The sequence below is a fragment of the Microtus oregoni genome, unplaced genomic scaffold (assembly GCF_018167655.1).
Source record: "Microtus oregoni isolate MIOR12 unplaced genomic scaffold, Mior012 000016F_ref0000370, whole genome shotgun sequence".
NCBI classification, from domain to species: domain Eukaryota; kingdom Metazoa; phylum Chordata; class Mammalia; order Rodentia; family Cricetidae; genus Microtus; species Microtus oregoni.
Genome location: NW_024543075.1, coordinates 18240656 through 18311389, shown reverse-complemented (window position 1 = coordinate 18311389; position 70734 = coordinate 18240656). Strand labels below are relative to the sequence as shown.

General features: G+C 45.4%; 2 protein-coding genes across 7 annotated transcripts; one reads left to right on the top strand and one right to left on the bottom strand.

Annotated features, from left to right (window-relative positions):
* Positions 1–25378: 25378 nt before the first annotated feature.
* Sgf29 (SAGA complex associated factor 29) lies at positions 25379–69572 on the top strand. 5 transcript variants are annotated; one of them, XM_041666838.1, is made up of 12 exons: positions 25379–25551; positions 51167–51263; positions 53577–53652; positions 54531–54603; positions 59134–59198; positions 60027–60156; positions 60224–60370; positions 60501–60536; positions 60618–60780; positions 61019–61098; positions 61242–61319; positions 69410–69558. In XM_041666838.1, the coding sequence occupies exons 2-11, from the start codon at positions 51189–51191 to the stop codon at positions 61276–61278; spliced, it is 882 nt and encodes a 293-aa protein (XP_041522772.1). In that variant the 5' UTR covers positions 25379–25551; positions 51167–51188; the 3' UTR covers positions 61279–61319; positions 69410–69558. The 5 variants fall into 5 exon arrangements, with proteins under 5 accessions (XP_041522772.1, XP_041522773.1, XP_041522775.1 ...); XM_041666839.1 differs by having other exon boundaries at positions 69391–69557; XM_041666841.1 differs by lacking the exon at positions 61242–61319 and having other exon boundaries at positions 25380–25551; positions 69410–69572.
* Sult1a2 (sulfotransferase family 1A member 2) lies at positions 61290–65116 on the bottom strand. Of its 2 annotated transcripts, XM_041666835.1 has the most exons (9): positions 64986–65116; positions 63836–63993; positions 63629–63754; positions 63449–63546; positions 62630–62756; positions 62446–62540; positions 61801–61981; positions 61565–61673; positions 61290–61463 (listed from the first exon to the last, which is right to left on the bottom strand). In XM_041666835.1, the coding sequence occupies exons 2-9, from the start codon at positions 63981–63983 to the stop codon at positions 61442–61444; spliced, it is 906 nt and encodes a 301-aa protein (XP_041522769.1). In that variant the 5' UTR covers positions 63984–63993; positions 64986–65116; the 3' UTR covers positions 61290–61441. The 2 variants fall into 2 exon arrangements, with proteins under 2 accessions (XP_041522769.1, XP_041522770.1); XM_041666836.1 differs by lacking the exon at positions 61290–61463 and having other exon boundaries at positions 61561–61673.
* Positions 69573–70734: the final 1162 nt, after the last annotated feature.

The following is a 70734-nucleotide window of genomic DNA, read 5'->3' as shown; positions in this document are numbered from 1 at the left end:
CACAGAATAACCCTGTCTCGGAAAACCAAAAACAAAATTTGTTCCACCCCTTATTGAGCTGTGTGCCGTCAGATAAGCTATTTAACCGCTCTCTGTCTTTGTTTCCTCATTTGTAGACCATACTGGAGTCTTTGTGAGCATTAAAAGGACAATTCTTGGGGTTCATAATATGGCTCACCAGGTAAAAGTATTTGCTGTCAGGCATGAGAACCTGAATTCAATTCCCAAGACTCACATGGTGGAAGGAGAGAACCAACTCCCACAGATCATCCTCTGAGCCAATACAAGTTCTGGGGAGTACTTGTGTGCCTCTCTCTGTTTCTCTGTCTCTCTGTCTCACACACACATAGCACACACGCATACACACACACACACACACACACACACACACTTCAAAGGGAGCAGAATTCTTAGCCTGGTGCTGTGGTGCATGCCTGTAATCCCAGCTGTTTGGGAAACTGAGGAAGGTAGATCACAAGTTTGAAGCCAGCCAAGAAGACATAGCAAGATCCCGTCTCCTCCTTTCCGAATTCTTCTTTCTCTCTCTCTTGTTTTGAAACAGGGTCAGGGTCTCACTTTGCAGCCCTGGCTGTCCTGGAATTCACTGTGTAGACCAAGTTTGTGCCAGACCTGAGAAAAACCATTTCCACGACTGTCTGATTAGAGCAAGCTTTATTCAGAGGGCCACGTGGGACTGGTCAGATGGCTGTCTCACCCTGTTGGGGTTTCAGAGAGCAGCCCCTCACTGACTTTTGGGGTCCCTGTTATGGGAACCAGTTAGGGTTGATAGGAAAAAGATGTAGAGATAGTTGGCCATTAGCACCCAAATAAAGAGTGGGAGATTCAGGGCTCAAGGCTGCCTGTAGGGTAGAGAAGCGTTATAGTGAACAGCTGTTGGGATAATTGGCTGTTAGAAAGGAAGCAATAAAAATAAGTTGCAAAAATCCTTGTTGAGGAAGGGCAGTCAGCGAGGTGTCTAGGAAGACACATTTTTGTAAGGCAAAGGGGCGATCATATATCACAGGTTCAGAGGTTAGCTGGGCAAACAGGGTGGGCATACATTATGGGGTCACGAGTTCAGCTTATGTCGCAAAAATGAGGTTTGCAGGACACATTAGACTAAAGAAACAGAAACCTGCACTCAGGAGGCAGAGACAGATGAGTCTCTGTGAGTTTGAGGCCAACCTGATCTAAAAAATAGTTCCAGGACAGCCAGGGCTACACAAACTCTGTCTCGGCCGGGTGGTGGTGGCGGCGCACGCCTTTAATCCCAGCACTCGGGAGGCAGAGGCAGGCGGATCTCTGTGAGTTCGAGACCAGCCTGGGCTACAAGAGCTAGTTCCAGGACAGGCTCCAAAGCTACAGAGAAACCCTGTCTCGAAAAACCAAAAAAACAAAACAAAACAAAAAACTCTGTCTCAGAAAGACGAAAAACAAAACACACACACACACACACACACATACACACATATATATACATACATATATATATATATATATATATATATATATTACTTGTGAGGTATGGAGATTTAGTGACATATATGTAACCATGCGGCTCCTGTTGTAGTTTCACACTGGTCTTAGTCACAGGGATCCTCTGCCTCCTGGGTTAATGACCCAAAACAAAGAGCCTCAGGTGAGCTGAGAAACACTGCACTGAGCACACTGACAAATACAGCCACTTGACCAGAAAGTCAAGGCTCCTAAGAACCTCAGCCGGTATTTACAACCTTGAGATTGCAGGAAACCAAGCCACAGAGGGAGTTTTCCAACCCCACAAGTTCCCTTTTCTACCCCATAATCCCTCGAGCCTCCTGCACCTCGGAGTCTCTTTTTGGTGGAGAGACTGTCTGCCTCTGTGAGGTTCGTCTCCCCCTTCCTTTTAATTTTTGCACCACCTCATCAATCCTGATCTAACAATGAGTATTGGCATTAAAGGGGTTCACCACAGACTTTGCTTCAATGGGGGTGGGGGTTTGGGTAAGACAGGTTTTCTCTGCACAGCCCTGGAACTCACTACGAAGATCAGGCTGGCCTTGTGCTTACAGGGATCCAGCTCTGCCTCCATATTGTTGGGTCTTACTGCGTATCACAGGTTAACCCAGAACTCACGGTCCTGCTGCCTCCTCAGTACTAGGATTACAGGTGTCACTGCATCCAGCTAAGACTTCATCTTAAGAAAAAATAGGAAGGCCCTTATTAGCACAGTGCCTTGAAGATAATAGTTAATCTCTAGGGTGGGCATCTTGCCCATCCTCCTTACCTTGAACACCCAGTTCAGCAAATGACAACCCAAATAAATACACAAACTTTGACACACTCGGCCAATATTGTGTATCCTGTTTCTGGATGCTCTGCCCTGAGGTATCAGAACCATCCAGTCTGACCTCACAGAGGACCACAAAGGACCTCTTAAACACTGGGGAAAGCTGAGTGAAGGAATAGGAACCTGAGAAAAGAACTTACGGAAAAATCTAGAATTCCACTCCCATCAGTAAGACCTTAAAAGTGACTCTTTGGAAAAATCTAGAGATAAGTTTACACCTCCTGTGGCCTCCCGGAATGTATATAGTCAGCCATGAGGAATTCTGGGTTTTGTTCTGTTAGGGGAGAATTGCTCTTAGCCTTCATTATGCCTTTGAAACTTTCCAGGAGGTTGCCAGGGACACCTAGTACAGCCCAGTAATTACAGCTTGTGCCTGGTCCATAGGACCCTCAAACCTAGGGCTGCGTTGGAATTTCTCTTGGTTCTGTGATCTCATTTTGAGCATAAATGAATGCTGGCTTTCACTTAGGGAATACCGGTAAGATCCTGGAACGCGCACACCTTGCTCATACTCTGGCACTACCTGCAGAGTTTCTCCTACAGCAAGTAAAGAAGTTAGGAAAGAGGTGGGGGCAGGGCTGGAGATGCAGTTTACTTGGCAGAGGGCTTGACCAGCATTCCTGAAACTCTGGGTTCTATGTCCCTCCGCCACATACCCCACAGTTCATAAGTTGGGTGTGGCGATACACACCTGTAACCCCAGTTCAGAAGTTCAAGCGTACCCCAGCTACTTTTGTTAAAATCCTTCCTAAGAGACAGAAACAGAAAGTCTCCTCCTCCTAAATTCCCAACAGCTAATTAAGGCATGAATCTGGCCAAGTGGTGGTGGTGCATGCCTTTAATCCCAGCACTTGGGAGGCAGAGGCAGGCGGGGCTCTGTGACTTCGAGGCCAGCCTGGTCTCCAAGAGCTACTTCCAGGACAGGCTCCAAAACTACAGAGAAACCCTGTCTCGGTAAAACCAAAAGTACAAAACAAAACAAAAAAGGAGGCATGAATCTGCCAAAGTTTATCCCAGGGAATCAATGAGTTTTGTGGCTAGGTGCTCCTTCCCCTACAAAGCCCAGCAGAGACGAGTTCTCTTTCCTCAATGCTCCCCCAGCCTCTTCACTCTAGACTCTTCTCAGGCCTTGTGCATTTAAGTTGCATACAACAGCTGACAGGGTCACCTGGATGCACAGGTGAGGGTCTCATGACCCTCCTCACCCCTCCACGAGGAGGCATAAACAGTCAAGAAGACCCTCTAGGACAATTCTTTTACAAGTGGGTGCAGTTGAACTCCCCAAAATGGTGCAGTTGCTTGGCTGGAAGGATAGTCACTCACAACAGTTACATAACAAGTTCAGGGCCAGCCTGGGTTACATGACAAACAAACCTGTTCTGAACAAACAAAACGGGTAAGACCATTTGCATGAAATTTGTTGTAATAAAGGCTTTGAGTTATACATGTTTTTAGCCTAATGTGGGTGTCATACATTTTTCCTGGCAACTAAAAAAGCTAATGGACAAATAAAACAACATAATAGAAGAATGTAGATTAAAAATTTCGACTCTTGGATATAACCCCAGATACTAGCAATCACAACCCCCTTTTAAGCTTTTTAAGAAGATTTACTTATTGTATTTTATGTGTTTGAATGTTTTGTTTAAATGTAGTCTGTATCATGTGCATCCTGATTGTGAGCCACCACGTGGGTGCTGGAATCAAACCTGGATGCTCTGTAAGAATAAGAGTTCTTAGGGACTGAGCCATCTCTCCAGCCCTCAAGGCCTCATTTGACAGATAAACAAATCAAATTCCATTTACCAGAAGAAAGTAAGGACCAGGGCTGCGGGGAGTTCAGGGCTAGAGTGTGTCCTTAGCCTGTGAGAAGACCAGGAGGTCAATGCCTAGACCTGCAAGACAAGACGATAGAAAAAGAAAGAAAAAAGAGAGGCAGGCATTCTGTATCGCAGGAATGTTTAGGCACGGGTTGTATGCAAGACCTTTGCTTGCTGCTGTGGATACGAAACAACAACAACCAAAAATGTGTAACACTCAGTACTTTGTACCTGAGGAACCCTAGACTGAATGAAACCGTGCCTGGTGGGGAGGATCACACAGCATAGTAAGTAATGAGAGAAAAACAGACAGATTGAAGGCCATAAGAAAAGGATAGTTGGAAATCAGCTGCACTAGGACATCCCAGATGTGTGTCCCAGGAAGTAAAGGAGGTGAATTTAGCTGATCAACAGAGTCCTGGTATAGGGAACTCTAGTCCTGGATTCCAAGGCAATAACCCGGTCCCAGTTCAGGAATGCTCTAATATAGTAACTGGGCCTGCCAAGTTCACCATAGTGGCACTCACCTGTAATCCCTGCACTCAGGAAGCTGAGGCAAGAAGATCCTGAATTCAAGGTCAGTCTGGGCAACCTAGCAAGATCTTATCTCAAAATAAATAGACAGTTAATAGATAGGTAGATAACAGGTGACAGGTGCCATTAATCCTTTAACTCGGGAGGTAGAGTCAGGCAAATCTCTGTGAGTTTGAGGCCAGCCAGGGCTACTTAAAAAAAAAAAAAGTAAAAACAAATTAAAACCAGGCCAGCACATTGGCTCAGCACGTCCAACAACCTGAGTTCTAACCTCAGGACACATAGTAAGGGGAGGGCAAGGACCAGGTTGTCTTCTGTCCTCCACATGTGTGTGCTGTGACATGAGGGTTCCCCCATTTCACATACTCTCACCAAATAAATAAACCAGTCACCACTACCATACAAAAGCACCACCTCTCTCTGTCTGCAGACAGGGGTGTGCTGATCCGGACATCCATTAGTGCGTGTGGTTTGTACTAACACAGGGGTAGGTATGAAGATTTTAAACCCCCTAATTTTAAATGTCATATTTTTTTAGAGAGGTAGTTATTTAATAGTATAGACTTACTTGAGCTAAAAACTTTTGTATTCATCAGGTCTGTTAGCTCTAGAAGGGAACGCTGTGGCTAGCTGGTAGGAACACTGTGGTTAGGGGGTGGAAACAGCCACCCTGTGACAGTCAATAAGAGGTTGCTGTTTACAGAGGACTTAACTTTGTTTGATTTTGAAACAGGATATTTCTAGGTTGCCCAGGTTGGCCTTGAATCTCTAGACTCAGGTGATTCTCTTGGCTCAGCCTCCAAGGTAACTGGCTTTGCAGGCACGTGTCACCACACACCCGGCAAGAGTTTAATAAGTCTGATCTACCTCAGTCTGCATCCTCTGCCAATTCTCAACAGTGTCACTATGGAATATGCTCTCCACCAGGGCAAACAGCACCCTTAGACCTTAATGTATTATTGTATTTTTTATATATCTGCGTAGCCATAAAAAAAATAGGACTACAGGACTAGAGAATTATGAGTGCTGATCTTCTAAGGAAGAGTTCAATTCCCAGCACTCACTTTAGACCGCTAACAGGTACCTCTAACTCTAGTTCCAGGGGATCTTTTGCACTCTTCTGGCCTCCCAGGGTACCTGCACACACAGTAACTCTGGTTCTGGTTCAAGCACGCACTCATAAGCCATGCCCTACCCCATGAACACACACATATGCATAAAGAAAAACACCTGGGCATGATGGTGCACATCTTTAATCTGAACACCCTGGAGGCAGAGGCAAGAAGATCTCTGATTTTGACGTTACCCTGGCTTTCATAGCAAGTTCCAGACCAACCAGAACAATATAGTGAGAGCCTGCTAGAAAAAAAAAACAACAACAAACAAGCTTTAGAAATAACTTGGTATTGTGATGTGGGAGTGTCATATCAATCTGTTGATTTCATTGGTTAAGTAATAAAGAAACTGCTTGGCTGGCTCTCATAGGTTAAAACATAGGTGGGAGGAGTAAACAGAACAGAATGCTGGGAGGAAGAGGAAGTGAGCTCAGACTCGACAACTCTCCTCTTGGGAGCAGACGCCTCAGGAGAGACACCATGCCCCGCTCCTGGGCAGATACATGCGATGAAGCTCCGACCCAGGATGGACGTAGGCTAGAATCTTCAGACCGGTGCTCACAGATTATTAGAGATGGGTTGATCGGTATATCAGAATTAGCCAGTAAGGGCTAGAGCTAAAGGGCCAAGCAGTGTTCAAATGAATACAATTTGTGTGTTGTTATTTCGGGGCATAAGCTAGCCATGTGGGCGGCCAGGGTGCTGTGGACGCAGCCCCGCCGCTCTTATTATTACAGTATTGCTATTAACCGTTTAATTCACAAATATTGCCATATAGTCTAGATCTGATTTTGCTTTGTAAATGTAAACAGCTTGACTATCAAAGTCATCCTAGGGGATGAAAAAAACCCCTACCTGGCGCAGGTAGCACAGGCCTTTAATCCCAGCACTTGGGAAGCAGAGCAGGTAGATCTGAGTTCAAGGCCAGCCTGGTCTACAAGAGTGAGTTCCAGGACAACAAGGGGTACACAGAGAAACCCTTTCTTGGAAAACAGACAGACAGACAGACAGATAGATAAATAAAATTTTGAACATTTATTACTTAAAAAAAAAAACCCTAACAGCCAGGTGTGTCCTGTGTAATTGCAATCTTCGTTAGAGGTGAAGGCTAGAGGAGGGCATGTTTGAAGCCAGTACCTCATAGTGAGATCTTGTCTCAAAAAACGGTTGAAGAGATGGCCCAGATGTTCAGAGTGCATACTGCTCTTGCAGAGAACTCAAGTTTGGTTCTCAGAAATGATATTGGTCAGTTCACAACAGCCTGCAACTCCAGCTCTAGGAGATATGACACATCTTAGTTCCTCTAGCATCTGCACTCATTTGGTTGCACACAGGGCACACGCTCACACACACGCACACACACACACACATATACATGCATGCACACACATGCATGCACACATGAACAAAAATCTTTTAAAAAGATTTTTCTGGCCAACCTGAGTAGCCTGCACTATGACCGGGGGCAATGGTGATATCCAGACCCGGCTGCTGCTGAGGACCAAGTCTGGGTCTGTGGTCTTGCCAAGACTGGGCCCATGTTGAAGTCCAAGGCCCATGCTGCCACCAAAGGTTACACAGAAGCCTGGGGTTGGGGCTGTGGCCTTGTTGGTGTCCAGGAGACATGTCTCTGCCAGAGCCATCCTGATCTGAATGGCCAGTGCTTCCACCCAGAGCCAGGATGCCATCCTGGACTGAACAGCTACCAAGGGCCCTGTCTGGGTCCACGGTCCAGCTGAAGCTGGGTGTGTGTTGATGTCTGTGGCCTGTGTTATCTCAGGGACCATTGGAACCATGCATGATGAAATCCAAGGGCCATGCTGAACCAGCCCCACCCTCCACTGGCCCTGGGAAAGCTGGCCCTGCCCCTCTCTAGACGCTTCAGCAAGACAGCTGGTCCTGACCTTGACCCTCACAAGAGAGCTTGACCCCCCAACTTGGGAGTGATGGTCTCATCCTTTACCACAGGCTAGGGAGAACTGACCCTGTCGGCATGAGCATAGGGAAGGGACCTCTGCCCTGTTGCCTGAGGGAGGTAGCCCCAGTGGCTTGAACTTATCAGTTACCACCCACGCCATAGTTGGGTCTTGGGTTGGCCAGCTCTAACATCTACCCCATCTAGGTCCTGCTGGAGCTCATGAAGGGACTGGTCCTGTGGAATGACACCCACAAGGCTTCCGTGACTTGGGGTGACAGCAGGAAGTCCCAGAGGAGTTTTGGTGAGGATCCAGTGATGATGGTGTACCAGAAACCAGAGGCCTTGAGCCAGACCAGTGACTCATTGCAATAAACATTTGCTAGTAAAGATGATTGGACAGAAAAGTACACCGTGTGATACATTACTCCCAATGTCCCCAGGACCAATGAAGAGGTGTTGGAGAGGCAGGAAATGAAAGATAGAGGAGGGAAGACTGGTTTTATTTTGTTATTTTTGTTTGTTTGCTCACTTTGTTTTGTTTCGATCTTTTTTAAATTTTTCTTTTTGGAAAGCACTGCAGGGGTAAGGGGAGGATATGGGGGACTGGGAGGTAAGAGGAATTAAAGTGCATGATGCACAATTACCAAAGAATCAATAAAGAAATTAAATTAAACCGGCAGTGGTGGCACACAACTTTAATCCCAGCACTAGGGAGGCAGAAGCATCTGGATCTCTGTGAGTCTGAGGTCAACCTGGTCTACAAGAGCTAGTTCCCAGACAGGCTCCAAAGCTAGAGAGAAACCCTGTCTCAAAAACCAAAAAAAGAAAAAGAAAAACAAAAGAAATTAAGTTAAAAAAGATTTTCATATGTGTGTGTGCGCACCATGTTTGTGTCTGGTGCCTGAGAAGGTCAGAAAAAGGCTTTGGATGCCTGGAACTGGAGTTACAGATGGTTGTGAGTTACCATGTGGTTGCTGGGGACTAAACCTGGGTCCTCTACAAGAACAGTAAGTGGTCTAACTGCTGAACCATCTCTCTAGCTCCTTCCAGCCTCCCACTTTTGTGTGAGGCAGGTTTCACTATGTAGCATGGGGTGTCCTGGAACTCATTATGTAGACCCTGACTGCTCTTTGGACTGGAGAGGGAGGGGGAGAGGAGTGAGAGGAGGGGGAGAGGAGTGAGAGGAGAGGGAGAAGGATGGGAGGAGGGGGAGAGAAATGAGAGGCTGGGAGGAGGTGGAAACTTGTTTTTTTTTTCTTCCTTTTCTCAATAAAAAAATAAATAAATAAATAAATAAATAAATAAGCTGATTGGCCTATAGCAAGGCAGGATAAAGTTACGTGGGACAATCAACTGAGGATACTGGGATAAAGAAGGGCAGAGTCGGGGAGATGCCAGGTAGCTGCCAAGGAAGCAGGACATGTAGAAAATGAGGTAACAAGCCACGTGAGCCACGTGGCAAAGCATAGAGAAGAAATACAGGTTAGTTTCAGTGTACGAGTTAGCTGGCAGCAAGCCCTAGTTATCGGCAAAACATTTATAAGTAATATTAAGCCTCTAAGTGATTATTTGGGAAACTGGTGGGCGGCAGAGAAACATCTGATTACACTATCCTTCTTCCTCCCAGCGTTCCCCAAGTATGGCTCTCCTGCCTAACCTCTTTCTGCCTAGCTATTGGCCAATTAGCTCTTTATTAAACCAATGAGAGCAACACATCTTCACAGTGTACAAAAAGATTATTCTCCGTCCCCTTCTCTGAGAAAGAATATCTCCATTATGTAGACTTGGCTATCCTGAAACTCATTATGTAGACCAGGCTGGCCTCAGATTCACAGAACTCTGCCCTCCTTTGTTCACAGAGTGCTATATTTAAATGCATGTGCCACCTTGCCAGCCTGAAGCTGCCTTCTAAACAGCTATCCTCCCTCCTTGGCCTCCTGCATGCTGAAATTACAGTCCGGTGCCACCATGCCCCACCTTGGAGAGAATTTAAATGCTCAGTTCCGGGACAAGAGGCATGTGGGTAGCATGACACTGTAATTTTTGGTGAAGGTTTCTTGGAGAGGATAACAATCCAAGTTTAATTACCAACTCTCCCATTAACAAGGCGAGGCAGCAACATTGCCAGGCTGCAATTCTGGAGGCTAGGGCTGTCCAGGGCAGCACTGAGGAACCTGCCCCCTCACCCGGGAGTCCAGCCACACTGCCCTCAGAGGGTGATCCTGAGCCCAGCATCACCCAACAATTCCAGCATGCTTCCACAGACTGCCTGTCTGTCTGTTTTTGACACAGTCTTGATTTGTAGCACAGGCTGTCTCTGTAGCTTTGGTGCCTATTCTGGAACTAGCTCTTGTAGATCAGGTTGGCCTCGAACTCACAGAGATCCGCCTGCCTTAGCCTCCAGTGTGCTGGGAGTGATTACAGGCCTGTGCCACCACACCTGGCTTTGTAATGTTTTGTGTTGTTTTGGCAAGAAAATTTATTTTATTTACTGGGCACGAAAATAAGAGACAGTGAACCATATACCAAACTCTGCATCGTAGATGACCAAACTCTGCATCGTAGATGTCGCTTAGACTGGGGTGATGGAGAAGTTTATTTTTTCATTGTATATTTGGATTTCAGACTTTGTCACAGTGTATAAATTGTAAGTAGACACAAAGCAATTGCCGTGAGTTCCTGTGTTTTACTCCTTCCTTTTGTCCTTGGATTCCATGCCTACTATGCCACCTTCTGGTTATAATGTGGCTTTTGTGTGCATGCCAGGACCAAAACTCATTAAGTTAAAATCAGTCTCCTCTACCTGCCTGCCAAGGGAGGCCATATTTGGAGAGAAAGCCTTTTGTTTCCACCAAATGAGTGTTGAGTGGACATGATCAGGGAGAGACTGAGAGAGACGCCTTCAGCCGCCAAGAAGAAAGGGGTGGGGGACGACGCTGTGAGCTATGCTTTGGGGTGGGACTCAGCAACAGAAAGGGCCTTGTAAAGGGTGACTTGGGAAGCTGGGCCCTGGAACTGCTCAGTGTCCTTCAGTAAAGACCTCCAATTTCCCCTCCCCAGAGTGCTAAGGACTGACACAGTCGTTACATTCTGCTACTGAGCCTCAACCCTTTGAGTCAGAGTGCTGCTGTGTAGCTTGTGCTAACCTGGAATTTTCTATGTAACCCAAATTGGTCACAAACTCACAGTTCTTGTGACTTTGCTTCCCAGGTGCTGAGATCACAGTCTGGGCCGCCATGCCTGCCTTCTCTCTGATGTTTCAATATTCCTTGGAGAAGAATTTGAATCTAGCATTCTGTGACCATGAGGTTAAAGGTGAGAGCACAGGGACCCCGATTTCCTCCCATGCTGAGACTTTCTGGGGAAGAGAATATTCTGGTCAGCAGCACTCTTCTCCCCAAATGACTCGTGGACTTTCGGGGGCCGCATTGCTGGGAATCGGGGGCCGCATCGCTGGGAATCGAGGGGCTGCATCGCTGGGAATCAGGGACTGCATCACTGGGAATCGGGGACTGCATCGCTGGGAATCCAGCCTGAGAAATCGGTGATAGAATGCGGTTCCTGGTCCTGCAAAGGTGAGGACCAAAGTCTGTAGCAGTCACCCCACCAAAAATTTGCCTGCCACAGCCTTCCCAAGCAAGAAATGGCACCTTCATTTGCTCTTTTACTTAAGAAAAAAAAATTTCAAGGCAAAGCGATGGTGGCACATACTTTTAATTCCAGCACCTGGGAGGTAGGGGCAGGCAGATTTTTTGAGTTTGAGGCCAGCCTGGTCTACAAGCTATTACACAGAGAAACTCTGTCTCAAAAAACCAAAACCAAACAAACAAAGACTAAATAAAAAAAAAAACCCAACCCAACAACACCAACACCAACAAAAAACCCCAAATTTTTTTGACACAGTGTTTCACTATGTAGACCAAGCTGGCTTCCAACTCAGAGACTGGCCTGCTTCTGCCTCCCTAGTGCTTGGCTTACTTATATTAAATGCCAACCTGAGAACACAGAAAGGAGTCTAGCCTTCGTGGAGTTTAATATCCAAGGAATAAAAGACAGGGCACACATGAATCACATGCCATACCTGTTAGGTTGAGGATGTAGTTTAGTGGTAGAGAATTTGCCTAGTGAGCCCAAGGCCCTGGTTTGATTCCCAGAAGTACAAGCCACCACCACCACTTCCTCCATCACCTAAACTTGTGACTTTTGGGTTACTGTCACAGTAGCAGAGATCTATACAATGTCATGAGAGACTGGAAGAGAGGATGACCCAGTCAGGAAAATCCAGTGACAGGTCGTGGAGGTAAAGAAGGGAGATGAGGGGCTGGAAAGATGCCTCAGCAATTAAAAGTATCGGCTGCTTTTCCAAAGGACCTGGGCTGGGTTCCCAGCACCCATGTGGTGTTTCAAGACCATCTGTAATTCCAGTTCCAGAGGCTCCAAAGCCGCCTTCTGGCCTCTGTGGATGCTACACACATCTGTACAAATGTGCTTACAAACACTTGTGTATTTAAAATAAAAATAAATAAATCTTAGAAAAAGTAGGAGGGAAAGAGAGGGAAGAGGAGGAGGATGGAAGAGGAAAAAGAAGAGGAGGGAGGGGGCTGGAGAGATGGCTCAGTGGTTAAGAGCATTGCCTGCTCTTCCAAAGGTCCTGAGTTCAATTCCCAGCAACCACATGGTGGCTCACAACTATCTGGAATGAGGTCTGGTGCCCTCTTCTGGCCTGTAGACATACACACAGACAGAATATTGTATACATAATAAATAAATAAATATTAAAAAAAAAAGAAGAAGAAGAGGAGGGAGGGAGAGGAACATTCTCTGAGCATTTACAAAGGCCCCAAGGGAAGGGAGCAATGGAGAATTCCCAAGCAGGAAATAGTATACCAGGGCATGCACACATTTGCACTGTAGAAAGACCAAGAGACTATTTAAGAGGGTATTGTTCTCTCTTACTAGTGAATTTACTAGTGAATATACATTCTTTTTTCTCTTTCTTTCTTTCTTTTTTTTTGTTGTTTGTTTTTTTGAGACAGGGTTTCTCTGTAGCTTTGGAGCCTGACCTGGAACTCGCTCTTGTAGACCAGGCTGGCCTCCAACTCACAGAGGTCCGCCTGCCTCTGCCTCCTGAGTGCTGGGATTAAAGGCATGCGCCACCACTGCCCGGCTTGAATATACATTCTAGAGAAACCTTCACACAGGCCACAAGGGAACAGGCATGAGGTGGTACACCACGACAGTGTATGTGATTGCCAATGTTGGATGCAATTAGAGAGCCATCATCAGGGGTCCAAACGACTTCAAAATGTTGGGTGTTTAAACTAAGCTCGGTGGCACAGGCCCGTAGCAGCCGCTTTCAGGAGGTTGAGGTGTAGTAATAAGAGTGGCGGGGGGCTGCGTCCCTGGCACCCCAGCCACCTGGCTAGCTTATGCCCTGAAATAACAACACACAAACTGTATTCATTTAATCACTGCTTGGCCCATTTCTATCTAGCCTCTTCTAGGCTAATTCTCACATATTAATTTAGCCCATTTCTAATCATCTGTGTTGCGCCCCTAGGTGCGCTTACTGGGAAGATTCTAGCCTGTGTCCATCCTGGGTCGGAGCTTCATAGCGTGCGTCTGCCCAGGAGCCAGGAGCATGGCGTCTCTCTCAGGCGTCTGCTCCCGAGAGGAGAGCTGTGGAGTCTGAGCTCACTTCCTCTTCCTCCCAGCGTTCTGTTCTGTTTACTCCTCCCACCTATCTTCTAACCAATAAAATGGGCCAAGGCAGTTCCTTTATTAGCCAATGACCTTCCTCCATCATTGAGGCAGGAAGAGTGCGAATTCAAAGCCAGCCTGGACAACACAGCTCATCTGCCTCAAACATAAGGAAGAGACTGATGGCACACTTGTTCTAAGTCACAAAGTAGACCCGGGGACCGGAGAGATGCCTCAGTGCTTAAGAGTGCTGGCTGTTCTTCAGACAGCCCAGGTTTGGTTCCAGAACCCAGATGGTGGTTCACAGCCATATGTAACTCCAGTTCCATAGGATCTGACAGCTTCTTCTGGCCTCTGTAGGCACCAGACATGACATACAAAAAGGCAAAATACCTATACATATAAAATAAAAATTTTAAGTTAAAATTTAAAAATGTAGACACAAGGACAAGTCTTAGAAACAAAACAAATGGAAAAACAAATAAGGAGGACAGGTGTGGCGGGGCGCTAAACCCAGCACTCGGAGGCAAAGGCGGATCTCTGTGAGTCTGCAGCCAGCCTGGTCTACATATCTGACTCCAGGATAGTCTGGACTACACAGAGAGACCATTTATCAAACAAACACACAAACAGGCTAATGCAGGGGTGTGGCTGCTCTATACCCTACCCCATGGTCCCAGCTATTCAGGAGCCTGAAGCAGGAGGATGGTTCTAGCCCTGGAGTTCAATGGTGGCCTTACGGAATCAGAAACAGATTCTCACTTGGATCAGTGAGATGGAGCAGAGGTAGAAGCGCTTGTTGCCAAGCCTGCTGACCTAGATTCAATCCCGGCACCCTCCAGCAGTCTATCCTGTGATCTCAGCACAGCTGCCTGGCTGTGGCTGACAGATGCCCACACAGGGCCCTAATGAAATACAGTGTAGCTTAAACATGCACAAGGAGAAAACAGTAACTGGGATTAGAACAATAGGAAGCTCTTTTTGTTTATTTTTAGACTGAGTCTCTTGTAGCCCAGACTGTTCTGGAATTCCCTATGTTGCTGAAGGCGTCCTTAAATTTCTGATCTTCATGCATCCCCTACCTAAGCACCAGACTACAGACCTGGTCCATCACACCCTATTAACGCAGCTGGGAATCAAACCTGAAGCCTCGCACCTGCTATGCCGGTACAGTAGCCCTGGGTGTTAGGAGGCCTTTTTGAAACAAGGTTTCACTATGTAGTCCCGGCTGGTACAGAACTTTGGGATTCCCTATGTACTAGGGCTAGCCTTAAACTACCAGTTTGTAGTTGTTGGTTAGGGGGGGTTGTTTGTTTTATTTTTTTTCTTTTTTTGGTTTTTTTGAGACAGGGTTTCTCTGTGTAACCCTGGCTGTTCTGGAACTCATTCTGTACACCAGGCTGGCCTCGAATCTGGAGATCCACCTGCCTTTGCCTCCCAAGTGCAGAGATTAAAAGCATGCATTACCACCTCTCAGCTCAAACTAGGGATCTTAAATGATTTTTGTGTTATATTTTTATTTGGTGTATATTGTGCATGTAGGCATTCGAGTGCCACAGTCTGTGTGGTGGATGCATCTTCTTTTTTCCCAAGACAAAGGTTTCTCTGTAGTTCTGGTGCCTGTCCTGGAAGTAGCTTTTGTAGACCAGGCTGGCCTCAAACTCACAGAGATCCACCTGCCTCTGCCTCCTGAGTGCTGGGATTAAAGGCGTGCGCCACCACTGCCTGACAATGCCATCTTATTTTAATTAAAAAAAACTTTCTATTTTTTTTAAGGACAGGGTCTTAACTATGTGGCCTTGACTGGCTTCGACCTGCTTGCCTCTGCCTTCCAAGTTGAGGGATTAATGGCGTGTGCCACCATTCCTGGCCATAATTAAAATTTTATTACATTTATTTATTTATTGTGCATGCACAAATGCACTTCTGCCATGATGTGAGTATGGAACTCAGAGGATAGCTTGGGGGACTTGGCCCTCTCATTTCACCAGAGGGTTCTAGAGGTTGAACTGTTGTCAGGCTTAATGACAAGCGCCTTTCCCGCTGAGCTACCTTGGCATTGCTAAGAAGCTTGGCTCAGACTCCCTAGTGTTGTAATTAGAGTCACGTGCCACCACACCAGGCTAAAACAATAGGGAAACTCTCCAGCCTATTTCTACTGTTTAAGGAGGAGGTGGGCCAGCCTTTGGAAAGTTCCTTGCTCCTCTAAGCCTTGGGAACCTGAACCTTGTTTCACACTACAGGTAAAATGGAGTCTGAAGTCAAAATGGCAGTACTTAGGACAAGGTGCTTTTGCCTTCTCCCTTCAGCACCATAAGGCGTAAAACAATAAAACACACACACACACACATACACACAAAACCTAACATATATAGAAAATCAGGAGTTAAAGACAAATTTTAAAATCCAACTGTAATAGTTAATGCTAACTCTCAACCTGGTAGGCACTTGAGAGATGGGCCTCTGGACATGTCTATGGGAAGACCCGTCTTGATCTTGGGCAGTACTGTAGGAAGGATCCTGAACTCCACAGTAAGTTCTGGGTAGGGATCCCAGACTGAGCACTAGCAAGCAAGCTCCATTGTTTGTTTTTGTTTTTCTAGACAGGGTTTTCCTATGTAGTCCTGGCTATCTTGGAACTCGCTATGTAGTGTGAACCAGACTAACCTTGAAATCAGAGATCCACCTGCCTCTGCCTCCTGAGGAGCTGACATTAAAGGCGTTATCCACCATACCTGGATGCATCTTTGCTTTTTTTAAAAAAAAAATGTACTTCAGTGTTTTGCCCGAGGTGCCATGTGGGTGCTGGGATTTGAACCTGGGTTCTCTGGAAGAGCAGTCAATGCTCTTAACTGAAGAACCAAAGTTCCTCCATTTTGTTCTCCTCCTCCATCTTGTGTCTTGCATAAGCTATTTCCTGTAAAACATTCTAGTCCACAGAAATGGCTAGTGACAAAAGTAACAGGGTAGCCATGTGGAAAGTACGAAAACCACAGAATGTCCCCACCCGAAGGCCAACCGATAAGAAAACTTGACAAGAAACAGGCAAAGTTCGAAAGTAAAATTTTTGAAAAGTCCCTAGACACAAGCCAATCAGGATTGAACCCCGACACCCATACCTGGCTAATAAAACTTTTCTGTGTTTTGCCTTTAAATAATGCCTGCCCTCTAGAAGGGCAAGGTCCTCTTGCTGCTGCTGCTGCACTGTGCTCCCTACTGGCTTGTAATGTGCACCCAACGAACCTTGCTTTTGCATTTTGGTGAGTCAGTCTCCCTGGTGGTCTTTTGGGGTCCCCACGGACTGGGCACAACATTAACCTCTGAGCTGTCTCTTCAGCTCCAGTCGTGATAATGCTCGCCAGTAGGATTTGCTGAAGGAGGCAGAGGCAGGAGGATCGCTAGGTTGAGGCCAGCCTGAGCATCTCTGCTTCTTCACTGTAGATGTCTGTGACTCTACTCCTGTGGTTGTGACTTCCCAACTTGATGGACTGCATCCTGAATTGTAAGCAAGGGTTAATGACTCAGATGCCTCAGGGGAGCTGAGAAATTCTTGGCAGGACAGTTGAGAGGCCAATAACGTCTGCAAGCAGGTGGGAGCCAGTAGACTCCTGAAAAGGTCAAGATCTGAATATGAAATCTTCTCCTACACAAGTTCCAAATGCCCCCAACCCACTGTACTTCTGTACGGTTCTCACTTCCAAGACAGGCGGCTGCCCTTCATTGTTCTCATTAAAGACAATCTTCTGTTGAGGTAGGTCTCTTGCTTTTATAGTCCATGTTACCTTGATCAATCCTGATCAAATACTAAACCCAAATAAACCTTTTTGTTGTGTAATAATCTTTTTGTACAATGTGAAGATGTGTCTTTGCCAAGGTGCCTTCTGATTGGATTAATAAAGAGCTGAATGGCCAATAGCTAGGCAGGAAGAGATTAGGTGGGACTTCCGGGCAGAAAGAAAAGAAGAAGAAATGAATCTAGGTGGGGGAGTCGCCAGAGGAGATAGAGAGGAAGCAGACACACAGGAGGAGAGATGAACGCCACGAGTCATTTAACAGCACATAGATTAATAACAATGGGTTAATTTAAGTTATAAGAGGTTAATAAATAAGCCCAAGTTAAGGCCAAGCTTTCAAAATTAATAACGTCTCTGTGTCATTTGTGAGCTGGCAGCCCAAAGAAAAATCTATCTACTTCTTTCTTCCTTACGTTTCCTTTTTACGGGTATTTTTACTCACAGTGACAGGGAAAGTAATGAAGAGCACAACTGTGAGCCCTAAAATGTCTTACAGTGAGCCACCATGTCCCTATTTGACTTTCAGAAGGGATAGTTGCTGTGACCTTAATAAACAAAATTTGTAGCAGGGCCTGGTGCAGTAAATCTGTAATCCCAGGAGCTGAGAGGCAGAGGCAGAGGAATCAGGAGTGCAAACCCCACCTGCCTCTAAAAACAAAACAGGGAGGGGACAGAGACAGGTGGATCTCTGTGACTTTGAGGTCAGCCTGCTCTATAAATCAAGTTCTAGGCCAATCAAGGCTACATGGTGAAATACTGTCTATAACAACAAAGACAAAAACTAAACAATAAAAATTATAGAGTTCTTTTGTTTGAGACAATGTATTTTGTTTTTCTATGTAATCCCACATGTCCTGGAGTTCCTGCGGAGGAAGAGATTAGCCTCAAACTCACAGAGATTCTCCTGCCTCTGCCTCCCAAATGATGGGGGGGGGGTTCACTACCACACCTGACTGGGAAATTCTTTTTTTTTAAACATTTTTTAAATAGTCATTTATTTATTATGTATACAATATTCTGTCTGTGTGTATGTCTGCAGGCCAGAAGAGGGCACCAGACCTCATTCCAGATGGTTGTGAGCCACCATGTGGTTGCTGGGAATTGAACTCAGGACCTTTGGAAGAGCAGGCAAGGCTCTTAACCGCTGAGCCATCTCTCTAGCCCCCGGAAATTCTTCATGTTATAATTTTTCCAAAATTAAGGATGCATAACTGAGACAGGATGGGTGGCAGTGCTCAGGGTTGGTGCTGGAGAGATGGCTCAGCAGTTAAGAGCACTTGTTGCTCTTGCAAAGAACCCCAGTTCAGTCTCCAGAACCCATGAGGTGACTGACAACTGTCTGTACCTCTAGTTTTAGAGGATCTAGTACCCTCTTCTGGCCTCCTTGAAAACTAGCCATGCACATGGTATGCATACATATATGTGGACAAAGCAATCATATATAGAAAATAAAAACAAATCTTTTTTATTATGTGGGAGTTTTATTGAGATAAAGGGAGTCGGGGGGGAGGGCAGAGAGAGAGAGATACAGAGAAAAAGAAGAAGAGGAAAAGAGGCAAGGACCAGTCTGCCTCTTCAGAAGAGTAGTGGGAAAAGAGAAAAAACAAGTCTTTTAGAAACAAAATAGAAGGTAGCTTTCTTATTTGTGTTTTTAATGTTTTTTTAAAGATTCATTTTGCGTATGGATATTTTGCCTGCATGTATGTACCTGCACTGCATGTGTGCACAGTTCCCACAGAGGTCAGCAGAGAGCGGCTGATTCCCAGAACTGGAACTATGAATGATTGTGAGCCAACATGTGGTTGCTAGGAGTGGAAGTGAGCACCACAAGAAGTGGCTCTTATGGCTAAGCCTTCTCTGAGCCCTGGTTTGGAGACAGGGTCTTGTTATGTAACCATAGCTAGCCTAAACTCACCGTGTCAACCAGGCAAGCCTTGAAGTTGTAGGTGACCCTTCTGAATCTGTTTCTGCCTGTGGCATACAAGGATTATAGTAGTGCACTGCCGTGCCTAGTGCCTAGTGCTCTTGTTTGCTTTTGTTGCTGTGATAAAACATTTTAAACAAAAGCAACTTAGAGGAAGAAAGGGTTTATTTGGCTCTTTAACGTGACAGTTCATTTTTCCCCCTGAGACTGGGTTTCTCTGTTTAACCCTGGCTGTCCTAGAACTGGCTCTATAGACCAGGCTGGGGCCTCTGCCTCCTGAATGCTAGGATTAAAGGTGTCAGTCACCACTGCCTGGCTTGTTTGCTTTCTTTCTTTCTTTTTTAACTTCTTTTTCTTTTTTGAGACGAGGTCTCACCGTCTAGTCTGGCTAGCCTCTAATTCACAGACATCCACCTGTCTCTACCTTCCATTTGCTGTCAATTAGTTTTATTATATAGGCCGAGAGCAGCTTCCCGGGGAATGGTGATGCCTATAGTGGGCTGGGCCCTCCTACATAGATTAGCAATCAAGACAATTTCCCAAAGACATGGCCACAAGCAATTTTTGTCTGAGGAATCCCTCAGCTGAGACTACCTTCTCAAGTGACTCCAGGCAGTGTCAAGCTGATTGTTAAAACTAACCAGGACACCTGACTAGACACAGGTTCAGTGAAACAAAATATTCTTTTTTAAAACTTTAAAAATTATGTGTCTTCCTGGGCGGTGGTGGCGCACGCCTTTAATGCCAGCACTCAGGAGGTAGAGGCAGGCGGATCTCTGGGAGTTCGAGGCCAGCCTGGTCTACAAGAGCTAGTTCCAGGACAGGCACCAAAGCTACAGAGAAACCCTGTCTCAAAAAAACAAAAACAAAAAAAAAAAATGTGTCTCTGTGGGGGTATGTGTACATGATTGCAGGTGCAGAGGAAGACAGAGCAGCAGATACCATTGGGGCTGGAACTGCAGGCCGTTATAAGCCATCAGTGTGGACACTGGGGGCTGAACTTGGGTTCTTTGCAAAAGCAGCATGTGTTTTTAATTGCTGGGCATTTCCCCAGCCTCATAATTTTTCTTGATTTTCTTTGTTAGTCTGGGGACTGGAATAGTTTCAGCGTTTAATGATCCCTAATAGAAAAATACCTGAGAGCTTACTGTATGCTGGGTACAGTGCTGTGTACTGGGGATGCCTAAATGAACAACACAGATGATCTTGACCTTACAGAGTCTGAAAGTCTATCAGAGAATAATAGTACGTAATTATAGACTTTAAAGGACTTATTTCATCTGAGCGGTGGTGGGACACGCCTTTAATCTGAGCACTCGACTTGGGAGGTAGAGCCAGGACGATCTCAGTGAGTTTGAGGCCAGCCTGGTCTCTAGAGCAAGTTCCAGGACAGCCAGGACTTTTACACAGAGAAATCCTGTCTCAAACAACAAAACGAAACTTCCAGAGTCCAGCTCCAGCAGGGTTCAGGTCCCAAAGAGGAGACATGGAGCTGGCGAGGGAAGGAGACTGACAGGATCTGAGAGGGAATCGTGATGGCTGCCTGTTTATTGAAAACGGGCTACACTTTATATACTCTACAGTTACGTTATAGTGTGAGCACAATCAACACTGAAAGCCAGCGATGGTTCTGGGGTGAAAGAGGTCATCAAGACCATTACAGCAAACAAGACTCTAAATGCCCTTTGGCCCCTAAATATTCAGTCATCCCATCAGGGTTTTTCCTGAAGCAAAAGGCAGTAAGTTCAGCAAGAATCTAAATGACTTTTGTCCTCTAAGTTTCAGTAACCCCACCAGGCACCCTCTCACACTTCCTCCTGCAAAGTCTCAGCCTTTGTGATCGGGAGATGTCAGACATTAAAGCTTGAGAAACAACCTGTAAGAGCAACTTTTATTCCTCAAGCGACACGATGCAGCATTTGTACCGTGTAGCACAGCAAACATAGAGTTGTGTCCTAATTGCATTCCTTTGTGCCTTAGTCTTATAATATGGCCTGTTTCCCTCATAAGCTCCCAAAAGGGAAGGTCCTGACACATTACTCTTTCTCCATTATACTATGCCATTCTGATTCCTTCAATGTGCACTCCTATATATGGCAGAAGGGAATCAAGCCAGTCTAACTTTTTAACCAAATCTTTTCTCTGTGGGGCGAACTAAATCTTGCCATACATCCAGTAAGCCACTAATAGTGAGCACTATTCTACACTTATTAACTGAACCCTTGCCCTAAACGGCCTCAGGCTCTGGATCTGTAACCACTGTTCCTCTCGATTGTGTGTTTTTCATCTCTGGGACCAGGTATGCCCAGTTAATAAATCTTTAACTTCTCTATTCTTGTTGTAATCAGGGGGCATAATGGGGAGTCTTGTATGGGAAGTAGGCAGAGTTATCATGCTATATAGTTCCACAGTGGCAGTGATTTGTCTGTTTAAAGAGACTGCCATTGTATATATACATTTATATATGTATATATACATTCTATTTATTTATTTATTATGTATTCAGTATTCTGTCTGTCTGTATGCTTGCTGGCCAGAAGAGGGCATCAGATCTCGTTACAGATGGCTGTGAGCCACCATGTGGTTGCTGGGAATTGAACTCAGGACCTCTGGAAGAACGATCAGTGCTCTTAACCTCTGAGCCATCTCTCCAGCCCCATTGTATATATTCTTATCCTTCACCAAAGCTCATGCAAAGTTTCCCAAAGGAACAGGCATAAGGAAACTCCCATAACACATAATGAGAATCATTACAAATGAAAGTAAATGAGCTGGATAGGTGGCTTAGTGGTAAAGAGCTCTGGTCACTCTTCCAGAGGACCCAGGTTCAATTCCCAGTACCCACAGGGCAGCTCACAGTTCTCTGTAACTCCAGCTCCAGGGGATCTGACAGCCTCACACAGACATATATGCAGGCAAAACACCAATGAACATTTTTTAAAAATCCTAGAAGGTAAAAGGGTGCTGGAAAGTTGTGATTTGCAATGTCAAAATGCTGGAACTTCGTCAAGGAACAGTGGTTGCCACGAAGTCCACAAAACAAAACAGAACAAACAGCTTTAGCCTGGCAGTGGAGGAGCACATCTTTAATCCCAGCACTCAGGAGGCAGAGGCAGGAGGATCTCTGAGTTTGAGGGCAGCCTGCACTACGCAGTGAGTTCTAGGATAGCCAGGGACATACAGAGAAACTCTGCCTCAAACCAAAGCAAATTTATTCTCTCTCTCTCTCTCTCTCTCTCTCTCTCTCTCTCTCTCTCTCTCCTTGTGCAAAGCCCTTAGAGGCCAGAAGAGGGCATCAGATCCCTCGGAACTGATTGGAACTGGAATTACAGGTAGTTGTGAGCTACCTGAAGTGGGTGCTGGAATTCTTTTCTTTTTTTATTTCTTTTTTTTTATTTTAAAAATAATCTTATTTTACATACTATTCCCAGTGCTCTCTCCTTCCCTTCCCTTCCTCCTGCTACCCCCACCTTCTCCCCACTCCACCCCCTTCCACCCCTCAGAGAGGGTGGGTCCTCCCATGGGGAGTCAACAATGTCACAACATTTGAGGCAGGACCAAGGTCCTCCCCCTGTATCTAGACTGAGCAATGTATCCCTCCATAGGGAATGGGCTCCAAAGAGCCAGTTCATGCACTAGGTATAAATATTGGCTCCACTGCTAGTGGCCCCACAACCTGCCCAAGCCACACAACTGTCACTCACATTCAGAAGGCCTAGTTCAGTCCTATGCCAGTTCCCCAGTTGTCAGCTCAGAGTCGGTAAGCTCCCACTTGCTCAGGTCAATTGTTTCTGTGGGTGTCCCCATCATGGCCTTGGCCCCTTTGCACACATTATCACTCCTCCCTCTCTATGGCTGGACTCCAGGAGTTGGCCACAGCTCTTAACTGTAAATCTCTGCATCTGCTTCCATCAAATACTGGATGAAGGTTCTATGATAACAATTAAGGTAGTCATCAATGTGATTACAGGGGAAGGGCAGTTAAGGTACCCTCTCCATAGGGTCTTAGCTGGGGTCATCCTTGTGGATTCCTGGGAATTTCCCTAGTGCCTGGTTTCTCGCTAACCCCATAATGGCTCCCTCTTTCAAGGTATCGCTCTCCTTGCTCTCCCTCTCTGTCCTTCTCCTAACTCGATCTTCCTGATCCTTCAAAGAAGACCTCAACATAAATCCAGCCATACTGAACCTCATAGAAGAGAAAGTGGGAAGTAGCCTTGAACGCCTTGGCACTTTCTGAATATAACCCCAGTAGCAGAGACACTGAGATAGACAAAAAATGGGACTTCCTGGAACTGAGAAGCTTCTGTAAGGCAAAGGACAGTCAGCAAGACAAAAAGTCAACATACAGAATGGGAAAAGATCTTCACCAATCTCACATCCAACAGAGGGCTGATCTCCAAAATATATAAAGAACTCAAGAAACTAGATATCAAAATATCAAATAATCCAATTAAAAATGGAGTACAGATCTAAATAGAGAATTCTCAACAGAGGAATCTTAAGTGTCAAAAGACACTCAAGGAACTGCTCAACATCCTTAGCCATCAGGGAAATGCAAATCTAAACAACTCTGAGATACCATCTTACACCTGTCAGAATGGCTAAGATCAAAAACACTGATGACAGCTTATGCTGGAGAGGTTGTGGGGTAAGAGGAATGCTCCTCCATTGCTGGTGGGAATGCGAACTTGTACAGCCACTTTGGAAATCAATATGGCAGTTTCTCAGAAAATTGGAAATAAATCTACCTCAAGACCTAGCAGTTGCCGGGCGATGGTGGCGCACGCCTTTAATCCCAGCACTCGGGAGGTAGAGGTAGGCGGATCTCTGTGAGTTCGAGACCAGCCTGGTCTAGAGAGCTAGTTCCAGGACAGGCTCCAAAGCCACAGAGAAACCCTGTCTCGAAAAACCAAAAAAAAAAAAAAAAAAAGACCTAGCAGTAGCACTCTTGGGCATATACCCCAGGACATTTGATCAACCATGTTCATAGCAGCAGTATTTGTAAATAGCCAGAACCTGTAAATAACCTAGATGCGTTCAACTGAAGAATGGATAAAGAAAATGCCGCAGATTTACACAATGGAGTACTACTCAGTGGCAAAAAAATAACGACATCTTGAAATTTGCAGGCAAATGGATGGAACTAGAAAAAAATTCACCCTGAGTGAGGTAACCCAGACACAGAAAGACAAACACTATGGTATGTACTTATATGTTAATTTTAGACATAAAGCAAAGGATAACCAGCCTATAGGCTACAACTTCAGAGAGGACAAGAAACAAGAAGAACCCAAAGAGAAACACACATGGATCCCCCTGGGAAGAAGTAGACAAGGTCTCCTTAGTAAATTGGCAGCATGGGGGGAGGGGAAAGGGTAGTAGGAGAACAGTGAGGGGAAAAGGGGAGCAGGGTGCTAAAATTCTAATTCTGGTCCTCATGACTGAGCAGCAAGTGCTCTTAACCACCAAACCATCTTGACTTTTTAGGGGTTATGTATGAAATACAAAATACTAGGAAAGATATTTGGGGTGGGTGCAGTCCTGAGGATTGAAACCAGAACCATGCTAAGGCCACGAGCTAGGTAGGCTTCCAAAGAATACTTTTATTTTTTATTTATTTATTTATGTATTTTATTTATTTATTTATTTTGTTTTTTTTGGGATAGGGTTTATCATTAGCTTTGGAGCCTGTCCGGAAACTAGCTCTTTTAGACCAGGCTGGCCTTGAACTCACAGAGTGCTGGGATAAAAGGCGTGTGCCGTCACCGCCCAGCCCCAAAGAATACCTTTATAGCTAAATATTTGCATGATCACATTCTTCATTTCCTGGGAAGATTCTGTAAAAATGTAACTTCTGAATCCAAGACTGCTTATTTGCGATTTAAAAATATTTTTGGATAAATTTTAGATTCACAACAAAATTTAGCTTAAAATTCAGAGTCCTCATATGCCTCCTGGCGACCTTCTTTCCCTCTTCCCAACAATCTGATGTTTTTGTTTTCTTCTGGTGCTGAGGGTCTGGTCCTGTCACCTCCCACATGCTAGGCAAGGTTCCATACACGCTTTTTGGTTCTTTTGATTTATGTGAAAGCTTTTAGGGAAGTATGCAAAGACACGGGAAACAAACAAGCACTGTGATTTATTAAATCATGATTAAATAGTTTAGGGCACAGGTGTCAAAATAAAAACTACATTTCCCAGCGTGCAATGCATCACGTCACAGAGAAGTATCGGGCATGCGCAAAGGAGTCCTCCGCGCTCGACCGCGCTCATAAGAGAAACAGCGTGTGTGGTTCTTGACGTGCCGCGAACCTTCGAACACAAGTGCCATAGTACCCTGTGAAGAAGCGTTCCAGCGACTCTCCTATTCCCGCTATCGCAGTCACCAGCGCGACGTGCTGTTTCGCCCTAGACTCGGTAGGTGGGACGGGACCATGGCAAGACACTTCCGAGCAGCGCGGGAACGAAGGGCCAGCGTTCCTGCCCGGCGCCCGGCTCGCTGAGTCGGCTTCGGAGCTGACGCGCAAGCGCTCTGGACGGGGAAGGGGGCGGGGCTGTGGGGGGGGGCTTCGCCCGGCTCCCTAGGTCTGCGCGTGCGCCCTGCGTCCCTGGCGAAGTGGGACGGCGCTGGAGCTGGCTCGACTTGGGGCGGGCACCTAATGAGGTCCTCGGCCTGAGAGTGCAGCCCGCTCCTCCCCGGACACCGACACTTTTTACGGCTCGCTCAAAAGCTCGTTTGTTTTGAGACGCTCTCACTCAGCCTGGCCTTGACCTCGCGATCGTGCGCCCCCAGCTCCAAGTGCTGAGATTACAGACTTGAGCCACACATTCCCTGAATGTGCACTTTTACACAACAGTAACTTAGCCACCCTTCTGCTCACTCACCTGTCAGCTCACTCTTGCAGCCTAGGGCGGCGGCTTTTACTCATTAGCATCTTCTCCCACCAGTCTCTGTTCGGCTCTCTCCAGAGAAGCCCTGTCTCTTGTCATTCCAGAGAAACAACTCTACCAAAGCCACCTTGACTTCTGGGTTGCCTAGGTCAGTGATGAAGGCTTGGTAACACCCTCTTTCATTGCCTAAAACTCTTGCCCCATTTCTTTAGCTTTAATGGTTGTACCATCGAAATACGTAAACCCTACATCTTGCCTTTCTTTCTGTTCACTCCCCGGGCTTTATCTATTTCACAGTTTAAGTATAAAGGACATTTATTTTGGTGCTAACTCTCGTTCCTATCTTTTTTTGTTTGTTTTTGTTTTTCAATACAGGGTTCCTATATAAGAGCCCTCTCGGTCCAGGAACTCACTTTGTAGGCAGGCCTCGAACTCAAAGAGATCTGCCTGCCTCTCCTCCCAAGCGCTGGGATTAAAGGCATGCACCACCACTGCTTGGCTTTCATTTCTACCTTTTAAAAGTCTTTAGTGTGTGTGTAAAGGTAGTCATGTTCATGCCATGGCATTGTGTGAAGCTCAAAGGACAGCGTGGTTCTCTCCTTCCACCATGTGGGCTTCTAGGATTGAACTCAGGTTGCCAGGCTTGGTGCAAGCTCTTGCATCTGCTGGGCTGTCTCACTGGCCCCTTACCTCGGTATTCTCTTGTAGCGTTCGAATCCACTAGGAAAGACCAAAGACTTAGACTCAATTCAAATTTAGATTAAATGAGTTTATTCTTTCTTTTTCATTTTATTTATTTATTTATTTATTTATTTATTCAAGACAGGATTTCTCTGTAGCTTTGGTGCCTGTCCTGGAACTAGCTCTTGTAGACCAGGCTGGCCTCGAACTCACAGAGATCTGCCTGCCTCTGCCTCCCAGTGCTGGGATTAAAGGCATGTGCCACCATTGCCCAGCTCAAATGAGTTTATTCTTACTACTAGCAGAAGGACAACAACCTTAGAGCCAAACAGCATACCGTGCCAGAGGGGCTAAAGGAAGGATTTACAAAGGTGGATGGATATCAAAAGTGTACATTATAGTCAGCTACGTAATCCATGGCTGGGCAAGAAAATTTGCAACCTTCAGTGTTTTCCTTTCCCATTGTATGGCAATAAAAAGACTACTTCATCCCAATCCCTGAGCAGTAAGCAAGTTTACAAAAGCAGAAGGCAGGAACACCATTATCTTGTTCTTGTCTCACCAGCAGGCCTTTAGGGTCTCACAGGCATTACAGGAAAAGGTAAAGGGCCTGTAAGGGAGGCCTCGTACCATATTCAGTTTCTTTGGCTGTCCCAGGGACGCTGTGTGTAAATGATTAGAGGTCTGGTACTCTGGGGGGAGTGTCAGTAGTTGGGGTAGAGCGGGCCTTCAGGTTAGTGCTGGCTGTCACATCCCCCAACAATTCTACCTTGAATTCAAGACTTAGGTTTATTTGTGCATTTTTATTATTAATTAAAATATTTTTGAAAGGTTTTACGGCCCGATAAACCTCTCCGCCAATGCAATAATCCAAATTAGACCAAATCAAACCAAATTAGAAAAAGCCGAGGTTTAATGGATGCCAGCACTCGGATGCCAGCACTTCCCCTAGGCCCCCAGGGATATAAACAGGAAGGAAGACCAGAACGAAGAGACAACTGGAAAGCCCACATGTTCATTCTCTGGGGAGCAGTTTAAGTAGCCTGTGGGAGTGGTCTTGACCGTCTCTGGGGAGGGGTCACCATTTCCCAGGCTTTCTTAGAGGTGGTATCTGGACTGAGGTAACTCCCAGAGGAGGGGGCCTGGAATGGAACGCTCCATCCAAACATTCCAGACTCCCCAGGCACGTGGATGCCAGGGGCTGGGTGAAGCCTCCAACCAAACAATTTTATGTATTTTTTAATTTGTTATCTTGAGACTGGTCTCCCTTTGCAGCTCTACCTGTCCGTGAACTCATTATATAGACCAGTCTGGCCTGTAACTCACAGAGATCTGCTTGCCTCTGCCTTCCCAGTGCTGGGATTAAAGTCATGGGCTACTATGCCTGGCAACACTTTATTTTTTAAAGATTATTTTCATTTTATGAATTTTAGTATTTTGCCTGATGTATGTTTATACACCACATGCAGAGACCACATGAGGTTATCAGAGCTCCTGAAACTGGAACATGGTTATTAGAAATTGAACCTGCATCTCAGAGGAACAGCCAGGGTCTCTCTCTATAGTCCAGACTGACTTTGAACTCATGATGATCCCCCTCATAGGTCTCATAGGGCTGCAGATTTTTCTGTCCAGCTCTGGCATCATCTCCCCTCTTGAATGTCTAATAGACATTTTAAATGTGGCCCAAACTGAAATTTTTAGTTTTATCCTCACGTGCTCATACTTTTACTAGTGTTCCCGTTCCTCCAGATACTCAGGCTAGGAACTTGGGAGATGTTTGTGGTGTTCCCCCACTCTTCCCATCTTTGTGATAGAGCATAGTTATTCTTGAGGCTTTGAGGGTAGAATTTCTCAGCGCCTAATTGTATGTTGTCATTTTGTACTCTGACTTATCCATGCATAGTTTCCTTTCTGTTGCAGTGATAAGCACCCTGACAAAAACCAACTTGGAAGAGAAGGGTTTGTTTGGCTGACCACTCTGGATTGTAGGCCATCACTGTGGGGCAGCAGATAGTCACAGCTGCAGTCAAGAGCAGAGAGGTGAACTCAGAGTGTCTGCTCGTATTCAGGCCTCTCTCTTCACTTACGCAGTCCAGGACCTAAACCCAGGGAATGATGCCACCAAGAAAGGGTGGTTTTCCCATCTCTGTTAACACAATCGAGATAATCTCTCATAGGCAACCTGATCTAGACATTGAGAATCTTTTCCCAAGTGACTTAGATGTCAAGTTAAAACTAATAACCATCACATATTTATCTTCTCGTGTGCTGATTTCACCATAAGAATAAATACATGGAGCATATGCTCACATAGTGATGAGAATGCACTGTTAGCTGATTTTGTCCTATGACCATTACAGAATGTTCTTATACAACCCTAGATTGTGTAGCTTACTACATACCTGTTATTCCTGGGCTACACTTATACATAGTGTGTTACTATAGCAAATAGTGTAGGTAATTTTCATAAAATGGACAGTATTTGTGTATCTACACAGAAAAGGTTCAGTAAAAATTCTAGGTGAAGGCCAGTAAAATGACTCAGATGGTGAAGGCACTTGTCAAAGCCTGGCAGCCTGCTTGTGACCCACATGGTAGGACGAAAACCAGTAAACACTGTGGCACGTGTTCACACACAGTAAATAAATATTTGATAAAAAGTAGTGAAGTGATGCAAGTTTGAGCTTATAATCTTACATTTTGATTTTTTTGTTTTTTGTTTTGTTTTTTGAGACAGGGTTTCTCTGTAGCTTTGGTGCCCGTCCTGGAACTAGCTCTTGTAGACCAGAGACTGGCCTCGAACTCCCAGAGATCCGCCTGCCTCTGCCTTCCGAGTGCTGGGATTAAAGGCGTGCGCCACCACCGCCCGGCTAATCTTATATTTTGAGTGTTAACTTTTTTGTGTTTTGAGACAGGGTTTCTATGTGTAAGAACCTTGGCTGTCCTAGAACTCCCTCTGTAGACCAGGCTGGCCTCTAACTCACAGAGATCCTCCTGCCTCTGCCTCCTGAGTGCTGGGATTAGAGGCATCTGCCCCCTTACCTGGCAAATATAATAAATATTATAATCTTATACTAAGATTATATTAATAATACTAGATATTCAAGAGGAGATATAATGCTAGATCTGAATATACAAACCTGCATTGTAATCTTATGAGACCACTATCGTAAGTTTGGTCTGTTGTTGGGTGCTGGCATTGTTTGACACGTGGCTGTATTTGTTTAATGTCTATTCTGCATTGCTTTTCTTTCACTACTGCGTACCCTTCATGTCTTCGATAATTTTAAATACTACTGAGTGGAATTATGAAGGGGCAGCACTTCTACATATGTGGGAAGTACAGAGTCTCTTGGAAGATGTTGATGTTTACCAGCCTTTTCTGGAGACAGAGAACTTGAATAGCTTAGCTTCAAACTGTTGCAGTGTTCTAAGCTGAAAGACTGCTCTAAAAGGTGTTCAGGATTCAGCTCTGTTCAGCCATCTGATCTGAAAGCACTGTGTGCCAAGGCATGTGTGGATCAGAGAGACTAGAGCAGCACTCCTGTATTCTCAGAGCTTGTGATCTGGTAGGAGAGCTGACAGTGAAACAGCTCATCATACGCATGAATGACAAGTACAAGAATAGAAGTTTGTTCAGGAGGCTGAGGAATTCAGTCCCAACCTGGGCACAGTGAGGCCCTACCTCAGAAAGAAATAAGCTGGGCATGGTGGCACACACCTTTAATCCCAGCACGGGGGGCGGGGGCTGAGGGAGGGCCAACCTCTGGGAGTTCCAAGTTAGCCAGATCTACATAGTAAGTTCCAGGACAAAACAACAATAAAAACAAAACAAGAATAACGTTTATATGCAGGCCTTAGGAACTTTCCAGAAGTTTTGATTGGCCATGGCCATGACCTGGGGTAAATGGAAGAGCTTGTGGCTGTCTGTGAGCAGTGTTGTTTGTAGTGGTATAGTATTTGTATTTTAGCGAATAAATCTTGCCTGAAGACCAGAGGCAAAGCTAAAGCCACTAGAGGCCAGGTAATAATGACACATATCATTAATCCCAGGATTTGGGAGACAGAGACAGATGGATCTCTGTGAGTTCAAGACCACTGTGGGCTACACAAGATCAATACAGAAACAAATAGAGGTGGTGGTCTGCACCTTTAATCCCAGTACTAGAGAGTCATAATCCTTTAATCTCAGCACTAGAGGGAATATAAAATGGGAGGAGAGAGACTTAGTCTGCTTAGTCTATGGTCACCCACCCTTGGTAGAGTAAGACTTCTCTAATGGCTGGCTTGGCTGCCTTGCTTTTCTGGTTTTTGGCTTGAACCCCAATTTCTGTCTCTGGGGTTGTCTCTTTATTGTTCACGTTACAGTTGTTCTTTCTTATAAACATGCTTCTTATAAACATCATGTTCTTGGTGTGAAAATAATTGATAAGCTCTACTTGTAGAAGCTTTTTTTGTTTTTATTAGATTTTGGTTTTTCAGGACAGGATTTCTCTGCATAGCCCTGTTTGTCCTGGAACTCATTCTGTAGATCAAGCTGGCTTTGAACTTGGAGATCCACCTGCCTCTGCCTCCCAAGTGCTAGGATTAAAAGCATTCACTACCACCCCATCACTGCCCTGCTAAAAGTTCATTTTGACAACTGTAATTAAATCCTGAAAGTTGAATAAATTAGAGTGACCTAAAAAGGAAGAAAAGGATACTTTTAGAGATACTTCAGACATACAGAAGGAATAGGGGAAAGTGTGTGCTTATTTGGTTGTGTCCTAGGGTAGTGTGGGTTCAGTAGGAGAGGTCAAATGAATCTGTAGTTTTAGTACCAACTTTCTGTAGCTAAAAGTGGGGACTGAGGACCCCCCAATTTCTAGATGTCTGTATTAAGATTCTTACAAAGGTTTTAAATTGGATCATCTTTGTTTAAAAAAAAAATACCAAATTGGTTTCATTAAAATTTGTGACCACAGCCTATCAAGTAGAAGGTAGTTTGGTGAGCATTTACCATTGTGAGTTGGATGCGGATGATCATAAGGGTTGCTTGTACACTCAGGCTTAGGTTGTAGTTTTTTTTTTTTTTTAAAAAAAAGGTTTTGGGCCGGGCGGTGGTGGCGCACGCCTTTAATCCCAGCACACGGGAGGCAGAGGCAGGTGGATCTCTGTGAGTTCGAGACCAGCCTGGTCTACAGAGCTAGTTCCAGGACAGGCTCCAAAGCCACAGAGAAACCCTGTCTCGAAAAAACCAAAAAAAAAAAAAAAAAAAAAAAAAAAAAAAAAAAAAAGGTTTTGAACCCCATCTTTGCCACTTCCTTTGCCACTGTGGACCTTGGTAATTTATTTCTTCAGATCCAGTTTCCCACAAGTACTAAATGAACAGTCCTCTGCAGGGTTATTAGGGAAATGCCCTACAGGAAAGCAGTTGGCACATAGAACAGCCGTTATTTCCCTGTTAGGTTTTATAGAGAACCAGTAGGATGCAGCTTAGAGGTGCCTGGTTGAGTCAACTGAGAAGTCTGATGCTCTTCCATCTACAAGCTGGAGGCCCAAGAAAGCCCCAGTGGATCCATTCTAAGCCCAAAGCCTGACAACTGCAGTTTGGATAATCACCACTTCTGGGACCATCCTCACAAGCACCCCCAGAAACAATGTTTTATTAACTGTAGTATGTCAGCGTAATCAGCCATTATGTCTTCTTATCTGGAACTCAAACCAAGGCCTTGGACAGGACCTCTCCCCCTCCCCCAAGACAGGCTTTCTCTATGTAGCCCTGGCTATCCTGTAACTCTGTAGACCAGGCTGGTCTCCAGCTCACAGAGATCCTGCTTATGACTACCTAATGCTGGGTTTAAAGGCACCTGCTGCCACCACCTGGTAGCCCTGCGTTCTCTTCAGTTGCTCCATTGACCATGGACATGCTAGTGATGTCCTCTGTAACCAGAGTGACAGATGATCAAGTAGCAGTTTACAGGAGAGAAAATATTTTTTTCCCATGATTTCCTTTCCTGTGGAAAATGCTGAATTGCAGCTAAACTTGAACTTAAAGGAAGAGCTGGAATCTGCAGCCTGGTAACCAAACCCCAGTTTTACTGGTGTTCCTGAGTTACTGCCCTAACTTCTCACTTTCGGCCACAGAGAACTGTACCTTCGCTTCCCCCTTAACTCACCCTTCCACCCTGAACCTTCTTTCTGGTAGCTCTGTGGGGCATTTTCCTCTCCTTTTTTCTCACTCAGCAGGCAGCCTCTTTCCCACTAGTTCCTAAGGCTTTGGCAGCAGCCTGGAGGTTGGTTGTTCTTACATTTATCCCAGTCATCTCTATTATAAGCTCCTGATTCACTACATCCTATGATTCTAGATAATACAAGAATTTTCTTTTTTAAATCAGAGTCTTACCAACCATTTTTACAACCTACACTCTCCTGAGTGACCTGGAACTTGCTTTGTAGACCAGGCTGGCCTCAAATACATAGAGATCTGCCTACCTCTTCCTCCAGAGTGCTGGAATTAAAGAAACTTGCCACCATGCCTAGCATAACTGGACTTGTTTTTCTCCCAAGATTTATTTATATGTATAAGTGTTTTACCTTCATGGATGTATGTGTATCATGTACATGTCTGGTACCCTCGGAGGCCAGAACAGGATGTCTGATCTCTTGGAATTAGTGTTACAGTTGTGAGCCATCATATGGGACTGGAACTGACCCAGTTCCTCTGCAAAAGCAGCAAATGCTCTTAACTGCTGAGCTATCTCTCTAGCCCCAAAACTAGACTTTTTTTTGTTTATTTATTATGTGTACAATATTCTGTTTGTATGTATGCCTGAAGGCCAGAAGAGGGCAGCAGACCCCATTACAGATGGTTGTGAGCCACCATGTGGTTGCTGGGAGCTGAACTCAGGACCTTTGGAAGAGCAGGCAGTGCTCTTAACCTCTGAGCCATTTCTCCAGCCCAATAACTAGACTTTTTATACTTTTTGAAATTTGAATTTTGGGAATGGTCCGATTTGGACAGGGTCTCATTATTTAATAGCCCCAGCTAAGTCTTGTGTTCGAGTCACTCCTGCCCCGCCTCAGGTGTGTTGGAATTACACGCACACCATCATGGCTTGTTATTCTTTCTTTTTCTGGGGGGGAGGACATTACAGGGTCCCACTATGTCTAACTGTTCTGTAACTCAGTATGTAGACCAGGCTGGACTTGAACTCACAGAAATCTGCCTGTTCTTGCCTCCAAAGTGCTAGGTTAAGGTGTTTGCCACTATATCCAGCTCTTTTTCTTCTTTATATGAAAATGAATAGTTCTGTGGTGCTGCAAATTCTGTGGTGTTATAGGGGCTGGAGAGTTGGATCAGCTGTTAGAAACACTTGTTCTTACAGAGGACTGGGGTTCTGTTCCCAGAACTCACATGGCAGCTAACAACTGTCTTTAATTCCCATTCTAGGGACTCTGACACCTTGTCTGACCACCGAAGGCTCCTTCATGCATGTGATACACATACATATACTCAAGCACACTTAAATTAACATTAAAAAATAATGTGCTGGGCATTGTGACATATGCCTTTAATCCCAGCACTCAGTAGGCAGAGGCAGGTGGATCTCTGTAACTGGAGGCTGTGCTTTCGTTTCCTGGCTGCCCAGTCCTGAGTCATAATCACACAGAAACTTTTATTAAATACAGACTGTTTGGCCTATTAGCTCAGGTGTATTATTAACTAGCTCTTACAACTTAAATTAGCCCATTTCTGTTATTCTGTATTTTACCATGAGACTCGTGACCTCACATCTCCGGCAACTGCTCATGTCTCTCTTGACTCCGCCTTCTTTCTCTTTCTGACTCTGTTTGGATTTCCCACCTAGCTATATTCTGCCCTGCCATATGCCAAAGCATTCTTTATTAACCAATGGTAATAAAACCTATTCACAGCATACAGAGGGATAATCCCACATCACATCTCTGAGTTTGAGATCTTCTACAGAGCAAGTTCCAAGATAGCCAGGGCTACACAGAGAAACCCTGTCTTGAAAATCAAACAAACAAAAAATAGTGTCATAAATGTGGAGGAAAATAGATTATCATGCAGACCTTGTTAAAGTCATGTCTCCAAGACTCATGTTTGTAGAAAAAAGAAGTTGTGCTTCCTAAATATTTAAGACATGTGCTTCCAAGAGCACAGTTCAGTAATAAAAAGAGAAATAACTGAATTTATTAATGGAAAAGGGGCAGTTTGCCAAAAGAAGATAATACAAATTATCACTATTCACATGGATAGATATCTGTTATCATTAGCCACCAGGGACGTGCAAATCAAAGCAACCAGGGCCAGAGAGTAGTTAGGTGATAGAGCACTTGCCCAGTATGTCATCACCGAGTCCCCATGCTGCACAAAAACAGGTACAGCCGTGAGATGCCATGTCGGACTCACTAGGATGACCAGAGCAAAAGGACAGCAGTGTATGTTGGCACAGATGCAGACATTCTAGAATCTCATTGCTGGTAGTAAAATGGCCTACCCACTGTAAAAATAATCTGGCCATTCTTCAAAAAGCTAAATCCAAAGGATTCAATAATTCCATTCCTGTGAATAGACCTAGAGAATGAAAATATATGTCAACACAAACCTTGTGTAAGCTGTGTCATGTGCACGTGGTAATACTGACTCCTTGGGTGCTGAGCTAGGGGGGTTACTTCATCTCAAAGGTTTAAGGTCCACAAACATAATAAAGATCTTATCTGAGAAGACAGGCTGGGTGGGTGTCACATTTGTAATCCCAGCACTTGGAAGGCTGAGGCGGAACTGTGCGTTTAAGTCCATTTTTGCTTCGTAATGTGGCAGATGTTTTGGGGTCCCTTAGGTCTTGTCTCCTTGAAGGATGAATTCAATCTCTGTCCTTACTTGAGCAAACTAACACATCTCTTGGCACATGGTATGCACACTGATCTAGCAAATGCCTTTTTCTCAGTCCTGTCCATAAGCAATTTGCTTTCAGTTGGCAAGGCCAGCAGTATCTCAGCAGTTTTACCTCAGAGATTCATTTCCAGCCCATTATCATAACTTAGAGGGGCTCTTGCTCATCTGTTCCTTCTCCAACTTATTACATTAATGCACTATATTGATGACATTTGCTGATTAGAACAGGCAAAAGCAACCACTTAGAACTCATTGGTAACCCATATGTGCAATCAGAGGATGGGAAATAAATCTAACCAAAACTCAAGGGCCTTCCACCTTAGTGAAATTCTTAGGAGTCCAATGGTGTGAGGCATGCAGACATTCCTTCCAAGGTAAAGGGTAAGTTACTGCACCTGGCCCTTCCTGTCACCAGGGAAACAGCACAGTGTTTAGTGGGCTGTTTGGATTCTGGAGACAGCACATTCCCCACTTGAGAGTGTGACTTTGGCCCATATACCAAGTGACTTGGAAAGCTGCTAGCCTTGAGTGGGGCCTGGAACAGTCAATCAAAAGGCAGTTTAAGCAGAAGTTTATTTAGCAAAGGCGAACTTTGTTGTATGATGTTTTATTCTTTTTTATTTTTGAGGGGCCTACCACCTGGTTCCCAAATAAATCACACATAGAGGCTTATTCTTAGTTATGAATGCCTGGCCTTAGCTTGGCTTGTTTCTAGCTAGCTTTTCTGAACTTGTATTATCCTGTCTACCTTTTGACTCTGGGATTTTCCCAGAAGAAAAGTTTTAAAGCCGGGCGGTGGAGGCACACACCTTTAATCCCAGCACTTGTGAGGCAGAGGCAGGCATCTGGATCTCTGTGAGTTCAAGGCCAGCCTGGTTTACAAGAGCTAGTTTCAGGACAGGCCCCAAAACTACAGAGAGACCTTATCTCGAAAAACAAAAACAAAAACAAACAAAAAAACAACAACAAAAAAGTTATATCTGATCAAATGAAAAGCATTTGTTAGTTTTATAAATTAGTTTATATTGAATGATCACACTGTTTGATGAACTATCACTTCTTGTAAAAGAGGTCTCTCTTGTTTGAATCTAATCTTTATAATATTTGCTTTATAGTTTCTTCTGAATTTTTTGTTTTCTAAAGTTGTTTTATCAGTATCATTCTTTTACAGTAGGCATTAGGTCCTTTAATTGCTCTGGGGAGAAGCTTCCCCCATGATGACAGGAAATGTTTGAACCAAATTTGACATGGGGGCCCCCAAGGTGTTTCCTGATGGCAAAGGGTTGCCCTGTCTGTCTCTTGTTGGTCTACATTGGTTCAGTATTGGACTTTGCTGTGCCGTCTGCATACTCAGAGGCAAGAGCCTTCTGTTTCCATTATTCCTAGAAGAAACATTGTTTCTAGGAAAGCCCTGCCTACAATCCCTTTCCAAGTGACCTTGTTTACCACAAATAAAACACCTAACATCTTGATTTTTCTTCGAGTTTCTGGAAATCACCTGTCCTATCTAATTATCATCATGGTTATTATATTCAGTATTGCTTTATCTTGGATCTAGTCCTTTATGAGTGCTGATCTTGCCTTTAAAGCCTAATTATCCTTTTGCATTGTGAATTAGCATTTTCAAAAGCCCAAGATTCACTTAGTATTTGTCTAGTGTCTGGATTTGGTATCATCATATTTGCAGCTGAAGTCAGTCTTTGTAAAAAAAAAAAATCAGTGAGGGTTTCTTTTGGGCCCTGTATAACTATAGTATATGACTCAGTTCTCTTTCTGACTTCAATTCTGTCTCAAGCATTCACAGCTGCTGCACAGCATAGAGCCCAGGTGTGGTCATCATATGGACCCTGTCTTTGTGCATCAGGATAATCATCCTCTCCAAGAAGCTGGTCTTGGGGAACTTCAGTACCTCTAGCCCTACTTCGTTGTTCGATGGTCCCAGCCTCATCTTTCCACCAGGTCCTCCACTGCAATTGAGGACCAGGTTCCAATACTGCTGTACCCAAGACTCTCCAGTCCTGTGGGATAATTCTATTACTAGTTGACCATGAATTTGACATCTGCTTCACAAAAGGTGAATGCATACCATATGAGACTATCACTTCTTTAAATTACCTCAAATCTAACATTTCCACAGGAATCCCATCAGCTCTTACCTAGCTTTGGGGATATCTGTCATTTGGAAGTTGTTCCTGTAAGGTTACTAGATAAAGGTTGGTTGTTTGATAACCTTGGGCTATTCCTCTCTAATTTTATAATGTAATGGTGAGGTTGATTCTCCTTTAATTCCTCTGTCTTTATCTGTTTTAGTAAGCTTTTCTAAGGCTTGTAACTTATCAGTCAAAATGGCATTATTTTCTCTAGTAACTATTTCTAAGGCCTGTATCTTGGCATTCATCAACTAACCTTGTTTTATGGATAAAACAAGAATTATCAAACCAATAATATATAATATTGTATAAATCCCAGCGAAATTAATTATCCCCTCATTAGTTGTTCCATTTTTAATCCATCCACTGTGGAATCATACAAAGGCCTAACTCCCTCCATAATAATAGTGTTTTTCATTTTTTAAAATAATTTGTTTTCATTTTATGTGCATTGGTGTTTTGCCTGTGTGTCTGTCTGTCTGTCTGTGTGAGGGTGACAGATCTTTGACAGTTATGAGCTGCCATGTGGATGCTGGGTATCAAACCCGGGTCCTCTGGAAAAGCAGTCAGTGCTATTAACTGCTGAGCCATCTTTCCAGCCCCATGTTTTCCATTTTCCTAATGTGGGGAATAAACTATTTTTTTAACTAATTCCCCCCTTTAAGAATTCCCAGTTGTCCCACGAGGTCTGCTAGTGATTACAGCGCAGTGTGAGGCTGCTGCTGCACAGCACGTCTGCGTAGAGAGCGCAGTCGTGCACAGCCTGGCTGAGGACAGCTGCAGCTGCGAGCTCTACCTGGTGCCAGATGAGATGTCAGTCTTATTAATTTATCAATAAAAAATGGGAGTCAGCCGGGGGGTGCACACCTTTAATTCCAGCACTCAGGGAGGCAAAGGCAGGCAAATCTATGTGAGTTCAAGGCCAGTCTGGTCCACAGAGTGAGTTGCAGGACAGGCTCTAAAGCTACACAGAGAAATCCTGTCTCAAAAAACAAACAAACAAACAAACAAACAAAAAAAAAAAAAAACCTTAAAAAAAAAGGAAAGAAAGAAAATCAGGAGTCACATATTGGGGTAAAAACATGAAAGTTCAGAGAAGCCCGTGAGCCACCGTAGTCACTTCTGATTCTACCATACCTCCATCCAAAAGGGGACTGAGATCTTCTCGCAGCCCCACCTTATAACTTCCTGTTTCTCCTCTGTACAGTTCTCCAGACATCTGTTATTAACTAGTGACTAGTTCTGCCCCCTGACCCTAAGCAAACTTTATTTATCAGATCACAAACAAAATATCACACAGCACTGGGCCCATTTTTCTGGTATGTCAATGGGAATTATAGATAGCCATTTTGTCCCCTATGTCAGGGAGTTCCCTTTTGACTTAGCATTTCAGTTTATTAAGGGCAGGGGTCAAGGGATAACAATGTATTTTCTTTCTGTAACTACTTCCAGCTGAAACTGGTGTGTTGTCCTCAGGGCCCAGGGAGGTTGGAAGGCTAGTCAGAGGTGGGGCAGTAGAGCATTCATCAGAAGCATGTGGTTATTTATCTAGCTCAGCTGTAGAGACAGGAAACAGTAACATTGCCTGGGTGGGGCCACCTCAGCTTCAGCAGGTCCAGGGCTCCTAGTCATTTGGAGCAGGTTATAGTCAGCAGTTGATGTTTGGATGTGCCTGCCAGCCGAGTGGAGACCTGCTGAGACAAATAGAGACTAGGGGCAGAAGTTAAAATTTATGAACTTAAAGGAAATATGTTTATAGGCTTAATTAAGGAAGTCTACAAGAGCCCGGAATAAAGGATAACAAATATTTATTTGGGGGAAAACTCTCAATAAGAGTAGAGAGCCGCCGTGGTTCTATGCTCTGTGACACTGGGAGCTGCAAACAGAACTCAGAGCACCAGCCAAGAGTGAGCACACTTTCTGTCTGCACTATCAGTCCACACGTAGTACCTCAGACCTCACCCTCGTGGGCTGGTACCCAAAAGGCTATTGGCTGAGTGAATTCCCACAACACTTTCTCCTTTGTCTGAAAAAGGATTCTAAAAGGATTCCAAAACTATATACAATAAGAACAAATATCAAGTATTGTCCAGGAGAAAAAAGGCAAAAACATACACAAAAATAGAACTACAACCAGATGAACAGCATCAAACAAAAAACACGTGCTAAATGTCCAGTCTAAGGTAGTTAGCAAATGACAGAGATGATTTCAATACTTGTCCTATGCTGAGGCATCTAATACTAAAAATGTCTTAACTAAGTTATGAGAGGAATGTAGCTATGGCCATCTAGTTTTCAACCCCATCGAAGACCTGAGAAGGAAATCAATATTACCTGAGTAAGCAGAAAGTGCAAGCAGGTGACTTCCAAAAAGTGTAAGAAATGACTGAGACAGCTGGCTAACTGAACAAACACCCAAAGCCTCTTTTGCAACGTTGGGGCAGCCAACTTTGGCTCAGGCCTAGGGTATCTGCCAAACCATTTTCAGAGGCAGGAAAATTTGAAACACTATTTTACCCTGTCTTGGCAGTTGCATTGCTTTTATCTTGCTTGTCCAGTCTGGAGACCATGCATATTGTCAGTAGTCGAGGCAAGGGCAGTTCTTTACCCAAGGCCAGATTTGCCAAGAAGACAAGCTCCAAGTGGAGTGTCTCCAATGCCCAACATTCTCTCAGGAATAGATCAGTGCTGCCAGGAGCAATTGTGTCTCACATCAACAGGAGCCTGTGTTATTTAAATGCCATATTCTACAGTTCTTTGAAGTGTTTGAAGATTACCTATCCATGTGGAGCACATCTTTGTGTATCTAGAGAACCTGACAAACATAACTAAAAATATGACAAACATGGGTGACTATTAACCTGTAATTTTTAAATTTTTTTGGAGCCTGTCCTGGAACTTGCTCTTGTAGACCAGGCTGGCCTCAAGCTCACAGAGATCCATCTGCCTCTGCCTCCCAAGTGCTGGGATTAAAGGCATGTGCCTCCACCGCACAGCTTTAAAACTTTTCTAAAAGTAAAAATTTTATCACAAAATTTATAAGATTATATATATCCAGGTGAAATCACTATGAGGCCCATCTTCTTTCTTGAAATTTTAGAGATTACTATAGGAAAAATTATTGACCACTTTAGAGAACTTAGACATTATTAATATTAAAACAAAGTTTGAATTTTGATAGACATTTATCCAAGGAAAGATACCATAGAGACAAAAATAGGTATGGGGAGAAGTAGAATTTTTGAAAGCTTAGTTTTGATAACTTTGGTCCCGAGATTTTTATTTTCTGTCTCACACCAGACAGCTCTTCTGATGTAAGACAGAAACTCTGAATTTTTCTTTTAACAACATGTTTAGATTTAGAGAAGGAGAGAACCAAGTCCAACTTTGAATTTTAAGTGAGTCAGGACTACCACTATACTGAGAAATAAGGAGATAAGTATGTTTAGGCAGTGAGATTTTACCCTGCAGAGAATATTAGTATCATAAGTCAGATTCTTGTCTACTTGGTGATTCTGTCTGGATAGCTATCTTTTCTTCTTTGGGTGTCTAGATGTCCAAGGTCTCTTGACTTCTTGAAGATGGGTATTTTCTGTTTTCCTGCAAAGGCAAGAACAGAATCCTGCCCCAACCTTTGTGAGGTTTCCTTACAGTTTGTAGGATTGTCACCTCAGTGGATTGTTGAAGGAGCTGCGGGCCGCTTCCCACCACTCAGCTCCCAGCCACTGGCTAGCTTTACCAGAAATAATTACACGGAAACTGTATTCTTTTAAACACTGCCTGGCCCATTAGTTCTAGCCTCTTATTGGCTAATTCTCTCATCTTTTAACCCATTTCTAATAATGTGTGTAGCCCACAAGGTGGCTTACCAGGGAAGATCTTAACCTGCATCTGTGTAGGGTGGGAGAATCATGGCAACTGCCTGACTCAGCTTTCTTTCTCCCAGAATTCTGTTCTGTTTTCTCCATCTACCTAAGTTTCTGTCCTATCAAAGGCCAAGCAGTTTTTTTTTATTAATTAACCAATGAAACAACAGTTAGAAAGATGACCCTCCTCCATCAGTGGATGAGCTATCATTTCTCTTTACTAAGAGATTTTTCCTTTTCCAACCAAATCTTGATTAATTTTGATGGTATCATAGCTTTTCTTCTCCTGTGGAAACGAGCAAAACCCCTTCCCCAATGTAGCACATCTCCTGGTTTCCATTCTGATGTCAACACATCCTTGAAGTACATGGGCTGATTTAATTCAGAAGTTTTTGACTATTGTCCAATGTCTCTCTGCAGCTGTTGTTCCTTTCTCATTAGCATTAAGACAATTCAGGTTTAATAAGGCATTATGTAGTCTATCTTTGGGGGTCTTGGTTCCCCCCACCTGTTTTTTAAGCATTTCCTTTAAGGTGTGATTAGATCTCTCGGTGTCCGCTTGTCCTGTAGGATTATGTGGTATACCTGTATTATGCTTTATGTTACAGTATTCAAAAACCTGTTTCATCTTGCCAGAGACGTATGCTGGGGCACTGTCAGTTTTAATTTGTGCAGGTATACCCACGACAGCCATAACTTCTAACAGGTGTGTAATTACATCAGCCCTTTCAGAAATCAAAGAAGTTGCCCATTAAAATCCTGAAAATGTGCCTATTGTATGATGTACATATTTTAATCTTCCAAATCCTGAAAAATGAAGTACATCTATTTGCCAAATTTCATTTCTTTGCATACTTTTAGAGACGCTTCCTGCAGGTAAAAAAGAGTGGCTATAGAAGGAACAAGCAGGACAATTTTTTATAATTTCCATAACTTGATGCCTTTACTATTGACATATTTTTTATGAAATTCTGAGGCCTCTAGTACACTTCCTGTCAATAACAGGTCAATTCTATTATTACTTTCTGCCAGAAGCCCTGGCAGACCCATATGGAATCTTTTTATTCTTAGAGATTATTTGGAAGGCATGCAGATTGCCTTCTAGGAGGGATGTTCTATCTGCTAGCTTGTCATGACTCTTTGACAAATTATGATTGTCAGTTTCAGTAGTATAAGTCCTTCCACCTAATCTCTCGGTACCATTCTGTAAGATTCATAACCCATTGACATGGGGTGAGTTTTGCCTGTCAAATTATGACTACCATTTTTAATGGTATGAATCCTTTCAGCTAACTTCTCATTACCAGTCTGTAAAGTCTGCATCACTTCCTTAAGTTTCTCATTGTTTGCTCTGTTATCAAGCCATTTCTTTAAGGATATAATATGAAGTATCAAACTAATAGCAGCTATCGCTAAAAAATGTATGCGCCCCAGGTATGTCGTATACCACTTCTAGTATTCCATCCATAGTAGAAACTGTAATGTTTTTAAATTCCTGAATGGTGATAGTATCCGAATCATCTTGGGCGTGGTTTACAAATTGAAAAAAATTAATTAATCTAATATTACTAAGTTATCAAATAACTTCTCTCTGTTGAAATCCTCAGAAAACTGTCGTGGGTGTAATAATCCTAATTGACCAGTAGGTGGAGCTGGTGTTCGGTCGGCTGGTTCAGTTGGCTGATGAGAGTCTAAGGTGTAATAACGATGTTGGCCAGCAGGTGTCGCAGTTGTACTGCCAAAAGTTCCGGCCTTACCCATATGTTGCCAAACCTATGGATTTCTTTTTCTTGGTTTTTCGAGACAGGGTTTCTATGTGGTTTTGGAGCCTGTCCTGGAACTAGCTCTTGTAGACCAGGCTGGTCTCGAACTCACAGAGATCCGCCTGCCTCTGCCTCCCGAGTGCTGGGATTAAAGGCGTGCGCCACCACCGCCCTGCCAAACCTATGGATTTCTAAGCAAAAACTAAAACCCAAACTGAACAGATTTTTGTTAAAGACAAAGGGGAAAAAAGCAGTACCCACCGTGCACTGAAGGACTGCCAGACGCTGTTCAGAACAGCCATGTAGTGGGGGTGGGGGTGGAGCCCCTGAGCTGTGCAGGTGCGGACAGCCAGCAGAGCCGATCTGAGCTGCGGGGTGATGGGTGGATGGAGGGGGAGGAATCTAAGCCAGGCACAGGAAGCTGGGAGCACTAGTTTTTCTCTCAAACCTAGGTGGCTAAGTTTGGGTTCTGGCCATGCTGGGCGCAAAAATATAGGCTTGATTAAGGATCAAGTGCCCGGAATAAAGGATAACAAATATTTATTTGAGGAAACTCATGATAAGGGTAGAGAGCCGCTGTGATCGTCTGCTCTGCGGGCAGTGGAAGCTGCGAATAAAACTCAGAGCACCAGCCAAGAGAGCGAGCAGCTTCACGTCTGCGCTTATCAGTCCACACGTAGTACCTCAGACCTCGCCCTCATGGCTGGTACCCAAAAGGCTATTGGCTGAATAAATTTCCACAACAGATGTTGTTACATTTGGAACTTTCAGGCCCGTAGTCCTAGTAAGGATAGAATTAGGGTCCCCCGAGGAACAGCCAGTGCTCTTAACTGCTGAGCCATCTCTCCAGCCCTAACATAGATTCCTGGTCTCTGTGTTCTGTTTCATTAGTCTAGATGTTTTTCCCTAGTGCTATTATGCGATCTCAATTACCTTTTGGGTACCTGTCCTGTTTTGTGTGTGTGTGTATGTGTGTGGGGTTTTTTTTTTGTTTGTTTGTTGTTGTTGTTGTTGTTTTTATCAACTTGATACAAGCTAGAGTCATCTGGGAATAAGAAAACTCAATTGAGAAAATACTTCCATAATATTAGCCTGTGGGCAAACCTGTAGGGCATTTTCTTAGTGATTAATGTAGGAGGGCCCAGCCCATTATGGGTAGTGCCAGGCCTGGGCGGATAGCTCTGGATTGTATAAGAAGCAGGCTGAGCAAGCCATGGGAACCAAGCTAGTAAGCATCATTCCTCCATGGCCTCAGCTTCAGTTCCTGCCTTTAAGTTCCTGGTCTGACTTCCCTTCATGATGGACTATAAGCTGCAATAAACCTTTTCTTCCTTAAGTTGTTTTTTTTTTTTTGTTTTGGGTTTTGGATTTTTGAGACAGGGTTTCTCTTTGTAGCTTTGGAGCCTGTCCTAGAACTCGCTCTCACAGAGATCCACCTTCCTCTGCCTCCTAAGTGCTGGGGTTAAAGATGTGTGTACCAACCCCTGGCTCCTAAGTTGTTTTTGATGAGCGTATTTTTTAGCACAGCAATAGAAACCCTAACTAATGGGGTTTGAGAGATGGTGCAGCGATTACAAGCACCTGCTGCTCTTCTGGAGGTCCTGAGTTCAATTCCCAGCAACCACATGGTGGCGCACAACCATCTGTAGTGGAACTGCTGCCTCTTCTGGTCTGCAGGTGTACATGCATATATACATGCAGATAGAGCACTCATGCTTGGAAAGAAGGAGGGAGAGAGGAGATAAAAAAGGGGACCGTAACTAAGACAAATTGGTATTAGGAGTGGAGTATTGCTGTGACAGACCTAAGTATATGTTTTCAGGAGGACTGTAGACTTGGGCACTTTGGGCTGGAAAAGCCATTGGGTGCTTGCGGCTAATGGGCTGCTGTGTGAAGCTTGGGAGATAAGGAGTACTGGAGAAGCACGGATGATGGAGGTCTGGCTTGTGAAGTATGACAGATCTTCAAAGACTTCAGGATAGTTTGTGTAATATATTTGAATGAAGACTCTAAGGTGTCTGGTCAGCTGGAGCTGAAGAATCAGCTGTGATTATAAGAGACCAGCCTACTAAATAAGGACAATCAGTGCTGGTTAGCTGGAGTTGAGAAATAGATTAGCATCAGAAACTGTGGGCCAGTGAGAGCCATGGTTACATCTCAAGCTGGCAACCAAATTTGATAATGTGTAAGAGTCTTCCCAGCGTGGCTGGTTTTGGTGGCATGAGAGCAGGATTTGAAGGGATCCTAGAGAGCAGCCTAGGCCTGCCTTTTTGAGAAGCCATTGTTAATTGCAGCCTTAGTTGCAGTGGAAACTCTGGGATCGAAGGGGTCTTGGAGAGCGGCTGAGGCTTGGCACTGCGTGGCAGGGGCAGGGTCCCGGGCCCTGAGGAGAGCCGGGAGAGACTGTTGGTGAAGGTGCGGCCCAACTGCAGTGGAGACCCCAGCATACTTGGAGGTGCCATGATCATGGGGTGATTGCCAACGACAGCCACAGCTATGGGGCTGTCTGAGCCTTTGAAACAACTTGTGTTCTGTGAATGGCAGGTCTGGAGAAACAGAGCTGTGGGTGAAAATGAGAAGGATTTTATTGTTGATATGAGAGAGAATACAGCCAGAGGCATCTGGATCAAGCCAATGAGAGGAGATGGGGGGGGGGGGGGGCAAGAGGACCAAGAGAGAACCAACAGAGCACCTGACCAAATGTCACGTTTCTATAGATAAGAGAAGCTGAGGGGAGAGAAGAGAAGCCCCTGGGCTAGAGAGGATCGAGTGAGAAGTGCTCTTGATGAGCCCAGAGCCCAAGCACACACTTCGGTATGCTGATAGGCAACACAGCCATTTGTCCTGAGGTTTTGGGGGACCTAACATTCTAGCCTTTTTGTTGGTGATAAAAGGGGGCATTGGGGGCTGGAGAGATGGCTCAGTGGTTAAGAGCATCGCCTGCTCTTCCAAAGGTCCTGAGTTCAATTCCCAGCAACCACATGGTGGCTCACAACCATCTGGAATGAGGTCTGGTGCCCTCTTCTGGCCTGGAGACATACACGCAAACAGAATATTGTATACATAATAAATAAATAAAAAAGGGGGCATAATCTCTTCTGTACCTGATTCTTAGCTGAAATTGGGGTGTGGTAGTCAGAGCCCAGGAAGGCTGGAGTTGTGGCCAAGGCCCAGAAAGGAGAGAGAAGTGCAGACTGAGGAACACCTGTTTTACACCTCCCAGGTTCTGAGGGACCACCTGGGGCTAGTGAAGCACAGGCCACTTTGGAGCAGTATGGGACGCAGGTTGTGAAGGAACCCCTGGGGCTGGAGCATGACAGGCAGTTTGGGAGCAGTTTGCACTCTTCAGCTGATTGGAACCCTCCTGGGACAGATACAGAGTGGGGACAGGAGTTAAAGTTTCGGGGACAATTTTTTATCTTGGGTGTACATTTGTAACTTCCAGGCCCATGGTCCTGGTAGTTGGGGGTGTGGAAGCAGTCTCGAGACAGGAGTGGAGCCTGGGGTGGGGGAGTAAGAGATAGATATTCCCTTGGGATTAGGCAGTAGGCGGGGAAGTTTAGGCTGTTGATTGGCAGGAGTACTTATCTGGAGTCAGTTTGACCTGTGATCAGTAGGTCCAAGTCATAGCTCACTGAAGTTTACGTGAAACATTTTAAAATATTTACAAAAAGAAATACAAGTTTTTGGTGTATTAGCATTACCACTGTTAGTAATCAGCACTGACATCCTCATTGTGTCTGTAAGCCCCTGAACTGACTCACGCCTTTGAGTCACAGCAAATTTATGGTTTTGGGTTTAAAGCACAAACACTCTTTACTCAGATGTTTTCATCACAATGAGAAGCACTTTTAAATAAACTTAGAAGACAACCAAGAAAATTTCAAATTTTGAACTTGGGACTTGGTAATAGTAGACATTGCAAGGTAAACTGTCTGCCTTTCTTAGCAGGAGACCTAGTAGAAGGCCTGATTTTTACATATGAAATGAACTGTCTTAGGGTTTCTATTGCTGTGAACAGACACCATGACCACAGAAACTCTTATAAAGAAAAACATTTAACTGGGGCTGGCTTACAGGTTCAGAGGTTTGGTCCGTTGTCATCATGGCAGGGAGCGTGGTGGCTGGGGGTATGGCAGCGTTCAGGCAGACATCATGCTGGAGAATTCTTTTTTTTTTTTTAATATTTATTTATTTATTTATTATGTATACAATATTCTGTCTGTGTGTATGCCTGCAGGCCAGAAGAGGGCACCAGACCTCATTCCAGATGGTTGTGAGCCACCATGTGGTTGCTGGGAATTGAACTCAGAACCTTTGGAAGAGCAGGCAATGCTCTTAACCACTGAGCCATCTCTCCAGCCCTGGAGAATTCTTTTATTTTGATTCAAAGGCAACAGGAAGTGAACTGTCTCACTGGGCATGGCTTGAGCATATATAAGACCTCCAAACCCACCTCCACAGTGACACACTTCCTCCAACAAGACCAAAAGGCTACATCCCCTAATGGTGCCACTCCCTTTGGGGGCCATTTTCCTTCAAACCATTGCAGGGACTGACCAGAAAACTGCAGGCTTGAGAGGAGGACCAGGTTTGTTAAACTAATAAAGCCACAGTTAGCTGTCAGCACCATCACGTCCGAGAAGGATAAATTAGAGCAGGAAGTTAATTCAAATGGCTTCTATGTCAGTTGAAATGACAGAGACTAACTAGCTACCTGAATGGTTAACCTGCGCTCCTGTGGTGATCCCAGCGGCTTTGTTGGTGTTCAGCTGTCACACAGGACAGCATTAAATCCTCAGCCTTCAGCTGCCAGACCCAGAAGGTCTCGGGTTTTCCTGTGGAGGAGGGACTTGGAAAAACTAACCCACTTCAGCAAGGCAGAGTAGAGCTCTCAACCCACCAATGTCCAGTTTGGGCAGAGCCCTGTCGGTGGGTGAGGCCTGGGGCAGTTCTTTTTACAGTAGTTAATGCTACCACAGTCTGGGTGAAGTCACCGCCTCCTTTGGAGACCTCACGATCACTGCTAGGAACTGGCATTTCTGTGTGTCACAGGAAGCTTTTTTATAAACAGTTGAAATACCATATTCAACAGATCTCTGAAGAGTTAGAGGCCCATTATCTATTAGCACATTTCATACAGCTCATGAGTTTCCTCTTGCTTCTCGTGCCGTCTTTTAAGGACCACTAATGAGTGTTCTAGAGTGTTATTTTTCATATGCCATCTGTTGTAACCTTAGATGTCAATACACTATCTTGTCCACATCAAATGAAGCAATTTCACTGGTGGAAATTATTCAAGTTGATCTACAAAAAACTATATAATTGCACGAACCCATCAGGCACTATAATTACATTGTGTTTTGGTCATTCGAATAGTCTTCATCTTCAAGTTCCTGACACTTTTAGAAATGTCCTTTCTCAGGAAAAGATTTTGGTTAAGATTGCATTGAGTCCTGCAGATCAGCAGGGGAGTGTTGCTGTCGGAACAATGTTCTGTCTTCTCATCCATGAAAATGAAATCTAATAGGTCTCCTCCTCCCCATTTATATATGAGTTATATGTAAAGTTATATTTATATTTATATATAACAGATGGGTGAGTGGTTAGTGCCTACCACAGTGTGCATATAGAAGGCAGGACAGTCTTTGCGTGTTTACCTTTCCACCTTAAGACAGGGTCTCTTTGTGGTGCTGGTCCTTTCTGTGCTGTGCATGCTTCTTGAGGTTCACCTGTCCAGTCTCTCCCTTCCTGTAGGTGTGCTAGAATTTCAGCCACTTACACTACTGCCTCCAGCTTTTACATGAGTTCCGGGGATCTAAACTCAAGTCGGTATGCCTGTGCAGTGAGTAGTTTTACCCACTGAGCTGTCTTCCCCCATCCTTACTTAGTTCTTCTGATTTATTATTTGTTTTGGTGGCACAAGGGATCAATCCTTGCCGGGAATGATGGCATATAATCTCAGCACTCAGGAGGCAGAGCAGGAAGATCACAAGTTTAAGAACATTGTAGACCACGTCATGAGTTCTAGTTGAATCTAGCTACATAGCATAACCCTGTCTCAAAAAGGGGAGGGGGACTGGAACAATGTCTCAGCAGAAGAACACTAATTGCTTTTCCAGAGGACCCAGGTTCAGTTCCCAGCACCTACATGTTGACTAACAACCATTTGTAACTCCAGTTCTAAGAGATCCAGTGCTCTCTTTCTGGCTTCTGTCTGAATCAGTCACACACATGGTTCATAGGTGGGCAAACAGCATATACATAAAATAAGATAATTTTTAATTAAAAACAAAGAAACACAGGAACCCAAAGAAACATATGAACCCAGGACATAGAACATACTAGACAAGCACTGTACCATTGAACTATATCTAGTCCTGATAAGCCATATTTGTTTTACAATTGCAGAGTGGCGTTCAGATAATAGACCAACTGTTTCATGTAAATTGTATCACAGTTGAAGATAACTGTCTCTCCAGGGCAGTGGTTGTACACACTTTTAATCCTGGCTCTTAGAGGCAGAAGCAGGCAGATCTCCGTGAGTTCTTGAACAGCCAAAGCTACACAGTGAAACCCTGTCTTGAAAATCAAACAAAAAAAAAGAACTGTCCCATATAAAGCTAATCAACTGTGATGTATACCAAGAAGAACTTGCTTCAATTTCCATGCCAGTTCACAATCTTACCAGGAAAGATGGATGGCTCTTGAAAATACCTCTAGGACAGTGTTATCTAAAGCCAACATACATGCTAACTCCCTACAAGGGACTCTACACAACCTTCCATCCTAATCATTGTGGGGATTTTAATTTTTAACTTTTTAAACAACTGGGTGTGTTTATACAAAGAATGGACATGGGACGTTTGCCTCTTGCCTCCTTAGGATCTCCACTGTGCATCCTTTGCACATCGGGAGTGTGTCACAGTAAAGCTTTGTTCACCCTCGGGATTGGCCGTAGGGCCTGTGCACACTAGGCAAGCACTCTACCCCTGACTACACCCAGTATTTGTTTTGTTTCTTTTTTTTAAATAATTTGTTTTGTTTTGTCTGTTTGTTTGTTTGTTTTATGTAGCTTAGTCTGGCCTGGAACATGGAATTTCCCCTGTCCCTCCTGAGTAGGTAGAATTGCAGATACCTACCACCATGCCTGGCACCAGAACAACCCTTCTAAGAAACCAGTATTGTACAAAATTCCAGCACCCATCCAAAAAACCTTCCTCATTCCAAGAAAACTTTATTTTAGATGTATCTATCTTCAACTACTCATAACGTTCTTTTTACCTTTTATTGTCATCTTTATTTTTCTAATTACTTTTTGTTATGCAAAAACATTTTATTGCAATATATTTAAGTTACCTTGGGAAAGATTTTTTTTAGTGATTTCTCTTTCTAGTAAGAAAATGATGTCCATTTGACTTGGAAATCATCTTCATATAATGTCTTATTTAAAGTAGAGTGTGGCGGTGCTTGGCTATCACTCTGGCCACTCTGAAGGCAAAGAGAAAAGCTTTCAAGTTTAAGGCCAACAATCACTTGCTACATCACTCCAGTCTCTGCCTCTGTGGTTATCTTCCTTTTGAGTGTGTTTGTCTCTGATAAGGACACTGTCACTCCAGGTTAAGGTCTTGTCTTACTTCTGACTTCCTTCTGCAAAGACCCAGTTTTCAAATACATCCTTAACATGCGCCAAGGGTTAGGACTTCACGCTTCAGAAATACAGCTCAACCCACAGCAGACAGTGACAGCTTTCCCTCCGTTCTTCCCTCTGACCAGATGTCCTTCACAGGCCCATTCCATGGCCCTCGTTTCTGCTGATTCCCGAATTGCAGAGCTTCTCACAGAGCTCCATCAGCTGATCAAGCAAACCCAGGTAAGAGCGAGTGAAACACGGGCTGTGGCGCTAAGCTGTATGGAGGTGGGGTCATGTTCAGAGAGACCACTGTCAGCTAAGATGCTGGAAAAGGGCGGCAGGGGGGAATCTTGTGTCTGACTGCCATTCCTTTTGGGTTTTCTGTCCAGTACAAGATTTCAGGGTTCCTTTTGTTTAACAGCCGTCTGAAAGACAGATCACATCCAACACAAAGCTCCTATTGAAGGCGTTCAATTTAGTGATTGTTTTAGAAATTTAGTCGTACAGTGGTCACCACGGTCAGCTTTAGACCTGTACCCATCAGCCATCACTCCTCTTCCTCCATCTCCAAACTCCAAAAAATCGCAGATGTTCTTATGAGGCAAGGCAATCGAAGGACTTAGAGTTAGCTTCCAGGATCTGGTCAAAGGCCAAAGCACTTTAGAATGTGTGGGGTTGAGACAACCCAGGCCTGCTGAGTTAACCCTCTGCTGCCCATGGCCACATATTTCTGGGCTTCAGATCAAATATGAAAACAAAACCAGTCACCTTGCCTCAGTCCAGACAGATCACCATGCATTACATACTGGAATCTGCCACCTTCCTTTGAGATAGGCGCAGGCGGTATTTAGGATCATTCTTTTTGGTGTCGACACAGCAGAAGTCGTTCTGTTAGCTGGTTCAGGAGCAGCCCTAATGCTTCACTGCATGACAAGTGCCCTGGAGCTCCGTGAGACTCACATAAGTATGCCCATGGGCTGCAGCAGTGAGGGCTTGTCTGTGGCTTCTCTGGCCTCTATCTGTTCAAAGTACCTAGCCTGCTCTGCTGAGTCAGTGTTTAAACCCTTTCTTTCCCCATGATGGATGGTTTTAGAATTACCTGGCATTTTTGCTGGTCCTGCCTGACTCTAGAGGCCCTCACCATTTCTAGATTGACCTTCATTCTTGGCCTTTTTCCTGTAAGAGAGCTCAGGTTGATCATCTTATCTAATCAGCAAATACTCTTCCTCTGAAGGCAGCTCCTCATTCGTCAGGAATCTGTCTTGTCCCACAAGGCACAGGCCGTCATCTGCTGGTTCCCAAAGCCCTTTCTGTCTGTGGGCCAGTGTTTACTTTGTGCTCGTGTTGCAGATGTATAATGATGGCCTAGATGCAGTGACATTCATACCAGAAAATGTGCAGTGCCCCATCCTAGGACTAAAAGGTGACAGTCACATGCACATTTGCTTGTCCTGCATGTGGTGCCAAGAACTGGATCTGCCAGGTGGTAGCTAGTTCTATATTTTTTTTTCAGGCTTGTTTTTATTTATGATTATGGTTGAGTGCCTGTCTGTATGTTTGTTCACTGCATGCGTGTTTGGTGGCCTATAGGCCAGAAGAGTTTGTCAGATGCCTTGGAACTCTAGTTATAGGCATTTGTGGGCTACCATATGGTGCAAGGACTGGAACCTGGGTCTTCTGGAATAGCAGCCAGTGCGCTTAACTGCTGAGCCATATCTTCGGCCCCATTGTGCTGTAAATCTCATTCCTCCTATATATTAAAATACCTTTTCTTTCGTTCACTAATAAAGCATGGTGTGTTTGTGTCTGTGACATACAGAGGCATGTTGAGCGTGCCATTGCTCTATTTTGTCCATTATTGCCTTTTCAGACATTTGCTCATTGAAGAGTGTGTGTGTGTGTGTGTGTGTGTGTGTGTGTGGTTGTATTGTTTTGTTTTTGAGATAGGATCTTTCTATGTGGTCCTAGCTGGCCTGGAACTTGCTATGTAAAGTTGGCTGACCCAACTCATAGGGGGAGCCTATTTGCCTCGGCCTCCTGAATGCTGGGTTTAAAGTCATATGCCACCATATCTGGCTTATTGATGTTTATAGCCACACATTGGTTATTCTGCTGGACCGTGTGGTCCAGTGAACCAGGAAGGAGCAATTCCCAGAAACTCCTCTCCAGAACATACCCTTTGTAGTTGGTATTCCCTAAAAAATAAGGATCTGAATATTGGCGCATATTTGCTAAGTGAAAGATCGCAGTAGGTTATATGCTATACACACACACACACACATACACATTCCAACTGTGTGACAAAGTCCAGAAAAGACAAAGCTAGAGACAGTACACGGGTGTTATTGTCAGAGCCTGGGAGACTTGGGGTGGGCTGAAAGGATAGGAGCTGCATGGAGTGTGTTTAGGGGTGGAGCTCTTGGGTATGATACTGTAAGGATAGGTATATAATGAATCGTCTGTCAAAAGCCACAGGCGGGGCAGTGTAACACAGAGGGAGCCTTTTGTTAGGGCGAGGGTCTACCTCATGGCCCCTTGACCTCATCCTTACAGGAAGAGCGTTCGAGGAGTGAGCACAACTTGGTGAACATCCAGAAAACCCACGAGCGGATGCAGACTGAGAACAAGAGTGAGTAACTGAGGGCAGGAGAGACAGGAGGTGGGAAGGGCTGAGATCAGGAACATGGCCTTACTGTGTCATCAAAGGGATTTTTGCTTGTTTCTGCATGTTCTAAAATTGCTCTGTGGGGTCATTTTTCTTTGGCTGAATGACCTAAAATGGCAGGGACTGATGGCCTTGCACCAAAAGACCTCAGAGTCTCTCAGCTCAGGACTGGAAAAGCGGCCTTGAACTCACCCTTACCTTAGAGCTCATGGGCACAGGGCTTTTCTGAAGCAGAGTCACCCATGGCTTCTGAATATTCTCCAAGGCAGGTCACCTGTGCCTGGTACTTTCTAACTCAGAATAGCCTTGGACAGTTCTTTCTTCTCCTTGGTTCTCTGCACCTGCCAGGTATCGACAGGTGGCAGGTTAGAAGGTGCTTTCTGAGAATGGTGGCGGCATCTTTACCTTATGGAAATGTGACCCTGATGAACAGACAGGGAGCACTTTCTTAACATGCGTCGGGGAGGCTGTAAATGCACGTGTATGTGTATGTGTGCAGAAGAAGCCAACTTCATGTTTTGTTCTTGGACACCATTCTTTTTTTGAGATGGTCCACTATATATAACAGCCCTGGCTATCATAGAACTCAGTGTTTGAGCCAGGCTGGTCATGCCTGATTTGTTTTTTGTTTGTTTTTTAAGCTTGGGTTCCTAAGTACTTCCAAGGCAAGTACTTTCCCTACGGAGCCATCTTACTAACCCCTTGGGAGCGTGTTTGAACTCATAAAGCTGAGAACCCAGGCCCTGGCCTTGAGCCTCTGCGGGCTGATTCTGATGTCCTGGAGTCAGGGTTACATGTTGCTACCTCCTCTTGCTCATGCCTCCTCATGCTTGTGTTTATAGTTTCTCCTTATTACCGGACAAAGCTGCGTGGCCTCTACACAACCGCCAAGGCCGATGCAGAGGCTGAGTGCAAGTGAGTACCACCCACAGAGCTGCCCTTCTCTGCCTCCCTCTCCCACGCTCTTCCCTTCTACTTACTGCTCTATAGACGGCAGTGAAGCAGTGTCATACCCTGCTGACCATTTCCTAGCGTGTGAACTGAAGTCGATTCGGCCGAAACTCCCTTGCCTTGTCGTTAAAATATAAGTAATAACTCTACTGGATTGTGAACATACTGTGGAGTTATGAGGGGAGAAGGCCAGATTCTGTGGCCCGTGGGAATATGCTGACTATTGCAGCCTGTGATGGGAACAGGGACCACTGTGTGGCGCTGCTGTGCTCCTGCTACCATTCATTCTAAGTACTTTGTTATTTTTTATCATTATTATTATTTTTTGAAACAGAATCACACAGTGTTGCTCTGCTTGCCCTGGAACTCACTACATAGACCAGGCTGGCCTCTAGCTCATAGAGATTGGCCTGCTTTTGCCTCCCTAATATTGGGATTAAAGATGTGTTCCACCATACCTGGCCCAAATACTTCTGTGTTAATTTACTTCACTTGATCCTCAAAGCACTCCCTTGATGTAGTTTTTAGGATTGTCCCAATTTACTGCTAAGAAAACAGACTCATAGAGGGATAATAAAATCTGCCAAAACTCGTACAACTAGTAAATGGGGAAGTCTGGTTCCTAAGGCAGAAGTCCACAGTTAGTACTTTGCTAGGTGCTGACAGAGCTCTGCTTATTTTAAATGAACACATCTCACAGGACTCTGATAAAAGTCACAGTTAATGTGCCGTTATGTGTAGCCAGATCTCTTCACTTTTTAATGCAAGTTATAGGCAGAAAATTAATTGTCCTAATAAGTCTTAGTTTGCTCTTTTTAGTAATGCCTGCATGTTTAGGCCCCCAAGGAGCCAGCTGTGGGGAAAGGACAAGAGTAGCCTGCCTGGCTCAGAAGCAGGGGAGGGGGGTTCACAAGGGCCTGAGTACCACAAGCCTCACTCTAGAGGCCTTGGGGAACAATAAAGCCTTAGAGTTGCAATGAAAAAGAAGAGTTAGAGAAAGATTCAAAGCCAGTTAGAGACCAAGCCCACAGTGCTAGTGGAGCTGCGGGAGCAGTGGGAGAAGAACAGAGAGCAAAGCCAGTGCAAGAGCAGCGATGTTTGGAGATCTATTTAGGGAACTAGTTGGCAGAAGGGAGGTTCAAGATGGCAAGGTTTTTAGTTTGGATGGAGGGCTCTGGCATGGCTCCCCATGTGAGGTTGGGGAACAGAAGAATGGGTTCTACTCCTGAAGAAGAAACAACATGAATTCTTAGGAATGCCTAGCCCTTCCCACTCACCTGGGCTGGAGTAACTTGCATAAGTCAGAGTGCTGCAGCCAGGCAGTGGTGGTGCACTCCTTTAATCCCAGCGCTCGGGAGGCAGAGGCAGGTGTATCTCTGTGAGTTTGAGGCCAGTTTGACCTTTAGAGTGAGTTCCAGAACAAGCTCCAAAGCTACAGAGAAACCCTGTCTTGAAAACCAAAAAAGAAAACGGGGGTGGGGGTGGGAGAAACCCAGAAGGCTGTGTGTTTCTTTTTCTGGTTTTTGTGTTTTTCCTTTTGTAGTGCTAGGGATGGGACCCAGAGCCTTGTGTGTAGTAGGCAAGCTCAGTACCACTGAGTTACACCCCAAATCTCCATTTGAGAGTAAAAAGCAAACTGCCCTTTCTGTCCTAAACGCTGGCAGAGTAAAGACTCAAAAGAGTTTGGTACGGATGATTCTAGCACGACCTACCCAGCAGTCAGCACTCAGAGGCCTGTTAAGTAAACATGGCCTGCACTGAAATCCTTTTGTCACCCTGTAAACACCCAACCAGACCTTCCCAACACAGCAGCTGGGAGAGACTAAGCAAGCAAGAGAGATGACGCTATTCCATCTAGGTCAGACAAACCCATGCCGCGGGTGCTACTGAACTCATCTGGATAAGTAATAAACACCATAGTGTTTCTTATATAGTGTATAAACTAGGATATCAGCTCAGACATAAAACTGTGACCCAGAGAGCTTATTCATATTTCATCATGAAAGAGGCCCTGTGCTAGTGCAGATCTCCATTGTGCAAATGTCTCCAGTTTCTTTCACCTGGATCAGTTTTTAATCTCTCTTATCCATCTGTGACTTGACCTTTTGAAGGCTATAGGTTAGTTATTCTGTAGAATGACCCTCTCATGGGTGTATTTAGTGCTTCCTTGCTTCTAGATTCAGGTTTGACACTTGAGGCATTGGTAGCACAGTGGTAGTCTTCTATTGGAAGGCCCAAGATACTATGTCTCATTACTTGATGTGGTTTCTCCCAGGTTCTGTTTTCTTCTGTGTAATTAGCAAATGTCTTATGGGGAGATGCTTTGTGACTGTTTGAAAATCCCATTTCATGTCACCAATTAGTTTGAGTATCCCGGTTTTTTTTAAAATATTTATTTACTGTGTATACAGTGTTTTGTCTGCATGTATGCCTGCAGGCCAGAAGAGGGCACCAGATCTCATTACAGATGGTTGTGAGCCAGCATGTGGTTGCTGGGAATTGAACTCAGGACCTCTGGAAGAGCAGTTAGTGCTCTTAACCTCTGAGCCCATCTCTCCAGCCCTTGAGTATCCCTTTATGTTTTTTTTCTGAAGCATTGGACTAGGTTCTTGGTGGGGTTTGTTGTTGCTGTTTCTTTTGATGTAGACTGCAATTTTGGATGTAGGACATAAAACTATGAACTCCATTCAGGCCCAGCAGCAATATCAGCCTTTCACAGTATCTTTGGCCTCCTGATTGCCATTCTTTATCTGCTTTCTGGGTGCCTCACTGAGGCCCAGCACTCCCAGGCTAAAGCATTGCTATAGGTTTGCTATGGAAACAGGATAAAATGACCCACAGTGGAGTTGTTCCTGCTGATTAAGGTTGAAGCCTTCTCTGGGAGACTTGGAGAACCTGTATAGTGATATCCACTGCCGGCCTTCCTGCCAGCTTGGACCATCTGTAAATTGACTTCTGGAGGTTCAGGCTACAGGATTACACAGGAGTGGCAATGGCTTTAGTCTTATAGGAGCAAGTTCCTGTAACTGGGGCTATTCTGAGCTTGCCTGCTGTCTCTAGGGGTTCTGCTTCTCCTTCTGCTACCTGGACCAGCCCTGGAGCTTCACTGTTATTTACTCCTTACTGTAATAAATCTCCCAGAAGAAAGCACTTAAGGACAGAATGGTTTATTTTAGCTTCCTGCTTTGAGAGCATTGTCTGTCATGGAAGGAAAGGATGGCAGCGGGAGCATGAGGCTGCTGGTTACACTGCATTGTACTGAGGAAGCAGAGAGCTTGGCCAGAGCACAGGTCTGCCCCTCCCCAGCCACTTCCTTTAGCAAGGCCCCGCCTCCTAAAGGATCCACAACTCTGCAAAAAGCCACGCCTACTGAGGACCACCTGCTCAAACACGAGCCTATTAGGGGCATGAGGTGCTCAAATCTGATCTTCCATTCCTGTCACCTCAGGGCTGAGTCAGAACTTTGGTGGGGCTTCTACAGTGTTGGACAAGGCCGTATCAGTAACCTCTCAGAACGCCTGCTTTCTCCAGGGGTTGTCCTGACACTTTCTGCTACATTGCTCCTTATGCTTTTAATTGAAAAATAGAGTTGAGGCTATCACTCAGTGGTAGGGCAGTTGCCTAGCTTTCCAGTGGCCCTGGGTTCCATCCTTAGCTCTGAAAAAGTTCACAGTCATTAGTTAGTTAACTTTCTGAGCCCTGCCATTGGTGAATCCCACTGTGAGTATCACACAGCGTTGTCACAAACTTAGATGCATTGACACTCGCTGTGGCTTCTTACACAATAAAGACATCCATGAACATGAAATGTATAATGTAGCTGCCAGTGTCACATGTATTTTGTCAAAAATATAATTTAGTAAATTTTTATTTGTTTTGGTTTGGTTTGGTTTCTCTGTGTAGCCTTGACTGTTCTGGAACTCTGTAGCCCAGGCTGACCTCGAACTCGAGATCCACCTCCTTCTGCCTTCCAGGTGGGTGGAAGCGCATGTGCAGGCTCCTCGTTGGTATTGGAGTCTTCCTTGATTATTGCCCACCTTAGTTTTTGAAACAGGGTCCCCCATGAACCGGAAACTGATGAATTTGGCCAGGCTGTTTGGCCAGTGAGCTCCCAGGATCTTAGTGTCTCCACAGTCACCCAGCACTGGGATTGCAGGCACCATGTCTGGCTCTCAGATGGGTGCTGGGAATCTACTCAGACCCTAAGTTTGCATAACAGGTCCTTAATTCACTGGGCCATCTCTAGAGCCTCTCCTTTTGTGTTTGAAGCAAGGTCTCACTCTAGCCCAGGCAGACCTGGAGCTCACTGTGTGGCCAAGACGGCATCAGACTCAGCACAGGATTGCTGCCGCCGCCTGTGGGCCAAGATTACAGGTGTCAGCCACACCCAACAGCATCTGGAGTTTTAGCATAGACTTGGTCTGGGAGCCCAAATTGCCAAGAAGCCTATGCTGAGTGCCTCACCCAGCACCCTTTTCCCCCTTCCCTGCCTAGCATCCTCCGCAAAGCACTGGATAAGATAGCTGAGATCAAGTCTCTGTTGGAAGAGAGGCGGATTGGTAAGTGGGAGAAAATGCAGGGCATTTCTTAACCAGGCCAGGTGTGGGTTTGGGGGAAAGCAGTTATGGCCCTGGCAGGCGAGGATCATGGGACATAAGTTGGTGCAGTCACCTGACAGCTGATCTGAGACAGACTCAGAGGCAGAGAGTTTGCCTAGGTCTCTGCCCAGACCCAGGAGATTGTGCCTCACCCCTCACACTGCCCTTGCTCACTTTAGCCAGGGCTGGTCACCTCTCCTTTCTACCACTGCTCCCTCTGTGGCATGCTTTGGTGAACACATTTGAAGCTGGGTTAGCCCTCGGCCTCATAGGTCTCCTTGGGTGCCAATGCCTTGGTTTTTTGACATCTGTCTTGCCCCAGATGCAACTCTTTTTCCCCTTAGTGTGATCATGGTACCATTTTTGTCTGTTTTCAGTTGAAGAGTGTGATGAGCCATGGCTGATGAGGCCAAGAATTCACACTAGATAATCTGTGCAGCGTTTGCTGAAATGCAAACACTAATAGAAAGGAGATCACAGAAGGATCTCACTCCAGGAATTTTCATTGACCCAGCACGTTTACATATCCAGGGCCCTGGTCAGGAAACAGAATATAGTCTGCATCCTAGGACCTCCTTTTTAGTTCCTCTCCATGACAGTAGCCACTGTCCTGATATTTCACCCATCTGAGAGTTAGGCCTGGCCATTCCCAACCTTAGATATCTGTTAAGAAGGGGTATGGATGGTTTGGGGATCCTGGTATAACATGGTCTAGCTCAGAACAGTTGCTGGGATGTGACTGGGTCAGGCACCATCCACAAGGCCTCAGGGCTTCCCTTGCTCCCACAGCGGCCAAGATCGCAGGTCTCTACAATGATTCGGAGCCTCCACGGAAGACCATGCGCAGAGGGGTCCTGATGACACTGCTGCAGCAGTCGGCCATGACCCTGCCCCTCTGGATCGGGAAGCCTGGTGACAAGTGAGGGCGGGAACTGGCCAGAGAGGGCTGGTGCCAGGGGCCCAGACTAACAGGCTTTCTCTCACAGGCCCCCACCCCTCTGTGGAGCCATTCCAGCCTCAGGGGACTATGTGGCCAAACCTGGAGACAAGGTGGCTGCTAGAGTGAAGGCTGTGGACGGGGACGAGCAGTGGATCCTGGCTGAAGTAGTCAGTTACAGCCACGCTACCAACAAGTGAGTGTGTGCCCGGCCACATGCTCACCACGTCAGCTTCTGCAGCCCCTCTTCATCCTCTCTCCTGCTTCCTCCTGGATGCAGACTGTGTCCTTTGTTCCAGCACTGTTTCCCTTTGGTTTGCCCACAGGTATGAGGTAGACGACATTGATGAAGAAGGCAAAGAGTGAGTGTCCAAGTGGGGAGCAGTGGAGTCACCAGGCTTCTAGGAGAAGCCTCCCTGGTCACGGCATGTATTTTCCCCCAGGAGACACACCCTGAGTCGGCGGCGCATCATCCCACTGCCCCAGTGGAAAGCTAACCCTGAGACAGACCCTGAGGCCTTGTTTCAGAAGGAGCAGCTGGTGCTAGCCCTATATCCCCAGACCACCTGCTTCTACCGTGCCCTGATCCACACCCCCCCACAGCGGGTAAGGAGCTACCGTGGAAGGTCTTGGACACCAGAACCTTAAGGATTTTCCCCATCTTTCTTCAGGACGCCTGCTTGCTGCCTTGTAGCCCTTCATCTCCTGAACATAGGCTTTCCTGGTAGCACCAGGAAGAGAGTAGAGAGGAAGGCGGGAGAGGCGGGAGATGCAGCTGGGGCTCTGGGCAAGGAGAGGCTGCCCTAGAAGCATCTTGATCAGGCTTCCTATGTGTACCCTACAGCCTCAGGATGACTACTCAGTCCTGTTTGAAGACACCTCCTATGCAGATGGCTACTCCCCTCCTCTCAATGTGGCCCAGAGGTACGTGGTGGCTTGTAAGGAGCCCAAGAAAAAGTGAAGCTGGCTGGCAGGCTTGCGTCTCATGGGAAAAGGCAACAAAGGAGTTCCTGTAATCAAATAAATACTCTTCCTCTCACCATGTCTCCTGGGCCTCACTGCTTCAGACCCTCTTGCCCTCCTCTGTCAGACACATGGGATTGATGGCCGCAGGAGGGAGAAGGCCCAGTCATTTATTCTTTCAGGTAAAATACAGTTTTTGTCTTCTTCTCTTGCATGTTTGGGTTCCTTTTCACTGCGCGAATGGATTGCTTTCCTGACACATGTTGATAAAATCCTCTTCACTCGTGTACGGCCCCAGTCCTAGTCATTCTGTTGGCTCAGATTTCCTGTAGGCATACAACATGGATGCATCATATTTCATTCTTGAGGTCATAATGGGTTATGTCAGCTTACCCCCCCCATTCCCAGGATAGCCATATCCACTTACAGATTGCAACGGAATTTGAGATTGCAGCCTCTCATCATCTTAGCGTAGTGGGCATCAAAGCGCTCATTCTGAGCTACAGTGAAGGTGTTTTTCCAGTCCCCAGTGGTACCTGAAGAGGGAGAGAGGGAGAGAGACTGTACTCACAGCCACAGGACCCATGGGACTGCAGGCTTTATTGGCTGCATCCGACCTCCCTTCCCCAAATCCTCCAAATGCCCATCCAGGCTACTACCTACCTTTCCTCATGAAGGGAGAAACATCATGGTCCATGACTGCAGAGGGGAGAGTGGTGTAGTTAGTCATGGGGTTCTCCTTCATTTTCTTGAAGGATGTGTGGTGAACAATGAGGTCCACAGTCTCCTCAGGCAAAGAGCGCCCCAAAAACTCCAGGACCTTCTTGATCTCCCTTTTTGGATTCTGAAGCATAGAAATGATCTCTGGGTGTTCATTGGGATAAGGTTGGGAGAGTACCCATAGGGAGCACCACTTCTACCAAGGAATTCTCAGACCTGACCCCTTGACTGTGAGCCTCTTGCCCTGATGCAGAGTAGGTAGCTTCCTACCCTGCCATCTTGGCATGATCTCTGTGGGTTCACTCTGGGAGAGGACAGGGACAGACTTTGATCTCTGGTGTCCAGACTTGGAGCAGGGAGAAGCAAGAGCAGCAAACCACCAGATCAACAGTGGCGCATGAGTGACACCTGCTCCAAGATAAAGGCTGTGCAGCGCCCTCTGATGAGCTGCACTGAGGGTCTAGCCAGGAGGTAGGATGGGAGGGGCTGGTGTGGGGTGGGGCTGGGATGGGGCTGGGGTCAGGACAGGACCAGGTGAGTGATGCTCCTGCCTGTGACACAGAAAGAAGTGGCAGCAGGCAGTCTCACCTCCTTCATGTCTTCATAGAAGAGATAGAGAACAGGGTGAGAGCGTGTCAGCTCCCACCACTCCTTCACGTGCTGGTACCACGACCCATAGGACACTGGGGAAGGGAATGGGGCACAGACACGCCTGTCAGCTCCAGCTGTGCCCTCAGCTCCAGCCCGCTCCGTGCTACAGACTCAGGTTCACCTTTCCCCTCCATGAAGTTCTCCAGGAAGCTGTCCCAGGTGCCTGGATCAGGGTGCACCTTGGCCATGTTGTAGAAGTTATAATAGGAGACGGCCACATCCTTTGCATTTCTGGCAATGTAGATCATCTGCAGAGGCAGACAGTCCCTAGTTCTGGTTCCTCCTTCTGCTTTCCTATCACCCTGCACAGGACCCAGAGAGGTGCTGTGCCTTCTAGCACTTGGGAACTCTCAGCATTTCTTTTGGGGATGGCAGAAAAGAAAATAGGACTAGAAGCTGACTTGTTGAGATATGGTAGGGGTACCATTGACCTAAGATTACACCTTTGATGCCAATGTCCTGGCTATTCTGTGAACTATATCTTATCTGACTCCTTTATTGCCAGCACATCCACATAGTAGGTTAGAGTTCCACCAGCCCCTTCATCTATGTCCTGTGTGTAGCTGGACTTTGCACCTCTAGTTTACACTGAAGAAGTCCATTTTCCTTGTTGTCTGAGCCCTGCCAGGGTGACAGCCAGAGACCCTCCATACAGGATGAAACAGGGCTTAAGTAGTCCCACGAGTTCCAGCATAGCAAACCAAAGCTAGAATGACCCCAGGGGCCCCTTGCGTCCTCTCACCTTCCCTTCCCTTCCCTCCCTCCATCTGTCCTTCCCTTCTTCTTCCCCATGTTTTTGAAAGAGGGTCAGATACAGCTCAGACTGGTCTTGAACTTGCTGGGTAGCAAACACTGGCCCTAAACTCCTGGTCCTTCTGCCTCTACTTCCCAAATGCTGGAAGGTACTACCATAACTGGGGTTTTTGTTGTTTGTTTTTACCTTGGTCTTCTGATCCAGCAGACTCCGAGGGAGCAAGGACAGTGGCAGATGTGTCTTAAGGAGCCGCGGGGCTGGTGTCTCCGCCAAAGATTCAAGACCTAAAGTTGAGCAGAGAACTTTGTTAAGCTAGGGCTTTGTCCTACCTCTCTCCACTTGTGTCTAGCACCCTAATGCTCATACCTGAGGGAACTCCCGGGCATCCAAACTCAAGGAAGGGCACCCGGGCATGGATGGGGGCCCGGAGACACTTTTCTACCTTGCCTCCCTGGTAGATCATATCCAGGATCTCACTCATCCAGGTAGTACCTGGAAAGAAGGGAATACAGAGTCTGGACCTGCTTGCCAAAATGAGGTCTATAGGACATTGGGGGACCCTCTGTTGCTTACCAGACTTTGGGTATGTGCTGATAAGCAAGTCATCAGACCAGGGAGTGAAGTTCTGCAATGGCCCAAGAGTCTCCGCAAAATATTTGATGAGTGGGATACCCTTCACATACACCAGTGGTGGACGGGAGATATCCTCAATTAACTCCATGTTGCATCAACTGCATTGAGAACAGTGAAACTCACTTTTTTTTTTTTTTAAAGTTCACAATACTGCAGATTCTTGCTTTAAGATTGGGATCCTGGTCGGGCGGTGGTGGTGTATGCCTTTAATCCCAACATTCACGAGGCAGAGACAGGCAGATCTCTGTGAGGTCAAGGCCAGCCTGGTCTACAAGAGCTAGTTCCAGGACAGGCTCCAAAGCTATAGAGAAACCCTGTCTCGAAATCCCCCCTCCAAATAAAAAGATTAGGATCCTGTCACTGGGCAATGGTGGCACACACCTTTAATCCCAGCACTCGGGAGGCAGGGCAGGTGGATCTCTGTGAGTTTGAGGCCAGCCTGGTCTACAGAACACGTTCCAGGACAGGCTACAGAGAAACCCTGTCTCAAAAAAGAACAAAATAAGATTGGGCTCCTGAGGGTCTGAAAAAGTCCAGAGAAAGTCACTTCTGTGGCTGTGTCGCTGCCCACCTGCAAACTCTCTGTGTCCCTGGGTCCCAAGCATAGTCCAGACATTAAAGCACTCTGAGGTGGAACCAAAACAGTGTTTGGTATTTTTGGATAGATACCAGGATGTACTGAGGACACTCGGGGAACCAGCCCTGTGTCTCTTACACTTCCTGGTGCAGCTGGATGGTCAGCCCATGCGCATGTGCCTCTCCCCACTTTTCCTCCTTCAGAAACGCCCCAAACCATCTAAACCTATTTTGCTCGGAGACAAGCATAACCAGTTTAGCTACTAAGCTTGTTGCAGGCTGGGGAGAGATTTTCTATTTAAAAGGATTCTAAAACCAGCCAGAGAAAAGAGGAGAAACTCAGACAAGCTACAGTTGCTCTTCTGAGGTGGAGTATGTGCGGGGAAAGGAGAGCAGTTAGAGGCCCAGGCAGGGGTTCAAATAGACTAATGAAGATGGAGCAACTATTTGGCCCTTGAATGTTGGAACCTGTAGCTGGGCAGGACTATCGGGGCCACCCCACCCTGCCACTCACCTGGTTCTGAGCTCTGAGCCTCACCGCCCCGGTGCACAGTGGTAGGGATCTCTGTATGTGGGTGTTGCGATGTAAGGAATGCACAGTAGGACTTTGAGCTGAATATTTTGTAGGACCCAAGTGGGAGGGAGTAGAAGCAGTGCTAGGACTGGCTGTCCTCCCAAAAAAACAGGGGCGGAGGGGGGTGGAGATGGGGCGGAACCCTGTAACCCCCACTAATGGACTGTGGGTTTAGCCTGGAGAAACAAGAGGAAAAAAACAAACCAGAAGGTTAAAAGGAAAGTTAGTGTTATTTTTGCATTGTTTCTGGCTCCTTCCTTACTTTAAACTTCAGGGTAGATCAACAGACAATTGACACAGTCTAACAAAGGGAGGGAGGTGGCCAGATGAGGGCAAGGCTATTCACATTCCTGCTGGCTCCAAGCCAATCTTGAGGACATTTTCAGTTCAGATCCGAGCAACCACAGCAATACCGCAGTTGTGGGTGTGCTCAGGGAAAATCCAGAATGATTAGAGGGAGCAGGGCCAGTGACCTGCAGATGCAGCAAAGTAGGAAGGCTGTTGAGAGGAAAGACCTGGAATTTAAAGGCCCTGCAAGGTGCCCTGTCTCGTGGCTGCTGAGCTACCTCACCCAGTACTTACTACTCGTGACTGATGAAGAACAGTCCCCAGAAGGGTTTTTATCCTTTTTTTTTTTTCTTAACTTGCAAACAGCTCTGCAGACAAGAAAAGGCTGCAGCTGGGAGAATTATAAGGCCCCAGGAAGGGGAAGAACCCTGTCCTCTTGATCTTTGTCTTCTGTTGGGATGAAGATACAGCAGCAAGCTGCCCTGGAGCTGCAGAGGCTCTCTGCATCACAGATGCGCATCTGCTGACCCTTGCAGAGTTGTAGTCTCAGAGGAGAGCTGTGGCAAGGCAGGCGACAGGACCCTCCAGGAACGACTTCATTTCCATTTCTTGCTGGGCAGTGATTGCATGGCCTTTAATCGTTGCACTTGGGAGGCAGAAGCAGGAGGATCTCTGTAGTTTCGAGGCCAGCCTGGTCTACAGAGTGAGTTACAGGACAGGCTCAAAAAGCTACAGAGAGCCGGGTCATGGTGGCACACGCCTTTAATCCCAGCACTTGGGAGGCAGAGGCAGGCGGATCTCTGTGAGAGGCCAGCCTTGTCTACAAGAGCTAGTTCCAGGACAGGTAGGAATGTTATTCAGGAAAACCCTGTTTCAAAAAACAAAACCAACAAACAGACAAACAAACGAAAAAAAAGCTACAGAGAAAGTCTATTTTGAAAAACAAAAAAAGTTTCATTTCTCTAGGGGAAGGTATAAACTGATGGCATTGGTGAGGTGTCTGCTCCAAGGTGTGAATGGGGGGAAGGTTTTTATTGTAGATATGGGACAGACTCAAATCATGATTTCTTTGACTTTGATATTGTGATCACTTACAGGACTTTAGAGATAGGGCCATAAGCATAGGGGTATATTTTCCTAAAAGGGATAAGACACATAACCTCTACCCATGGCCTTAAACATTTCATGAAAAGGAGTCAGCCTTGGCCCTGAGCACGAGGCTGTGGGGCAGTGTGCCTGTGTGGATGGGTGGCTGGGCTATGCAACCTTGTTGTTGCAATGTAGCAAGGCTGCCAGCCACAGTTGTAGGGGACAGATGTACCCCAATAGGATTTCAAACACTGAACAGAGAATCTGAGGTTAATTGCTATGGCTGGAGAGGTAACAATACCCCCCCATGCTGCATACCACCCTGCCCCTTCCCATGCTGATGGGTGTGTTCCCTCCGCCTGCCCTGGGGGCTGTGTGCCTCAACTTCTGATCAAACCTGACCAAGGTTTGGCTCCACGGGCCCAGAACTCTGGCTATAGGTGTTGCTTCATTGGCCATGTTGTAACATTATAGCCAGACTTTCCTCCACCAGAGCTGCTCTGATCATTCATCATTTATAGGGGCTGGTTATAAGTTATTATTGGTTAATGTATGAAAAAAAACCTACTGTTGGTCTCAAATGTTTCACACTGATACAAGATTTTATGTGATGTAAATTTAAAAGTTCTTTTGTTATAGTGTGTGCATATTTCTGTTCTTGTTTAAAATGTTGTAGCCATACAATATATCATACACCACTGAGGAAAACCACAAGAAAGCCTTCAGTAAGAGTTTTTATGTTGTCTAAAAAAAAGTTATAAAAGGTCAAAGCATTAAAAATATTAACTAATGGTTTAAAAATGTATTTCTTTTGCTGTGCGGTGGTGGCACACGCCTTTAATCCCAGCACCTGGGAGGCAGAGGCAGGCGGATCTCTGTGAGTTCGAAGCCAGCCTGATCTACAAGAGCTAGTTCCAGGACAGGCTCCAAAAAAAAGCTACAGAGAAACCCTGTCTCGAAAAAAAAAAATGTATTTCTTTGTTCAAGGTCTATTAAGGCTTAAAAATGTATGTTTAGCCTCCTTGTCTTTGCTGACTTTGTTGGGTTTAAGCTATTTGGATAAACTGAGTCATAAATTTTTGTATTGATACTAAGAGGTTTGGACCTCCTCTTCTGCCAATCACTCTGGGGTAATTAGAGATTCAATGGCCTTGTTAATGATAGAGAACAGAATACTCACAGGGAAGCTGGATGAAAACTTGTTCAGCTGGTCTCCTTGGTTAACCACTTTACTTTCAGCTCTAACAGGCCCCTGATGATCTTGCTTCTTCTTATCAACAGACTTGATGGCTTTTGTTCAAGAATGGGTCAATACTGTTTGAGTGATGGTATTGAAGTCCCCAGTATCACCCCCTTGAGCCCCTGGGCAGACGGGATCCGTGACTGAGTCCTGTCACTGGTACTTGTGAAGGGGAAAAAATGTAGGGCCCAGGGCAGCTTTCCCAGGGCAACTTGGTACACACCTGCCAAGATGGGTTCTATAGATCAGCATTTGCCCTAGGGCAATGCTAGTTCTTAGATTCCTTCCTGTCCCCATTTCACCTTGGGACCTGTTCCTTGCCTTTGCAGGAGACAGCATTAACAGCTAGATATAGCTGTTCTTGTCCTTTGTTTACCCTCAGAATGACTAATTCAGTCTCTTTATTACCTTTAATTCAGAATTATTACAGAGTATAGAGTTCTAGTCTTGTGAAAGCTGCTAACTTATAGACTGTTAAAAAATACAAGGCAGTCAGTCATCTTTAAAGTACTGATATAGGGGCTGGAGAGATGGCTCAGAGGTTAAGAGCATTGCCTGCTCTTCCAAAGGTCCTGAGTTCATTTCCCAGCAACCACATGGTGGCTCACAACCATCTGTAATGGGGTCTGGTGCCCTCTTCTGGCCTGCAGGCATATGCACAGACAGAATATTGTATACATAATAAAAATAAATAAATAAATAAATAAAAACTTAAAAAAAATAAAGTACTGATATAATCAGTTACAGAAACAAGCCTTATTTAGTTCCCTGTATATGTTTTCAAAGTCAAAACAAGTAATGAAAAGCAAAGTTTGTCTAATCGGGCATACCTAGGCAGCCCTCATACTTCAAAGATCTGCAGAATATGGCATTTAAAACAATGATTAACAAGCTTGCTGGGCGGTGGTGGCGCACGCCTTTAATCCCAGCACTCGGGAGGCAGAGATAGGCGGATCTCTGAGTTTGAGGCCAGCCTGATCTACAAGAGCTAGTTCCAGGACAGGCTCCAAAGCCACAGAGAAACCCTGTCTCGAAAAACCAAAAATAAAAATAAATAAATGAATAAATAAGTTTATTGTATTAGAGACTCTGAGATCCTAGCAGGAACCCAAGGTCTCCAAAGATTATGGGACACCATGAGGTCTCCACCTGGATTACGCTGACCACTGGGCGAGATGCCCCAGTGCAACACTTGCTGCTAGGACCCTGTCCAGACTGTGGGCAAACAACAGGGCATTGGAAAATTGATTGCACCACTTTTTCCTAGACAAAATAAACTCAGTCTTTTCCATAGGAAAAATATTCACCTTACGGGCCTGGCTAAGACTGTAAGACTGCTGTTCTGGATACTTCTGCCATGCTGTGGAGACCTGGATATGACTAACTGTTTATGGACTCTGGTCCCTGCCATTTTTAATAGATTCAGAAACTATTTGGTCTGTACTCAGATATACTTTATTTATCCTTCTGAGATCTCTGATAGTATTAATAGGGCAGTTATAATGTCAGTTTAACAGCAAAAGATATCCAGATTCTTCCACAAAGCTATAGCCAACTTGGTAGCTCATTCTAAAGCCACCATACATGGTTCTCTGGACAGAAGAAAAATATACATGCTTCTAACCAAAGTCTGTAGCTTTTGCTAGGACTCAAAGGTATGAATCTATTCCTTCTGTTTACAGATACCTGTTATCTGCTCTTTTTCTAAATTTTAATTTCTGTTCCTAGCTTAAACTTATCTCAATAGGCTTCCACTTGGCTGACAGACGCATCTAAGCATCAGCTGCTGACTACAACCTGCTCTGAACAGTGGCGAGCCCTAAACTTCCTAAAAGCTGATGTGGACCAGTCCAGCTGATATGGACACCCCCTGTCCCTTCAACAAAGTCTGATGAGTGCCCTATTGCCTAAATTTCCTCCCTACCCTTGGCTAGGGACCCCGATAACAATGCCCCAATGTCAGTTGAAGTAGTTGTGGAAAGGAACATCATCCCATGTTCCCTGTAAGGATTGTTCTGTCTCTTTAAGAGACAAGCCACACCTACTCCCTCCCCCATCCGCTGAGGCAGGCTGATCTTCAGCTCCTGGCCTGAGCTCGCTCTCTTTTTCTGTCTTCCTCTCGGAGAGGCAGCTTCTGCCTCTCTCCCCACTTCTCCCCTTCCCCCTCTTATGTCTCTCTCTCCTCCTCTCTTTCTCTCTCTCTCTCTCTCTCTCTCTCTCTCTGCTCTTCTTCCCTTCTCCCTTCCCACTCCATAACCCCTTGAATAAATATCCAACCTCACTCTGCATGGCGTGTCTATCCATGTCTCTGTCTCCTGCCCGTCCGCCATGTGTCTCCCTGCCTGGGACCAGCCACTGCTCGGGGAACTGCAGCTGTCTCTGCCTGGGATTGGCTGCTCTGGGGCCCCGCTGCCTGCTGCCACATGGCCACTACCACAGCTTGGGGACCTACAGCATTTCTGCCGCTGGGGATCCTGCAGCATTTTTAATTTTTCCATTACAGGATCACCTGCCAGGATACGCTCAACAGGGCACCCCTAGACAAATGTCAGCCAATCAGGGGCCCTGAACCTTAAGAAACCCCTCACCCCCACCTCTACTACTATAAAAACCCAACTCTAACTGAGCTCAGGGATCTCCGTTTATTCCAATATGTTGGACATGCAGAGAGACTGAGTTTGCAAACTTGCATAAAATAAAGGCTCTTTGCTTTTACATAAGGGATTCTGTCTCCTTGTTGATTCTGGGGGGACTTCGCAGATTTGGGCATAACGCTAACTCTGGCTCATATTTAGCTAGCTTCCTTTTGTGGGTATGGGTATTTGACCTGTGTGTGTGCTTGATACATGCAGAGGCCAGGAAAAGGAGTTGGATCTTCTGGAACGAGTTACAGATGGTTGTGAGCCACCACGTGGGTGCTGGGAATCAAACACAGCCTCTCTGGATTAGCAACCAGTAGAGTCAGGCAAGGGGATCATGCATTTAACACCAGCACTCAAGAAGAGGAGGTAGGTAGAATGACATAGTAAGTCTCTGAGACAAAGTCTCTGTAGCTCTGGAACTCACTATGTA

Excerpts from the sequence above, each read along its gene's own strand:
- Sgf29 (XM_041666838.1), top strand. The coding sequence starts at position 51,189 with ATGGCCCTCGTTTCTGCTGATTCCCGAATTGCAGAGCTTCTCACAGAG. Across the intron at positions 60,157-60,223 it reads ATCGGGAAGCCTGGTGACAA|GCCCCCACCCCTCTGTGGAG; the intron begins GTGAGGGCGGGA and ends TTTCTCTCACAG. Across the intron at positions 60,371-60,500 it reads TACAGCCACGCTACCAACAA|GTATGAGGTAGACGACATTG; the intron begins GTGAGTGTGTGC and ends GTTTGCCCACAG.
- Sult1a2 (XM_041666835.1), bottom strand. The coding sequence starts at position 63,983 with ATGGAGTTAATTGAGGATATCTCCCGTCCACCACTGGTGTATGTGAAG. Across the intron at positions 63,755-63,835 it reads CAGCACATACCCAAAGTCTG|GTACTACCTGGATGAGTGAG; the intron begins GTAAGCAACAGA and ends CCTTCTTTCCAG. Across the intron at positions 62,541-62,629 it reads GAACTTCATGGAGGGGAAAG|TGTCCTATGGGTCGTGGTAC; the intron begins GTGAACCTGAGT and ends TCCCTTCCCCAG.